The 70,724-nt window shown below is 34.6% G+C and overlaps 9 protein-coding genes and 1 long non-coding RNA gene across 13 annotated transcripts; 7 read left to right on the top strand and 3 right to left on the bottom strand.

Annotated features, from left to right (window-relative positions):
- Positions 1-1,626: 1,626 nt before the first annotated feature.
- Positions 1,627-4,682, top strand: LOC140864462 (glutamate receptor 2.6-like). Of its 2 annotated transcripts, none has more exons than XM_073268657.1 (5): positions 1,627-1,816; positions 1,901-3,059; positions 3,139-3,451; positions 3,661-3,950; positions 4,054-4,682. In XM_073268657.1, the coding sequence occupies exons 2-5, from the start codon at positions 2,835-2,837 to the stop codon at positions 4,420-4,422; spliced, it is 1,197 nt and encodes a 398-aa protein (XP_073124758.1). In that variant the 5' UTR covers positions 1,627-1,816; positions 1,901-2,834; the 3' UTR covers positions 4,423-4,682. The 2 variants fall into 2 exon arrangements, with proteins under 2 accessions (XP_073124758.1, XP_073124757.1); XM_073268656.1 differs by having other exon boundaries at positions 3,553-3,950.
- Positions 4,683-4,784: 102 nt separating this feature from the next.
- Positions 4,785-10,007, bottom strand: LOC140864461 (probable E3 ubiquitin-protein ligase ZFP1). 2 transcript variants are annotated; one of them, XM_073268654.1, is made up of 7 exons: positions 9,872-10,007; positions 9,534-9,620; positions 6,491-7,357; positions 5,984-6,387; positions 5,751-5,849; positions 5,481-5,648; positions 4,785-5,142 (listed from the first exon to the last, which is right to left on the bottom strand). In XM_073268654.1, exons 3-7 carry the CDS (start codon positions 7,341-7,343, stop codon positions 4,996-4,998), a joined length of 1,671 nt encoding a protein of 556 aa, XP_073124755.1. In that variant the 5' UTR covers positions 7,344-7,357; positions 9,534-9,620; positions 9,872-10,007; the 3' UTR covers positions 4,785-4,995. The 2 variants fall into 2 exon arrangements, with proteins under 2 accessions (XP_073124755.1, XP_073124756.1); XM_073268655.1 differs by having other exon boundaries at positions 4,788-5,142; positions 6,497-7,357.
- Positions 10,008-24,506: 14,499 nt separating this feature from the next.
- LOC140865775 (uncharacterized) lies at positions 24,507-27,863 on the top strand. The gene is made up of 9 exons (XM_073270541.1): positions 24,507-24,648; positions 24,742-24,814; positions 24,892-24,970; positions 25,503-25,587; positions 25,926-26,034; positions 26,372-26,460; positions 26,549-26,613; positions 26,699-26,777; positions 27,359-27,863. Exons 1-9 carry the CDS (start codon positions 24,586-24,588, stop codon positions 27,497-27,499), a joined length of 783 nt encoding a protein of 260 aa, XP_073126642.1. The 5' UTR covers positions 24,507-24,585; the 3' UTR covers positions 27,500-27,863.
- A 1,487-nt stretch (positions 27,864-29,350) lies between these two features.
- Positions 29,351-31,206, bottom strand: LOC140865222 (serine/threonine-protein kinase-like protein At3g51990). The gene has a single exon (XM_073269787.1). It carries the CDS (start codon positions 30,956-30,958, stop codon positions 29,528-29,530), a length of 1,431 nt encoding a protein of 476 aa, XP_073125888.1. The 5' UTR covers positions 30,959-31,206; the 3' UTR covers positions 29,351-29,527.
- A 4,170-nt stretch (positions 31,207-35,376) lies between these two features.
- Positions 35,377-37,688, top strand: LOC140865898 (transcription elongation factor 1 homolog). Its single transcript, XM_073270730.1, has 5 exons — positions 35,377-35,523; positions 36,511-36,651; positions 36,930-37,000; positions 37,273-37,294; positions 37,390-37,688. Exons 2-5 carry the CDS (start codon positions 36,539-36,541, stop codon positions 37,448-37,450), a joined length of 267 nt encoding a protein of 88 aa, XP_073126831.1. The 5' UTR covers positions 35,377-35,523; positions 36,511-36,538; the 3' UTR covers positions 37,451-37,688.
- Positions 37,689-38,406: 718 nt separating this feature from the next.
- LOC140865114 (uncharacterized) lies at positions 38,407-43,376 on the top strand. Its single transcript, XM_073269627.1, has 7 exons — positions 38,407-38,814; positions 39,469-39,696; positions 40,049-40,122; positions 41,208-41,367; positions 41,460-41,579; positions 41,677-41,785; positions 42,342-43,376. Exons 1-7 carry the CDS (start codon positions 38,584-38,586, stop codon positions 42,521-42,523), a joined length of 1,104 nt encoding a protein of 367 aa, XP_073125728.1. The 5' UTR covers positions 38,407-38,583; the 3' UTR covers positions 42,524-43,376.
- Positions 43,377-48,416: 5,040 nt separating this feature from the next.
- LOC140863433 (uncharacterized) lies at positions 48,417-51,339 on the top strand. Its single transcript, XM_073266863.1, has one exon. The coding sequence runs from the start codon at positions 48,672-48,674 to the stop codon at positions 51,051-51,053; it is 2,382 nt and encodes a 793-aa protein (XP_073122964.1). The 5' UTR covers positions 48,417-48,671; the 3' UTR covers positions 51,054-51,339.
- A 3,263-nt stretch (positions 51,340-54,602) lies between these two features.
- LOC140866390 (uncharacterized) lies at positions 54,603-56,002 on the top strand. Its single transcript, XM_073271367.1, has 2 exons — positions 54,603-55,073; positions 55,234-56,002. Exons 1-2 carry the CDS (start codon positions 54,897-54,899, stop codon positions 55,846-55,848), a joined length of 792 nt encoding a protein of 263 aa, XP_073127468.1. The 5' UTR covers positions 54,603-54,896; the 3' UTR covers positions 55,849-56,002.
- Positions 56,003-56,560: 558 nt separating this feature from the next.
- Positions 56,561-59,137, top strand: LOC140863610 (uncharacterized). Of its 2 annotated transcripts, XR_012143993.1 has the most exons (4): positions 56,561-56,839; positions 56,936-57,544; positions 58,173-58,381; positions 58,542-59,137. It is a non-coding gene; the product is annotated as an uncharacterized lncRNA (long non-coding RNA). The 2 variants fall into 2 exon arrangements; XR_012143992.1 differs by lacking the exons at positions 58,173-58,381; positions 58,542-59,137 and having other exon boundaries at positions 56,936-57,767.
- Positions 59,138-59,266: 129 nt separating this feature from the next.
- LOC140863609 (uncharacterized) lies at positions 59,267-60,642 on the bottom strand. Its single transcript, XM_073267149.1, has 2 exons — positions 59,884-60,642; positions 59,267-59,767 (listed from the first exon to the last, which is right to left on the bottom strand). Exons 1-2 carry the CDS (start codon positions 60,436-60,438, stop codon positions 59,375-59,377), a joined length of 948 nt encoding a protein of 315 aa, XP_073123250.1. The 5' UTR covers positions 60,439-60,642; the 3' UTR covers positions 59,267-59,374.
- Between the last annotated feature and the right edge of the window lie 10,082 nt (positions 60,643-70,724).

Below are 70,724 nucleotides of genomic sequence, written 5' to 3'. Positions count from 1 at the left end.
GCCACTCGCTATAACTATTGTTAAGCATCATACACTCGATCCTACATTATTTTTATTGTTTTTCTTTATGATTAGTATTTGGATGGAAAAAAAAAACTCCATTCATCCCAATTATATAGGTCGCGTTTTTTGTCCCAAATGTATAATAATATTTTTTTTACACTTTTTTACTAATATACCATTATTAACTACATCTTGAAAGTTGTGATATAATTTTTTAATACAATAAATGAGGATAAAATAGGAAATTTGCATAACATACGTTTTCCAGTGATTTTTTCTTATTTCGTGTGAAAAAAAAAGTAGGTCTATATAATTGAGATGAATGAAATATCTCTTTTGACTTGAAGAGGCTGTCGAAATCACGCAAAAATATGGATTGAAAAGTTTCACATATGGATAGGTGAATATATATGATTTATTGTCATGCACGTAGTTTTTTTTATTTATCTATTGTGTTTTTATTTATTTAGATTGATAAATACTCTTAAAAATAGTATTATTAAACGAATTAAACATTATATAAATTTTGTAATCATGTTTTCAACTGTTATTCATCCACGTACAGCTCACGTACATTTTCCTAGTATGTATATATATATAATATAAAAATATATAAATATAATATATATATTATTTACATTTATTTATATATAAGATTATTTTTCGATCTCGAGCTCGAGTAGACCAAATACGAGTTGATTCGAGTTTTCCACCCCTAATCCTAATATTTGAAAAGTCAAATCCAAAAAAAAAAAGTAATCTAAATACGTGCATGTTACCGTATTCCTTTTCTCATTCGATATTCAAAGAAATCACACACACTACACACAGACACACAAAAGCTCGAGTATGAAAATAAATCATAAAATCAAAGACGTGAATCAATAATCACTTTAAAATTCTACAAAAGTTAAAGAAGTCAAAAGTATATTTTTTATTTACTAGAAAATCAAAGGCATGAATTGGGTGAGTACTGAAATAATTCGTGTAAAAACTATGTGTGTGTATCGATCGTATTTCAAGAAGTATAAAAAGACACCAATTTACTTGAAAACAAAAAAATCAGTGTCCTGAAGTTAACTTTGACTCGTTAAAATGCTACAACAGAAGTTCGAATCTACTTTTTTTTTTTTTTAATTTTATTTTAAGACCAAATGTTCATATAAATATTTGGCATAAAATATATCGAGAGTAAAACTCGATGTATATATTATTAAAAATTAGACTTATACCTAACTCATCTCAAAAGCTAGCTCAAGAGGTAAAGGTTGTCCTTGTCTATATTAAGGGCTCCCAGGAATCTATCCTACCGATGTGGGACAATATTTCAACACACCCCCACATGCCCAGGAATGAACATCTGACCAACACACGGAAGGACGGAGGGCGTGGGCTCTGATAACATATTAAAAATTAGACTTTGACCTAACTCACCTCAAAAGCTAGCTCAAAAGTTAAGGGTTGCCCTTATCTATATTAATGACTCCCAAAAATCTATCCTACCGATATGATATAATATCTTACCGATGTGGTACAATATTTCAACATATATTGTCCAGACAAATTTGAGTAGCTTCCCATGAATTCATTCATGCATTTTAATTTCCACTGAAATTTCTTAGTTGAAGTAGTTATAAGGATATCCATCGATCAAGTGATCACTGTCAATCTTCTTTCCACGAAATTCCCCAAAGAGCTTGAAGCAGAAGTAAATTAATCCCATGTATTGATGAGCCCCAACTTCTTAATTTTGGGACAATCATCATTAATTAGCTAGATGATCATTTGGAAGTTCTGTAATCTCATGATGCAGGTAATTAAATTAGCTTGCTAGTTGATTTTCATGTTTTGTCAATTGTGAAAATCGAGGCTTGATATTTTTTGAATATTAATCCAGCGAGACATCTTCTGGAAAAGGACCATGCGGGAGCTATTCTGGGATTGAATTCATGGGAGGAATCATACGCCGTTGCAAAGATCGGCGAAAAATTTGATGTCCCGGTTCTTTCTTTCTCGGATTCTGCGCCGCCGTGGGCCACCGAGCTTTGGGCCCTTCTTTATCCAAGCCTCTCCCAGCAACACCAAGCAGATGGCGGCTGTGGCGGCCGTGATTCATTCGTGGGGTTGGCGACGGGTCGGCATTATATACGAGGATGCAAAATCTGCCGCCGATGGAATCCTCGATGATCTGTACGGAGCTTTGCAAGAGTCTGATGTCCTATTCAGCAGCCTTGTACGTCTCCCTTTTTTCGCTCCGCTCGGAAGCCTGCGGCTGCGGGTCGAGCTCGAAAATCTGAAGAATGGGCAATGCAGGGTGTTTTTAGTTCATGCTAATCTAGCACTGGCCGAACGTGGATTTAAAAAGGCGAAAGAGATGAAGATGATGGAGAGTGGTTACGTTTGGATCGTCACCGATTCGATATCGAGCTTAGTCCATTCGATGAATGCTTCTGTTATTTCAAGCATGCAAGGTGTGGTGGGAGTAAGGAGGCATTTCTCGGAAATGAGACAGGATTTTAACAATTTTTACGAGAGATTTGTTAAAGATTTTCGAAACAAGTATCCTGAGGAGAAGAATCACGAGCCTGGAATCTTGGCCCTGCAGGCTTATGATGTTACCAAAACAGTGGGATCAGCAATGGATAAAGGAAGCAACAATGGCTCTCAAATTCTTGAAAATATTCAAGAAACCGATTTCCTCGGATTGAGTGGACAAATACTATTCTTACAAAGAAAATTAGCTCCCGTGATTCAGTTTCAAATCATCAACGTGATGGGAAAGAGTTATCGGGAACTAGGATATTGGCCCGAAAGATTAGGCTTCTCAGCAGATGCTGATAGCACAAATGGCTACAATGACTCCATGGTCTAATGGATCGGTCACAAACAAATTTGTCCGAATCGAACACGATCCCTCCACAAACACTAGCGTTTTCTCTGGATTTTCACTTCAAGTCTTCGACAGAACAGTGCAGAATCTGAAATATTCATTGCCTTATGAGTACATTGTCTTCGATGGAACATACACTGAACTGGTGAAGCAAGTCCAGTTAAAGGTGAGAGCTTTAAGTTTCTTGGTTTTTTGGTTGTCGAATTTTGTGAGACTTTCTGAAGAAAGTAACAATTCTTGAGCAGAAATTCGATGCAGCCGTTGGTGACATTGCGATAATATCGAGTCGATATGCTTACGTAGAATTCACTCATGCTCACACGGAGTCGGGAGTGGTGATGGTCGTCCCAGTTCAATCCCGTTCCCACCGAGCCTGGTTGTTCATGAAGCCCTTTACAAAGGCAATGTGGCTTCTAACACTCAGCATAAATATATACAATGGATTCGTCATATGGATCATCGAGAAAAATTACTGCCCTGAACTACAAAGGCAGCCGTTTCTTCATCAGATAGGAACTCTGTTCTGGTTGGCTTTCGCCACCATATTTCCATTACAAGGTAACAGTTTCTCATTTTAAAAAATCAGTCTAAAGATTTGGACTTTCCCTCAAGATTTATGGCCATTAATGTTGCCTTTGATCATATATATATATATCTAGGTGATAAGTTGCACAGCAACTTGTCAAAAGTGGCGACAGTGGTGTGGTTATTTGTAGCTCTGATAATCACTCAAAGCTACACAGCAAGTCTTACGAGCATGCTAACAGTGCAGCATCTCAAACCAGTGATCGATCATATCGAGATATTAAAGAGCGAAAACGCGCATGTGGGATGCTCCAAGAGGTCTTTCGTGAAGGGTTATTTGGAGGAAGCGTTGCATTTTAAAAGCGAAAACATCAAGAATTTCACTTCAACTGAGGCATATGCTGATGCTCTGTGGAGTGGTGAGATTGCAGCCGCCTTTCTTGAAGTCCCGGTGGCCAAACTTTTCGTGGCCAAGTATTGCAAGAGTTTTGTTATTGCTGGTCCTACTTACCAAGTTGGGGGATATGGATTTGTAAGTCTTTTTTGCCCCCTATAGAGATTATTCCTCAATTTACATTTTTCTTTGGCATTTTTCACTCTCATATTTAACCCTATAACATACACACATGTTCCAGGCATTTCCTAAAGGATCCCTGCTACTTCCAGACATGGATGAAGCCTTGCTGAATATATTCGAAACCGGTTTGCTAAAGGATTTAGAGGACAACTTATTAGCCTCGGAGAAATGCGTGGAAATTCAATCCGATAACGAAACCGTGAGCCTGAGCCCTCAAAGTTTCTTCGTGCTGTTCATATTCACCGGAGGCACGTCGACGGTGGCGCTTGTGGTGTACTATTTTCACAGGGAATGGAAAGCCGAAGTCGAAGACTCCATGGCTGGTCATAAAGGGGTTTGGATGCTGATGTTGATGGTTGTGGAGAAATGGAGGGAACATAGGAGGAAATTCTCAAGAAAAGTTAGTGATGTTGAATGTCCAAACTAGGGACTATTACCATTAACTAAGCATTTTTATTTAAAAAAAAATCTTGTGACGATATATGTAACACGTCCATCACAATTGCATAATTGATCTGTACCGCCATCAACTATAACTTTAGATAAAATAGACAGGATGGTTTCAAAGATGATGTTTCATCGATGAAGGTTGGTTGCTGCCCCGTGTGATGACAAAATCCGGTGGCCGTCGAAAACTTGGAACACATTCAAAATTTAAACATATAGGTTTTTTGGTGTTTAAACTAGGCAAGTAGAAGACTATGAACCCACGGGTGTAAATCGCATTGGATGCATTCACGTATGTACTATCATACACACAGAGATTCAATGAAAAGTTGATACAATGTTCCATGCATATAACAGAACAATAAGGAGCCAGGAGCCTGTACAGTTTTCGAGAAAGACGCAAGGCCCGATGAATGTTTCAAGACCTGGTCGCCTCTGTGCGAATATACACATAAATAGAATGTACGAAAAGAAGTTTCCTATGGATGATGATCAATATGTAGCAAAACGCAAAAAAGCCAGAGTTTGCTTACATCCAAACATCATGCTATTTTTACTTGTCCTTCCCCGTTTCATGCAAAGCTGTGGATTTGCATACCGGGCAAGAGTTCTTAAGTAGCAGCCATGTCTTGATGCATTCATGGTGGTATTCATGCTCACAATTAAGAGTTCCAATGGTTTCTCCATCCATGTAATCAGTCTGCATAAAAAGCCCAAGTTAATCAAACCAGGATCATGAAGCTTTCGTTTGTGGGATATCCGAAACAATAATGAGAAAAAAGGTGCAGATACTTGAGCATAACTTGCTGATTCGTCTTATAAACGAATCCTTTTGTCAGCTCTACCATCCGACATTCGGATGGTCGCGAAATCATCAGGAATTTAATTTCGGAACAGCAAAGAAAGGGATCAGTGTGAGAGGCTCCAGATCAATAACACGTGAATAATCAATCTATATATGGTAAGCAAGTAGAGAACTTCCAGGTATGGCAAAAAACCAAGGTATGTATCAATCAACCAATCAATGTGTTGAAATACCTGGCATATAACACAGAAATTGACACGCTCATCCATGGACGGTGGCTCTTCAAGATTGACACAATACCCCCCAGAGGTAAAAGTTCTTGAATTCAAATTGTTTAGAATGAAATCCTGATGTAACCCTGTGCCGACACTCCCTATTTGTTCTCCCAAAGCAAGAAGCTCCTGACAAAAATCTCTGTTTTTAATGCCCAGCTAAACTAGAAACTGACCACATATGCACATTTGTGACGTATATGATTAGAGCAAATATAGTTCCGTGATTACCTCATATGACATGTGATCTATGTCCAAACGCATATCTATATGCTGATCAACGGAATTGCCTGCTTCATGATAACCTGGAGTTTCCAAGATTGAAACTTCCTACAATCACAGCCCATGGAAAATAAGTCAAACAGTCGCAAGAGTGTTCACAAGTCTTACACGGTCCTCAAATAACCGAATCAAGATATAGACACAACAAGCGAATGAAACAGAGATGAGACAAAAATTGTTACATCTTCTGGTAAAACTCTCAGATGAGGAAAGCTTTGGGGTCTGGCATTGGAGCCGAGTATGACTTCCCTTCGATGAGGTTGGATATACCGAAAACCCGTTGGCAGAACCGGAGCTAGAAATGTAGGCCTGGCATCTACGACGTCCGGGAATGGATTGACGCCATTATTTGAAGCATTAATAGTTGATATTCTGGGTGACGAGGCAGACATTTGTGAAGGAAAGTTAACCCTGTGTCCTCTAACGCCTCGCACCGGTGGGAGTGGATGATGGGGATTGGAGTGGATTTGAGGAATAGGAGGGCGAGGGGGATGTAGGAAACCATTTGAACCTTGGTTACCGTTGGTCACTTGATAGCCTTGAGAGCCAATATTCCCCGTTTCAACACAAGCTCCATTTATGTTAGCTGATATGCCAAGAAAAGGTAACAGACAGGAGAAGAGCTTGTCAAAATAGAGAAAAATTCAAATCAACCAACAATATAAACCGGTTATATCTTAAATGTGGACCTTTACCACGGACAAAAGGTAGCTCAGGAGCTTGCGCCCACGGAAATGTGCAGATATCACCACCATTTGCACCAAAATGCATGTCAAACCAAGGATTTCCAGGCAATGGAACCGAAGGAGCAACATAATTTCCCAAGATCATGGGACCGGCATTATGCACCTGAAAATCAGGTATATTCCTCGTGTTTTGGTGAGATCCACTTTCGACCATTGATGTTGGGTCATTTCCACCATATTCAGGTGGTGCAAATGAAGTGGCATCTGTCGAAGTAACATCAGATTCAGCCGGTCTAGCAGTCATTGGGACAACAAAGGAACTGGAGTCCGCCAAAACATTACGATACTGGTAATTTGCTGGAGGCCCCTCAACATTGTTTCTCTTAAATGACCCCCCGACACCATCCATGTATGGCATGTTTCTGCCGTAGCTGTCTGTAGGAACACGTACAATTCTCTGAGAGCTCAAAGGAGAAAACTGATCGAATGTCCCATGATTAATTTGAACAGGGAAATCCCTAATACCAGTGGGGGGTGGCGCCAAGTAAGGATTATAATGGCTAGATGATGACACAGAAACAGATAAATCAAGATTTACGACAGGACGTTGAGGAGGAATCCCATCGTATTGTGGCATCCCATAGAAAGTACCGCCTTGATGTTCTGGCAGGTGGTGGTGATTAAAATTAAGCCTGTTACCAATAGTGGGAGCCGCAACAGGGTGGATATTATGATGAGGATAATTTGCGACACTCCCATAAAATATGCACGGTTTGGGATGTAGATGGTTATGACCTTGTGGGTATATTTCCAGATCAATCACATGACCAGTGAACTGAGTGTTTCGGTGACCCATCTCGACCGATATACCTATATCAGAACACAATAAAAAGTCATAATGAGTCCAAATTAAAAAATAAAATGGGCAACAAAAAATTGGCAAATAGAAGATAAAGAGTCCATAAAAAATCATCGCATTTAGGTTTTTCTGAAAAAAACTAGATTTAACAAAGCAAACAAGAATCACAAACCTTGACATTGAGATGACTACCTAAGTTTGACATACGGATCCAATAGATCTATTTATTTACTTTAAGAAGGCCAAAAAAGTTCTATGTACTATTTGAGGACAGATTTGACGAAAGCAGAAGACCGAGCAATAGAAGTTCTTTTCCCAAGTACACGAAAATACATTCTGAATGTGCGACCACAATTTCTAATTTTGTAACTCCCTCTCTTCCAGAGATGAGTTACCCGACTTCAATTAAGTTCTTCATACTCCACATCCTCACTCGAGAAAAGCCGTTATTGTTTAAGTTTTAATTGCTACTAATCCATTTGACTTAAAGATTATGTCGTAGGGTGATGAATGCAAATATGTCTTAATTTACAAGTGAAAGCTAAGCAAAAGTTCAATTTGGGAGTAAACAAGACTTGTTTGGTAAGTAGCTGAAATTATTATCAGGATAATTTAAGACCGAATCACCAAATTAGCAACTTCTCTTTCAGTATTCAACAACTTTATCACATGATGATTATTCACAGAATTAATGATTTGAACCTAGATAGAAAATTGCCTCAAGAATCCATGTAAAGCTGGGTCAAGCTGGATAAATATTAATAGAAGTCAAATGGGAACATGGTCGTGAGCATCTCAATAGTTATGTACACAGCTCTTTTGTTGATGGCATGGAGGAATGGGCTCTTTAAGCATGTACCTAACTACAGCATCACAAATGAAGAACTGGAATTCAAAAGAGATTTGACTGGTTGGAATTCAAATCGTGCCTCAATCTGGCTCATTTAGACATCAAAAACTTTAGAAATTGTACCTTGATCTCTCTTATAGTCTTATTTACACCTTTAATGAAGCTTGTTAAACAATTACTTCCTTGTCAAATTCCAGGTTCGATTTACAGAGGCACACCAATAAATAGCGAAAATATACTCCAACAAACAAGATCAAAAAGACGCACGTATTCGGTATTCCCATGCATCACATACCAAAGACTCTAACGAACTGCTTCATGACCTTGATCCAGTATATAATCTCATGCCAACTTTCATAGGCTCAATGAATATGAGTTAACTAATGAAACAATTAATCATGGTTCTACGCAAGGTGTAGATCTGACAGAATAATCAGGTCAAGATGGCTAACTTCTCTCTGAAAACAGCAAAGTGACAATCTGAAAGTTGGGGAACCAAGATTTACAAGTGAAAACAAAAAGGCAAATGAGGAAAGACAATGTTAAACAAAAACTTGACCGTTACTCGAACCCCTCTTAAGTAAAATGAACAGTTAGATTACATTAACAGACAGAACTATTCCTATAAACTCCACATGTTTAGATTTTAAAAATAAAACATCAAAATAACCGTCGCCATTAAGAAACACCTGAATAAATTAACTCCCCTATTAAACAAAAAATTGACCGTTACCGAACCCCCCTCTTCATATCGCTCTAACTAAACGAACAGTTAGATGACATTAACAGACAGAACTATTCCTATAAACTTCATATGGTTGGATTCTAGAAACAAAACATCGAAATAACCGTCACCATTAAGAAACACTTGAATAAATTAAACCCCTATTGAAGAAATTGTCTAACCAAATATACATGTGATAAATAAACTGCCTGTATTAGTATACTTTTATCGTTCCAATAAAATCCCTAACTCAAGCACAAAGTCCAACTAATTTCCAATTCTTTCACAACACACACACACATGCAGTTATAATGCATCTTATGTTTACAAACAAGACATAGAATAGATAATTCAACTCGAGATCAACAAGAGAGGACACAATAAGTCAGAGCTTATTTGCAAAGTATTTCTTGAATTCAATTTCATTCGAAGCTTCTTTAATCTTGTCCCCCAGCAATCAAGTAGGAAAATAAAACTCACACACCCAAAAGAATAAATTGGTTGCATTGAAGCCTGGAAAGATGCAACAGATAATCAAGAGGTCCCAAGCAATCATATGATTCAAAAACATACGGAAAGGGGAAAACAATAATTGGAAGGGGCAAAAAACAACCTTTTTATCATTAAAAGGCTCTATTATTCACAAGTCTCCACCTTTGATAATCACCAGCAACAGATTCCAACAAACAACTTGCAACACCTGCAATAATTTTTTTTAAAAAGAAAACATAAGGGCTCAAAACCCTAATCTTCAAACAAGCATCAAAAGTCATCGATGATCATAAAACCGTAATCAAAGGAAAACCCACAAAGAATTGGACCTTCAGAAACAAATGCACGCCTTGCATGTGTGAATATATGTTTTTTGACAAATTTACAAAGTTGGATTTTTTTTTATTAAACAAAAAGCCTTGAAAAAACTGGTTGTTAGCGAAATGGATAATCGATCACCTTATCTGACAGCAACTCCAATTGAAGGACAACCAGACCAGCGGAGAAAAACCAAGAGATCTGAAGGTGGAGAAGAGAGAGAAATACCAGCAATTTACAGAAAGACGAGTTTTAATGGAAAATCACCTATTAATATTCTTCCATTGTTCTAATGTTCTGTTTTTTTTTTAAACAAAATAATAATAACAACAATAATAATAATAATAATTTATATTATTTACTTATTATATTTACCTACTTACTGTTCGTGGTTACGTGGCTATTGCAATTATCTTGTTTGATACACGACTGTCAAATCAGTTTCCATATACCCTTGGTTGGATGGAAGTTTATGACATTGTAATTGTAATAAACACAAGCTACGCTCCCGACGTCTTGATTGTGTAAAATATGATATAAACTAGCGATGTTATATAATGAAACATAATATATAAATAAATATAATAATTTTTCAATTTTAAAGTACTCGGTTTATATTACAATGTATCTTGCACTAATGTTGTAGTGTTTTTCAATTAGACATAATTTTTTCTATAAAATAGACTTTCTTCAAACTCAGTTATAAAATCTACGCAATCCCTACGCATTTGACGATGTCGGATAGTGAGAAAAGTGGGTTAGAGATGGAGTTTGAGAGGAGTTATATATGTCCGTGTTCGAATGTATTAAAGGCGGAGGAAGAGTATAGGGGTATAAAAAAACTGAGAAAAAAAATAATCACGATCAATATAAAAAAATAGTAAAATATAAAATGATAAAAATTTTAATCTGAAAAGGTTTTTTTATTTTTACATATACTTTTTAAAACGAAAGAATATTTAGGAAAAATTGAAAAACTGCTGAGAATATGAGGGGATATAATGGGGAGAAACATGCACAATGAAAAAAGTGGGTTCTGGGGGGGCGTTACGTTAAAACTGGTTGTTCTCTATATTTTATTTATAAATAGAATGGATGGTATTTAAGTTTACTTATTAAATATGATCAAAAGTGATTTTTTTTTAATAAGTTCGTGTATTACTAGACTGTAAAGATGCAAAGAAACAATTTCAATACATTTACACAATTATACAAATATTTGCATAAAACATATGTTAATTTATTTTTGTACTTTGTAAGCATATTAAACATAAATTAAATACAAAAACTCTTGTCAAACAGTTTTACAAATCAATTTCGTGAAACGAGTCTTAGGTCACAAAAAAACCTACTCTAAATTGAAATATCAAGTATATTAGCTAGATTTAGTAAACTCTTCATTCTCCCAATAGAATCATACACGAAAGTACATGATAACAATACATTTTTAAAAATAAAGGTCCATGATGATGATGATTATTTTTTTATTTTTAAAGGAAAACCAAATTAATTCATACTGAGAAAGCTGGTACATGATTATAAGAATGACATAGAAATTGTAAAAGTAAAAATTGTAGCATAATTTTTTATCCGAATTTATTTTAAGAAAACTTTATATTTTATGAAGATTTGTAATATGTTTCCTGACTTTAATTAATTACGCGATATACATTATTAATATTTTATTGATAACCCATTCAAAGATTTACTTATAGGCTTATAATAGCTGTACTTGGTAAATTACCATATTTGATTTAGTTGATAAATTTTTCAATTGAGTCGAAGTTTCTTTCAAACGACGAGCTGGAGAACAGGCAAGTAAAATTTAGTTAATTGTAAGCTGAACACACTTTTGGCATGTAAGGTTTGCTACACCATACTCCATACATATCATGCACACCAATAAAAAATTCATTGTTATGGAATATAATTAAACAAACTGTCATTTGGTTTTATTAATTATGCGGTTTTGAAATAATAAATATTTTAATATAATTAACAAAATGTCATTTGGTTTTATTTATGCGGTTATGAAATAATAAATATATATAATATCTATACTATACTATTATATAAAAAATGAGTTTATTATACTAACTAACTTTGAGGATATCAAAATTCTTTATTCCGTAATTATCCTTAATCTATTATCCCACTTAATCTCCCACTTACTCCATTTTTTGATTTTAACAAAAAAATATTACATATAAAAAAAAATCCTATATTTTAAACATGCAAAGCATGTGCATTTTTCACTAGTTTTAATTATTATTTGAAATAACAATCATCTTGTGTGTATCTCAAATCTATCATGATTAGCATGACTTCGTATGCATATGCTGAATTTTTTTCTGGTATGATTTCAAATATATTTAAATGTATTTTTATTATTTAGAAAAATAACATCATAAAATTCAAGATCCACTAATTTCATGTGTTATATATACATTAATATTTCATGTTAAATATGATGGATTTTAAGTCTACTCAATAGTGATGTTATTTGAAATCAATTATATATTATATTACATACAAATGTGTAAATAAGTAATATTATGAGAATTTAAGATTTGATTTATTTTTTATTGTTTATAATAAAATTATAATCGAAATCAACTTTTGAAATCCTTTTATATATGCAAGCGTAACATCAGTGATTATTCCGTCACAAAAGGCATAAAATCTTGACCAAAAAATTTGCTAGTTCGCTGTACTAATTAAAAAGTCAACAAATAAAAAATATAACTGTAAACGATGAAAATTTTTTATTTGGGAAACGAAGAAGTATGATGTGGGCTAAGGTTTTATTCAAGTTACGTACATTCTCAAATTAATTTTGCTTTCCATGTCATCCAACCTTCAATATTCTGTAGCCTCTTAAAGATTCTTTATTGTTTTACTCACACATCGCTTGTATATGAATTAAGATATAATAGAATGTAATATATAAATTATGTGCAATGTCATATTTGAGGCTTCGAGGACTGAGTCAAAATTAAAAAATTAAGACATAACTTCAAAATTAGTTCACTATTTTTCATTAAAATAGTATTTAAAAACATAACGAAATTATCTCTATTTAGAATTTAGATCATTTTCTCCAACATAAAGTCTCTTAATTCATATTTTCATATTAAACATGTCGATGATATTAAGATTATTTTATTCATCTAGTTTGTGGGCAATAGAAATTTGAATAAATTTTTTTTTCCATCATTGTCGTTCATAGTCATAGACTTGTTGTTTCGATTTTCGCGTTATACGTCCGTAAATACCTCATTTTTTTATCATTATTTTATTTTATTTCACCGCCAAAATATTTATTGATATCTCCCCTCTGTCTCTAATTTAATCACGACTTTCTTTGTTTTTGTGTTTTTTGCTACCCTAGAAAGTGTCTTGGTATAATTGATTATATATCGACGATATCTAATAACAAAAAGTTAATTCTTATTAGTATAACCAAAAATTATTTGGAATACACATTTGCAAATTATTTGCAAATTAGTGTGTGAAAATTAATAATATTGATTTCATTAACGAAACTAGCCAATTGACAATAAAAATAACAAATTATAAATGAATCATGTCTTAAAAATTATAGCAGACAATCTACATCTTTTTGAGTGACTGAGCGTCTTATCTACTATAATAAACAAATTATAATCTAACGTGTTTGCACATATAATATGTGTGCATGTATTGTTTGTATTTTAAAATATTACTTAGGTATAATCAAGAAGCAAACATAAACATAATAGAAGTTCTAAAAAAACTTAATTTATAAATTCTCAATATCAAATTTTAATAATTACAAGAAAAAATATAATGTTGGAGCAGTATTATCTTTTAATAGTTGAGTGAGTTTGAATAACTGTTTGTTTGAGTATACCAAATTTCTTTCATATTTTATCCTCTCTTCACATTTCTACCTTGAGTAATTCTTACACATCAACCATCACTCTCACAACTCTTGGATTACATGGATCATGATCACCCAATCCATCAACCTCCCCAAAATCCCACTAAGGCTCCCACTCACTCCATGTTCAAAAATAACTTTTATTTTACATACGCATAACGTGTGTATTTTTTAACTAGTATATATAATTAGCGAACTAGCATTGCGTGCTCATATATATATATATATATAATTTTATTTTCATTGTACATAATTTTTAAATAATATATAATTATTTAAGTTTAATGAAAGGTAAAACGTATATATAAAAATATTTATAAATATTTTAAATCTTAAATAGTTTGTATGGAAAAGATATTGAAAAGATGTATGGAAAGTGTATAAAAACGTATAAAAAAAAGCATCTAAGAGTATATAAAAAAGAGTGTAAAAAATGTATGAAAGCGTTGTAGAAAAAGTATCGTGGTAAGGGTTTGATATCCCTTATTTATTGAAAAAGAGTATCAGTCCATATATAATTTGTAGTGCATCAGGAAACTTGATTCATGCATATTATTGCAATATTCTAATATATCTCTAATATATATAAAGATATGATAAGATTTTTATCATATAATACTATCTCCAGGAGAAAAGTGACGACGAGTGAAATTAGGAAGAACTTTGAAGTTGTTGAATTTATATTTTAGAGCATGTAAGATAATATTCTGGTTGTTTTCGATTCCTTTGACCATTCGTGATGGAATAAGCTTACTAATATGTGACAAGTTAATGGGCTTAGAGTGCCGAGTGAATCGGGCTTTTATGATTTTTGCCAAGTTCATGGACTTGTCTTCATTGCCAAGTTAATGAGCTTATAGTACCGAGCTGGACGGGCTTATGATTTTTGCCAAGTTAATGGACTTGTCTTCGTTGCAAAATTAATGGTCTTATAATGCTGAGCTGGTCGGGCTTATGATTTTTGTCAAGTTAATGAACTTGTCTTTTTTGTCAAGTTAATGGGCTTATAGTGCCGAGCTGGTCGGGCTAATGATTTTTGCCAAGTTAATGGACTTGTCTTCTTTGCCATGTTTGTGGAATTATAGTGCCGAGCGGGTCAGGATTTTTGGGAATGCCAAGTTAATGGGCTTACATCGAGAATGCCAAGTTAATGGGCTTACATAGTGCCGAGCGGGTCGGGCTTTTTGGGAAAGCCAAGTTAAAGGGCTTACTTTGAGATTCGAGAATGCCAAGTTAATGAGCTTACATTGTGCCGAGCGGGTCGGGCTTTTTGGGAAAGCCAAGTTAATGGGCTTACATCGAGATTCGAGAATGCCAAGTTAATGAGCTTACATAGTGCCGAGCGGGTCAGGTTTTTGAAAATGCCGAGTTAATGAGCTTGCATCGAAACTGATGTATCATCCATATAACAATTTTGACAAATTTGATCACCATAAAACAAACATATAATTTTGATAGTAGGAGATGTCTTAGAATATTATTTAAAAAATGATAATAAATTTCAAAAATAAAACTTTGATAATTTAATTCCAACATAAAGATAATTGAAATATTTATCTATCGTTCATGCGTTGTCGATAACATGAATTTGGATGTATAGCAAGATAACATATCCTATTATTTGCTCAAAGAACCGACTAGATGTAGTAAGCGAAAAATGATCTCCACCGTCCCTAATGAGCGTAAAAATATTATAAGATCGTGGTATAAATTTTTTTAAAAATCTAGCGTTTAGATTTTTCGTAATCGCTTTTTCAACAATCCTCCACCGTTCAAAACTTGCGACATGTTCCAAACACACGGTGTAAATTTTGCATAATTCCAACGGTTAGATCTTTCACAAAAGCCTATTAAAGTAGACTGCACAGAAATTGTGCGAGAAGAGCAGCCTCATATCGACGGTCAAAATCCGATCCTACAAGCCACAAATCTAGATCTCCATCGTTCAGATCCTAGATAACATAATTATCAATAGGTATACCAAATTTGAACCCGATCCGACGGTTCAATTTTTCAGAACTGCTTTCGCACGATGGCTGATGTGCAAGACATGCAAAAATCCAAAAATATTTCTCTTTTTTCCGTTCTTGAGTCAACCGTGAAGAGTAATCGTGGGTTTAGTTTGATAAAATAAAACGAGCAAAATTTTTATTTTCATAAGAAACTAAAATATGAATTTCCAAGGGCCTGGGAAACCACAGCCCTTTAAAGCAAGAGTTAAGAAAGGGCAGCAACTAAGGGTTTTGTCTATGTTATCCCACTCGGGCACTGCCCGAATGGGGATCCAACGACATATGTTTTTTGGGATTTGATATGATCTTATTTTAAATGAGATCATATTAAATCCCAAAAAACATGAACTCTTGGATGCAGCACAGTGCCCATGTGCTAGCATCGACAAAGCCGCAACTGGAATCAAGATCCCCTGCCGCCCCTCGAACAATTAACGCATTCAAACTTTTTGTGCCCCAAATCCTCACTCCACATATCACATGCATCCAAATTAGTTCCAATTTCATTTCATTTCATTTTTTGAAAAAACCAAGTTCATCACAAAAATTATTAATAGATGGATTAGAACTCGAATTATCTATGGTTTTAATCTATTAGGTGGAGAACTATACAATCATCAGCAAAATCATTAATTTAACACGTACACAACTTCAATATGCATCAATAATATTTTGTTGTAAAATTTTGATTGTGCTTAATGAATTGAAATTAAGCAATGCAAAGTTCGAAAAAGGATTGAGAAGTTCGGAAAAAAAAAAAGAAATTTTTTTTTTATTGAAGTGCAGGGGCGCTGAAAATTGCGCCCCTGCACTGGTCATGCTGCCTGGGCGTGTGCCCAGGCAAGCAGGGGGGCGCAGGGGCGCAATATATTGCGCCCCTGCACTAGTGGTTCTGCCTTGGAATTTTCCAAGGCACCTAGAGTGCTGCAAGGGCGCAATATGTTGCGCCCCTGCACCGGTGCTTCTGGCCACACGAAAAGTTGCATCCTTCTTTCGAATTTTCTGATATTTTTTTACTTCTTTTGGTGAATTTAGTCAGTTATTTTTACCAAAAGACATACCACATGAGTGAAAAGTTTTGTCTTTATATATAAACAATATAAATATGAGAATCAAACATCATTTTTTGACATATATAATCAGATTCTCAGATTTTCATTTCACATATTTTGTTTCTAGCTTATTCTTTTTACAAAAGAGAGTTCATATCATTTTTGGTTGTAAAAACTTGTGATATATAGTGTTATATTCACAAGTAGAAGTTGTTATATCTTGGGAGAAGATTGCCAAACACCGTAAGCACCAAGAGCGGGGCAAAATCTTCTTAAGAAAATCATGTTCAACACGAGCCTCAACTGTTGAATTCTTTTCTTGTTTTCTTCTGCCATATTCAAGTTTTTCCAACAAATATACCAACAAGCTTAAGAAAATTTTTCTGAACAAATTCGAAGATGACATCATCATAAAAAACGACGAACACTCCTGCGACACATGGAGAAAAACCTGAAAAATTTAATGGTGCGGACTTCAAAAGATGGCAACATAAAATGTTGTTCTATCTCAAAACTTTGAGTCTGGCCAGATTTCTGAAAGAAGATCCTCCTTCCATTCCTGAAGATGAAGTCGATCCTCGCAGAAGGGCCGCAGCAGACGCATGGAACCAAAGCGACTTTCTTTGCAAGAACTACATTCTGAATGGACTAGACAATGCATTATACAATGTGTATTGTCAAGTGAAAACTGCAAAGAAATTGTGGGAGATGCTTGAAAAAAAATACAAAGCGGAGGATGTTGGCCTTAAAAAATTCATTGTAGGATGTTTCCTAGATTTCAAGATGGTAGACTCCAAATCTGTAGTGAGTCAAGTGCAAGAACTACAAGTATTACTGCACGAGATTCATGCGGAGGGGATGAGTCTAAGCGAGTCATTTCTGCATTGATCGAGAAACTCCATCCTTTGTGGAAGGACTTCAAAAATTACTTGAAGCACAAGAGAAAGGAAATGAAACTCGAAGATCTGATCACAAGACTGAGGATTGAGAAAGATAATCGTGCTACTGAGAACAAGACAAGTAAGATGGCTGCTAAAGTTAATATTGTGGAATCGAGCAACAAAGTGAAGAAGAGGAAATTTGTGAATGAACAACAACCATCGAACTATCAAAAGAAGTTTAAAGGAAATTGTTACAACTGCGAAAAACCAAACCATATGGTAAAGGATTGTAGATGCCCAAAGAAAGGGAAAGAACACGCAAACATGGTTCAAGAAAGGTCAATACCTTTTAATTTTTCTGAACTTGATTTAACTGCAGTTGTATTTGAGACGAATATGGTGGACAACCCAAACGACTGGTGGGTTGATACGGGTGCTACCCGCCACATATGCTCCGATAACGAGATGTTTTTCACACACGCTCCAAGTTCTGGGAGAAAGTTGTTTATGGAAAACTCTGTCACATCGGACATTGTGGGGGTTGGAAAAGTCGTCTTGAAGATGACGTCTGGAATGGAAGTGACCCTTGCGGAAGTGCTACATGTTCCTGAAATAAGAAAGAATCTGGTGTCGGGGTCATCACTAGTGAAACATGGATTTAGGCTGGTTTTTGAATCAAATAAGTTTGTACTGACCAAGAATGGTCATTTTGTTGGAAAGGGGTATCTCGATGAGAGCCTCTTCAAGTTAAATGTAATCGCGGTTCACCGTAAGATTGATGGCAATAAAGTTGATAATTCTATTTACTTTGTTGAGTGTTTTGATTTATGGCATGTTCGTTTAGGACACGTAAATTTTAATACTCTGCGACGTTTAATGAATTTGGAATTATTTCCAAAGTACAAAATTGATCCAACACATAAATGCGAAGTTTGTGTTGAAGCAAAAATGACCAAGCCGCCATTTCATTCTATTGAAAGATGTACCACTCCTCTTGAATTGATTCATTCCGACATTGGGGATTTAAAATTTGTGCAAACAAGAGGAGAAAAGAAATACTACATAACATTCATAGACGATTGCACAAGGTACTGTTATGTATATCTTTTGAGAGGTAAAGATGAAGCACTTGATGCGTTCAAAACTTATAAAACCGAAGTTGAAAATCAACTTTGTAAGCAAATAAAAAGTATTCGCAGTGATAGAGGAGGAGAATATGGAGCTCCATTTGATGAGTTTTGCTCATCCTTGGTATTATACATCAAACTACTGCTCCATATTCACCTCAATCTAATGGGATTGCTGAAAGAAAAAATCGAAATCTAAAAGAAATAATGAACACGATGCTGATAAGTTCGGGCTTACCTCAAAACTTGTGGGGGGAAGCAATATTGTCGGCCAATCACATACTGAACAAGATTCCCCACAAGAAAAATGATAAATCACCATATGAATTGTGGAAAGGCCACAAACCTTCCTACAAATACATCAAAGTGTGGGGATGCTTGGCAAAGGTTGAAATACCAAAGCCAAATCAAGTGAGAATAGGACCAAAGACGGTCGACTGCATATTCATTGGATATGCACTTAATAGTAGTGCCTATAGATTTATAGTGCAAAAATCTGAAATTTCTGGAATGACCAATGGGATGACTATTGAATCCAGAAATGCAGTATTCTTTGAAAGCATATGTCCCTGCAAAAAGAGAGAATATGACACAAATAGTCAAAGAACAAAAGAAATGCCAAGTAAAGGTTCTTCTCAAGGAGATGAACCAAATACTAATAGAGGTCTAATGATTTGGCAAGTAAAAACATTATTCAAGAAGAATTGCCTAGTCAACAGACAGACAATTCTGAAAATAATGATCCTAGTTTTAGTAAAAGAACTAGAGAAATGGTGAATGAAGGTTCTGCCCATAAAGATGAACCTCGAAGGAGTAAAAGAGCTAGAACCGTGAAGTCTTTTGGACCAGATTTTCTTACTTACATTCTGGAAAATAAACCAAAGACTTTAAAAGATGTGTTGTCTAGCCCTGAGGCTCCATATTGGAAAGAAGCCATCAATACCGAAATGAAGTCTATTTTGCATAATCACACTTGAGATTTGGTGGATCTTTCACCAGGAACCAAGACGTTGGGATGTAAATGGGTCCTAAAAATAAAGTACAAAGTCGATGGAACAGTCGAAAAATACAAGGCTAGATTGGTGGCTAAAGGATATAAAAAAAAAAGAAAGCCTTGATTTTTTCGATGCCTATTCACCAATCTCAAGAATAACCTCCATTCGTGTACTCATTGCAATCGCGTCATTGCATAACCTTGAGATACACCAGATGGATGTCAAGACAACATTCTTGAATGGTGAGCTGGAAGAAGAGATCTATATGGATCAACCCGAAGGATTTGTTGTTCGGGGTCAAGAAAAAAAGGTGTGTCGACTCGTTAAATCCTTATATGGGCTGAAGCAAGCGCCTAAACAATGACATCAAAAATTTGATACTACAATGCTTTCAAATGGATTTAAAATAAACGAGTGTGACAAGTGTGTCTACATTAAAGGCACAAGAGACTCTTATGTCATAGTATGTCTTTATGTTGATGACAAGCTTATAATGGGAAGTAATCATGAAGTGATAAAAGCAACAAAGAAAATGTTAACGAAACATTTTGATATGAAGGATTTGGGCATTGCCAATGTAATACTAGGGATTAAAATCTCTAGGACTTCTGAGGCGATAGTCCTGTCTCAATCTCATTATGTTGAGACCGTCTTGAAAAAATTTAATGCTTATGATTGTTCTCCTATAAAAACGCCTCTTGATATGAGCGTCCACTTGAATAAGAATCGTGGAGAACCGATTTCTCAATTGGAATACTTCAGAATTATTTGAAGCCTCATGTATATCACGAATTGTACTCGACCTGATATTGCTTGTGCAGTAAACAAGTTGAGTCGATTCACAAGTAATCCAAATGATGTTCATTGGAAAGCTTTGACAAGGGTGCTTAGATACTAAGACACACTCTGGAGTATGGATTGCTTTACACAAGATATCATGCGGTGCTTGAAGGATACAATGATGCAAATTAGATTTCTGACACCAAAGACTCTAAATCCACAAGTGGCTATGTTTTTAGTATTGGTGGTGGCGCAGTCTCTTGGAGGTCATCCAAACAAACTTGCATCGCTAGATCAACAATGGAATCTGAATTCATAGCACTTGATAAAACCGCAGAAGAAGCAGAATGGCTTAGGAATTTTCTGGAGGATATTCCTTGTTGGTCAAAGCCAGTGCCTGCAATTATGATACATTGTGACAGTCAATCGGCAATTTTAAGAGCACATAATGCTATGTATAATGGTAAGTCTCGACATATTTGTCGAAAACACAATATCGTACGACAATTGATCTCAAATGGAGTTATCACAATTGATTACGTCAAATCAAAAGATAACTTAGCGGATCCGCTTACAAAAGCATTGAATATAGATCAAATGTACAACTTGTCAAGAGGAATGAGCTTAAAGTCTACAAAATAAAGCTCTCATAGTGGTAACCCAATCTTATTGATTGGAGATCCCAAAATCTTGGTTCAATGTGACAACTAAATTATGAGAACTTGAGTTAACACTCTCGAATTTTTTCCAACTCATTCCTAGGACTAAGAGTGTTGTAGCCTACGCATGTAGTGAGGTTAAGTTTGAACTTTTAATGGTTACTTGCCTGGAAAAAGGCGGAGTAATGTAGGATACTTTTCAAAGGAGACCACCTATGTAAGTGTGAAGACGGGCCGCCTCAATGAAACATTTATGAAGCCAAGATGTGTTCCATGGCCAAAACGGACACAACCGAAAAACCAATAGAAATGAAGAAAATTCATTGTGTAGGTACTATTGTCTGGGTTTACATAAACCGCCAAGAAGTTCAAGACATCATGTTCACTTCGTGGCCTAGTAAATCCGATAGTATTCTACTACGAAAGGTTCGAAGCCACAAGCTACCTCTCCTGACGCATTGAATTTTCGTGTAGACTCTCTTTGACATCATGTGCATTCATGCATTAATTTCATTCATGTGGGGGCATTGTTGGAAAATTTTGATTGTGCTTAATGAATTGAAATTAAGCAATGCAAAGTTTGGAAAAGAAAAAAGGATTGAGAAGCTCGGAAAAAAAAAAAGAAAAAAAAATTTATTGAAGTGCGGGGGCGCTGAAAATTGCGCCCCTACACTGGTCATGCTGCCTGGGCAGGTGGCGCATTGCGCCCCTGCACTAGTGCTTCTGCCTTGAAATTTTCTAAGGCACCTAAAGTGGTGCAAGGGCGCAATATGTTGCGCCCCTGCACCGGTGCTTCTGGCCACACGAAAAGTTGCATCCTTCTTTCAAATTTTCTGATATTTTTTGACTTTTTTTGGTAAATTTAGTCAGTTATTTTTACCACAAGACATATCACATGAATGAAAAGTTTTGTTTTTACATATAAACAATATAAATATGAGAATCAAACATCATTTTTTGACATACATAATCAGATTCTCAGATTTTCAAATACATTTTTCACATATTTTGTTTCTTATTCTTTTTATAAAAGAGAGTTCATATCATTTCTGGTTGTAAGAACTTGTGATATATAGTGCTATATTCACAAGTAGAAGTTGTTTGTATCTTAGGAAAAGATTGCCAAACACGTTAAGCACAAAAAACGGGGCAAAATCTTCTTAAGAAAATCGTGTTCAACACGAGCCTCAACTGTTAAATTCTTTTCCTGTTTTCTTCTGCCATATTCAAGTTTTTCCAACAAATATACCAGCATATTTCAACAAATATATATATATATATATATATAGGTTACATGAGTAGCAAATATATTTATTTATAATTTGAATAAGGGAACTAAAATTTACAATTATAAGCAAATCATGCATGATGCACAACTAGCTATATATATATATATAGCTCGCCTCTTAATTAGCTTCTTCTTCTTTCCTTCAAACTTGAGAAATAAACAACACGACCAAGCACGAGAATGCAGCATAGCGCCACGTGGCAGCGCCACAGGGCTTCATAGAAGGCCCTGGCAACCCCGAGTAATTGCCGTAAGGGTAGTAGTAGTAAGGTGCCGGCGGTTGGTTGTAGTACGGCATCGGCGGTGGATACATATACTGGCCGCCTCCGCCTCCGCCTCCGCCTCCGCCGCCACAGCACTGGACGGGAGCGGCTGGAGGGCAGTTGGATTCTGTGAGGGGCGGCGGCGGCGGAGTTGCGGATGGTTGCGCGAAACCGGATGGCGGCGGCGGGGGCGGCTCGGAGCGGCACGGGTACTGACAGATGGTACAGTTGTTGCAAGAATTGGAGGTTGGAGATGGTGTTACGCCGCCGTCTCCGCCGTAGTTAGCAGCATCTTCTGGTTTCGCGGAAAACAGAGTAATCGAGAAGAGAATGGAGAAGAAGAGGGCTGTCGAAGGATGCATTTTTTGTGTGTTAATTTAATGTTTTAACCAAAAAGATCAGAGAATATTACAGAAAGGGTTTTTGTCGAGAATCAGAATGCTAGAATATTGATCATTGTTATTTCTTGAATTGGTTTTTATACATATAGATATAAAAGATTTATTTCTGCTGAATACATATATTTTTTTTTTTTGCTTTCCGGGGCTCGGAAAATCATGCACGTATCCACCGAGGTGGCATCAAAATCAATAGATATGGTTCAAGTATTTTGCATGACATGAAATTAGATCAGCAAGTTGGGAATTTTGTGACCTACTTCATTCCCCATTCATTTATTTATTGTTTTCTGATTTTTTTTTTCATACGGATTAAGAAAGTCTTCGAAAAACTAAATTTTTTTTTTTTCATACGGATTAATGCAAATGTAACTATGTAAGTCCTGAGACGAGGTGCGATCGGCTTATAGCTCAACAACTAAAAATGAGGCTCTAAGCAACTGATGTCAAGTTTGATTTTCGTTAGCTGCGAATAATTTTCCTAATTTACGTTAGTAGATCATAGTTCCGGTAGTTTTCTTAAGATGACACTCAAGTCTCATCTTACTTTATAACTTCAAGATTGTGCTTAATTATACTCTTAAAAAAAGTTAATTTTTTGTTTGGATCACGTTCATGGGGAAAATAATTAAAAGATCGAGTTACTGCAATACTTTTATAAAAATAATTAAACAGTATAGTAAATGGTAGTCATAAAAGTAGGGGTAAAAAAAGGATTATGTCATCATTAAATTTTGAATATCCATTTTAAATGTGAAATGATAACTATTGATTAAAATATTTTAATAAAAAAATGCCAATTTAAAATTTTGGTTCCAAACTAAACAAATGATTTAATCTGTATTTAGTATATCTTTTAATATTTAATGTTATTAGAGAAAATTGCTATATAATAATATAAAAATGAAAAATTTTATTTCGTCATTAATGAATTTTGTGAAAAATATTGGTTGGGTTTGAGTAGAGATGTCAAAACGGGCCAGCAGAACGGGTCGGCCCACAACCCGTCATAACCCACCATTAGGCAGGGGCGGGGCGGGGCGGCCCACCTTTTAAGCAATTTGAAAAAATACCAACCCAACCCACCTATTTTAGGTGGAGGGGCAGGCTAACCCGGTGAGTTCACGTGTAAATTGGTGTGTTTTTGCGGGCCAATCCGCAACCCACCACAACCCACTATTAGGCGGGACGGTACGGTTCAGCCCACCTTTTAGACGGGTTGTAAAATTACCAACTAAATCCATCAATTTTGTATGGCAAAACGGGCTAACCCGACAAATGTAGACCCATTTTGACATATCTAGATTTGAGTGGAGGCCTCTTTCCTTGGTCTGGTTCCATATAAGTACTCTATCAAATTCTAACAAAAGCGCGTTCTTGGAGGTATGTAAAGCGCGATTCTAGTTCAGCCATACTTTTTTTCTATTCTTCCTTTCCCCCTTACAGCGGGGAGACCAAATTACGTGGATGAATCGAAAATGGTCTGCGAAAGTAAAAGCCCTAACAAAAATCTCAACCCTAATTGGGCTCAGTTACTTGAGGTATTGACTTCAATGTTTTCTTCATCCGTATACTGACGTATTTGTGCATTCTTGCTTCGGTTTACGTTTTTTCCCGTGTCTGTTGATTTGCAGAAGTTGAAAAACACTGGCGCCAATACTCAGATAACCAGAAATACGAAAAATGTACCTGTGGGAAGCACATTAGGTAGGTATTTGTGGACATACTGTGAATCAGTTATGGCCTTTGGTAACTACTCGTTCTCTGACTTCTGGGGTTTTTAGGTAAAAGGAAGGAGAGATCGAATGAGGATTCTGACGCTTCAAAGCCCGATCCTTTGATTCCCACGTCATCTGATTGCAGGTTAGTGCCTTCCTTTATTAAAATCTTTGTTTTAAAAAAGACAGGAAAAAAAGGGTGAATTTTTTCCAGAAACCATTTTGAAACAAGAAGGGGCTCCCTTTATGACGCCATTTGGGTTGTTTTGAGTTTTGACATACCGAACATTTTTACATTCACCGATGCACGTGTACAGCGTTGCACCAACCCATGGCATTGCCATGGGAAACAAGTTAGTTCATATCTGTGTCAAACTTGATTGAAAATTTGTTGTTGTGAACACGTCACATAACCGTCAATGATTTGATGAGCTCGATAAGATAGCCCACTCCAAAGGACTAGCTTCTAGGTGGGAAAACCATGCAACATGTTTTGTATTTATGATCAGGCATTGCAAATTAACCGGAGGGCAGGACTTACTAATTCTTCTGCGTGCTCAGAAAAAGAGTCCTGGCTTCTTTAGGAACTTTATTTTTTGTTGCTTCATCTGATATTTATTGTTTCATTCATCTGTATGTTTGCTTGTTTTGCCGACTGCTCACCATCTATATTACAGTCTCACAGATATGTTGGCTATGGATTGTGAAATGGTTGGGGTCAGCTTGATGGGGAACAAGAGTGCTCTAGGACGGGTCACAGTGGTATTTTGAGTTTCACTTTCTATGCCTATTGCTTGTTTAGAACATGACATGTAAGCATCTTGGAACATTGTTGGCAAGCGGCATGAACTAAAGATTGCTACAGAACCTGCATATTTTTCTTTTTAGCAATTAGCAATTGTTTTAGATCTTTGAAGGTGTTGGTCATTTATACGAACAACTAATCTGAGTTACCGACAAAACCAAGCAACAAAAACAGGAAAAACTATTGTGACTTATCATTGTTTATGGTTTAGCACCCCTTTCTAAGTTGCTGGGTTGTCTGTTGTAGTTCTTACATTTACTTATCTACTTTTTTAATCTACATCAGTGTGTTGCAGGTAAACAAATGGGGAAATGTTGTATATGATGAGTATGTTCGCCCAGTGGATTATGTAGTTGACTTCCGCACGCAAATTAGTGGAATTCGACCACATGACTTGAGGAAAGGTTGGGGCTGTAAATCCTGCTGTTTTTTCATGCACCCTTCTCAGCATGTGTCTTTATTCTTTTGATCTTCATCATTTAGCTATTTCACATTTCCTTGTGAGTTTTCGTGATAAATATGTCAGTGGTTAATGGGAATTAGGACGCCATGCTGAAGATATGAGAATTTCATCTTTTATTCTCCCTTACGGTGCTCAACACATTATGGTTTTGTTGAGCTTATTGATTTTAAGCTTGTCTTGTCTTTTTTGGTCCTCTCTCTGTTTTTCTTTTACTCTCTTGTTCTGCTACCTTCTTTTTTCCCTTCAATGTTTTTTATTTTTTCATCTTTATGTTTCAGCAAAGAATTTCATCATTGTTCAGAAGAAGGTTGCAGAGTTGATCAAGGGAAGGATTCTTGTTGGGCATGCATTGCGCAATGATCTCAAAGTTGGTGTTTATTATTATGAAAGTTGCAGAATGCATTTTTGCGTTCTTCAAATCACTGTTTTAAGTGCGAATTGAATTTTGTATGTAGGCGTTGCTGTTAAGTCATCCAAAGAAGGATATACGAGATACATCGGAATATGAGCCCTTTCTAAAGTACATCTTTACTGACTTGTTAACTTAACTACCACTGATTTTCTTTTCTAGTGTCGTCCATATTAAATTTTGCTCGATGAATCAGGGAAGGGCGGAGTCGCTCCCTGAAGAATCTGGCGATGCAGTTTCTCGGTGCTGAGATTCAAAATGGCGAGCACTGCCCAGTGAGTTTTTTTATCCCCTCTTAGTATTTTCTGCGGCAATGTTATGTCATACAAGAAAACAATTTATTGAATTGTTTGTACTCACCGTTCAGCTAAATTGACTTGAATGCAAGTATAGTATGTATATCAATCAACTGGTATTACTCTGAGCCTGATAGTGTGGTCCGCCTTTTCTTGGCGGCCAAGCCGTGGAAAGTTGTTGCTGACTCAGTTTATAGAAACGAAGATACTAGCCCAAGTGCAGCTTACTGGTCTTGAATTTGAAAAATCATTGAAACAAGTCAGAGAAATTTCATTTGACCACCTTGTTAGATATGCTTCAAAATAAATACTCCATCCATTCGGTCCTTTCCCTAACATATAGTGAAGTGTATATTTAGTAGTTTTTATTCTATCATTTGTTAATACAGTTAAATACATTTGCTGCCTCCAACTTTTTAAACACCATTCTACCATTGTTTCCCCAATAATATTCTTGATATTGTGTGAAAAACAAACAATCCTATATATCTTTGGACGGAGGTAGTATTAATCCTTGCATCTCGATCGTTTCAGCTTATATCCACTTATTCATTCCGCAGGTAGAAGATGCGAGGGCTGCTATGCTACTTTATCAAAATCACCGCAAACAATGGGAAAGGAGCATCAAGGATTTCTCACGGCTTAAGGAAAAACAGAAAAAACGGAGATATAAAAAGAAACCAAAAACTTTAGAAAGTTGAACTTGGCCCCCCAGCTTCTTCCGAAGCTTTATGTTGTAGCCGAGTATTGTGTTTCCAGATGCAATGCAAGCATATCAAAAGTTTTATTGCAAGTATGGAAAATGGTGATGCTTCAAACCCATGGGCTGCAGTGGTATGCTGCTGAAGTGCAAAAACAAGGCGCCTAAGCATAATGGATGGGTGTTCCGACTTCTTTAACCAATTTATATTGGTAATGTTTTTTTTTAATTAATTCATTATCGTGTTGTATGCTTTGAATTATTTATTCACACCAAGAATTGAGAATAGGCAACAAAACTTTGTATTGCTTTAGGTTTACCTTCCTTTGGGACTTTACCCAATTTAGAAAATTTTCATCTGCGTCCATCCTCATCTTTCTGGTCATTTTTAGATATTTTTTCTTTCAAGATTGGGCAGCTTGTCTTTACTAAAACCATCTATGCGTGAATATTGCATGTGCGCTTGTCTTTTCATCATGTTTTGATTTCAAAAAGACGTTTTGATTTCAAGATAACGAATGACTGAGCTTAAAGATTTCATGAGCCACTTTAGACACAGAAGAAGTAACTTAAAAAATCATTTAAATAAGTTCATCTTATAAGGGATTTTGTCACTCTTGGGATAAATGTTTTTTCGTTTTTAATTTAAACCAAATATAATTAGAAAGATAAATTTAGTAGCTAAAAATATTAGTTTCTAATTTTTTTTTTGTGTTTTTTTAAAATTAATTTTGTAATCAAACATTATAGTTTTTAAAAAAATGAAGAGTACTTTAATATATTGGTTCTTTACGTAAATTGATCAAAATGCTTCTAAACTTACTTCCTAGCTTTTTTTCTAAAAAAAAAAAAAGTTCAAAAAACTTCGACTTTTAGGTTACTAGGGCCCAAATTGTTGGTTATATTGGGGAAATTTCAAGTTAAAAAAATTCTAACTCCAAAAACATGAGTATCTTCTCTTTTTTTCCTTTTTTTTTCGACTTTCTTTACGTAAATTGATCAAAATGCTTCTAAACTCACTTCCTAGATTTTTTCTAAAAAAAAAAAAAGTTGAAAAAACCTTATTTATGTAAGGTTTTACTTCCAACCTATTAAATATTTACAATTATTTTAGAAAGGCGTTTTTTTTTAAATAACTAGGAGACATGAATGAAGATATGAGTTTGGTCTTTGGTGAGTCTCCCCGACCAATGTTTAATAAAAGAATTTAACATTTTAAATCGTCTTTAATAGAATCTTAAAATATAAAAACTTGTATAAATAACGTAAAAAAGGAAAGAAAAAAAATGGTAAGTTTTAAGTGTATTTTTACCAATTTACACAAACGAAAAGTTAAAAACAACAAGAAGGTGAAAATATCCAAGGTTAAATGGTATTATCTCATGGGATAAGTGGAAGTGTGTGATTGGTGCAAATCATGTGGGTATCACATGACTTGCACCAATCAAACAAGTCCACATCACCCATGGGTATTACCCCATAGGTAGGACGGAATGGAAAATTACAACCTTCCCTATGGGTATTAACCCATGGGACAGATGTATGTATCTTATTTGTTTAAATTATGTGGGGCCCATATAATTCAATGGAACCCACATAATTTGAACAATCAGTGATTGTCATCTATCCAATGGGGTAATATCTATGGGGTAAAATCTAACCTACCAGGACCGAATTATCCATCTTTTGGCGAGGTGCATTCAACGCTGAAAAAATTTCGATTAGCCACATGCCCATCCAACGTGTTTTTTTTTCCTCATTTAAATCGTTTTCAAATCTAATTTTTTACGTATTAAACTTTCTATGCATAAATGTAACTTTTCTAAAGTTAGGCACGCAAATAAGCTTTTATTCAAAATTGAGACTTTTGACTTTGTGGTGGTGTTGAAGACTTGAAACTCAATAATTTCACATACATTACAACTTATAGAATTTTTTGCATAAACAACCAACCAGCCTTTTCCACAAGCTTTGTGAAATTGTGAATATTAATTATTCTTGAACCATAAATAAAATTATATAAATATATCTATTCTTCTAAATCAACCAATAAATTAGATTTCAAATTTCTTGTACGTGCGGCCCCATTGTTGTGTTTGACCAACTTCTTGCCCTGCAAAATCCCCACTGATCTTGACTTACTCAGCCTCACCGTGGGGATCTTCACACTCAATCCCACCCTCCTCCTAATGACGTGATCATCACCTTCATCGGGCGGTAGATATTTAATCTCACTAGCTGTCCCAATTGACTTTGACCTCCCGACTCGATCGCCAATCGCGTAATGCCTGAGCTGTGCACTCGAAACACTGGATACTTTCCCGTTCCTCCTGCTCCCTGATCTACTACCGTTCCTGGCCATCTCCACGCTCTCATCCAACGGCTCATATTTGATCGCGCGGGAATCTTCCCCCACGCGACACCCCAGATTAATGCAAACCGGAGAAGAAGAAGCCTTCATCTTCTGGTGCACCATCTTCAAACACTCCACCACCTCCGCCATTCCCGGCCGCTTCGCCGCCGTAGACCTGACGCATCTCGCCGCGAGCACCGACATCCGTCTCAGAGATTCCCAGTCTCGCGGAGGCCCGATTCTTAGGTCGCAAATTCCACTGAAGTCGCCTAGCTTTATCGCCGGAACAGCCCAGTCCACGACCGACGGAGGGCTGTAATTCACGTCGATCGCATTCCGGCCGGTGATGATCTCCAGCATCAGGATCCCGAAGCTGAATACGTCCGACTTGGTGCTCAGATCGCCGGGGGCGAGATACTCCGGGTCCAGGTATCCGAACGTCCCCGCCGGAGGCGTGCTCCTGACCTTAACGTCCTCCACGTGTCCTCTCAGAGACAGGCCGAAATCGCTGAGCCGGGAACTGAATTTCGCATCAATCAGAATGTTGGATGATTTGATATCCCTGTGTATGATCGGCGGATTCGATGCGTGCAGGAACTGAACGGCTCTCGCCACCTGCAAAGCGAACCGGGTTCTCTTGACCCACCCCGGTGGTTTTCTCGACCGGTGGAGCAAATCGTACAAGGACCCATTCGGCATGTACTCTACTACGATCAGTTTACGTTGATTCGGATCGGTAGAAAATCCGAGCAAGTTCACCAGACGGGGGTGATAGATTCTAGAAAGAATCTCCAGCTCTGTATCGGTGGTGCTGTTACCATTTCCGACGGCGGAGTTGTGCGTTTGTTTCGTCCTTTTGACGGCGGCGACGGTTTTTATCTGATCGATTCGCGCTTTATAAACAGCTCCATGGCTGCCTTTCCCGAGCAAATTCCCGGCGGAGAAGCCATCGGTGGCGGAGTGAAGAACAGAGAAATCGAATTCAAGAATCTGGTGAGGCCTGGTGGTGGTGGTGCGATTTTTGACAGGCTTTTTGGTCAACAATTCCCAGTTAGAGGAATCGCAAGTGGCGATGGCGGACTCGGCGTTGCATGAAAGGTAACCCATGAAGGAATGTGGGAATTAAGTGTGTGGAGTGAGTATGGTGAAGTGAAATGGGATTGAAAAGGGTTAAAGGCAAAGTCCATACTTGAGAAAAAGAAGGTGGGAATCGTAAAGAGAATTAAAGTGGTGGGAAGCCAGAGAGGTGGCGATCTTTTTACAGCCTTGTGTTTCCTTGAAATTGGAGCGGTGGGTACTGTGAATCAATTGAAAATTATGCTTGGGGAGTTGAGGGGTTGGGGGTGTTATTTAATGGGCTTTTTTTCCTTGCATTCAAAGGCGTGCAGGCGTGATGGGGTCCAACATGCCACCTCCTTCTTGTACCAGAGGTATCTTTCTTGGTTTCCTTTTTCATTTTGCGTGGATCAAACATTTTTTCCTCGAGTCGAGTCGAAGGAATGTTCTACGGAGCACTGCGTTTTCTTCTAGTTTGTAGTTATAATGGTTTGGCCATTGATCAAATTTCAGGTGTAGTTATTGGTTCATCATCACCCAACTCATTTGCAAATAAAGAAATAGTCTCCCTAGCCTTTAAGGAGATGTCAACTTGATGGAGTAGGTGAATTCTTGGCCAGAGTTCAGAAGTTCGAATCCCCCTACCAACATCTTTTTGAACTAGCCCGTAGCTTGCCTAGTGTGATTTATCTGGCTAACGTAGTTTGCAGGCTATTGCGGTAATCGGAAATTTACCCCGTGGACATCGAAGATAGCGACTGTGGGTTCTTACGTCATAAAAAATATATATAGTCATCCTATACGAGAATGAGTTCAAATTACCGTTGCTGCAAAAAAAAAATGTCGGCAGTGTTATCAAATTTAAGCTTGATGATCATAAATGCAATCTATCATATCATAAGCGGGCGATTGAGACATTTATTGATAAAATAACAATAATAATAATAATAATAATAATAATAATAATAATAATAATAATAATAATAATAATAATAAATAACAAGACATACTAAGAATAATAATCCAGATCCAGAAAATTTTGAATAAAAAAGTATAGCGCACAAACGTTGGATTCTTTAGAAAATGGATAGGATTGGGCGATTGGCGTGGTAGTAGTGTGCCTGAATGGTCACTATATATATTTGTTCAGACGATTTTAAGATTACCCCTTTCGCAATCAATAGTACTATATATCTCATCCTTGATTGCTTCGGAAAAAAGGGATGAAGAAAACTAAAATGTGTATTTCATTTCAGGCAAAAAAATAAAAATAAAAATAAACTTGTATTTATAATGCATACATTTTAATATTTTATAAATAATCTTTAATAAAGGACATGACATCTTGAAACACCTTTATGAGTAGTCATTTTTTCGTGCAAATCCTCAAGTTGCATTAGACGTTGATTCAGATTACTATGAGATAATTTATTATTTTAATTAATAAAAATAATAATCAAAACAGTGGAAACGAGTTAATGCTAATTAATTCTAATTTAGTGTGCAAGTGTTTATCTTTGACTATTACATGTTATTATATTATTATAATTATAATATTCAAATTTGGAGAGTTCTCTCCACACTAATTGTCATCACTCTTTTAGTTGTTCTTAGATCTATGATAGGGTGGTGTTCTTATAAGTAGCATTAAATATTCTTTTAACACAATAATTATGGATTGCAGGATAGGTATATTTCTCAATACTATGTGATTTGAAGTTTTATATCATCATAAAAATTTTGAAAAACTGTTAAGCGGGATAAATTTAACATTTTGCAAGACAATTGAAACATGCATGTAAGATTGAAAATATTTAGGAAGTACTTGAGAGAGCTTTTAGGAAGTATTCCTCAATTTTTACTTAACAAAATTTCAAAATTTTGTTGAGAAAAAACTGAAAAATGCTTCCTATAAATAAACTCTCCCAAATAATAATTTAAAAACATATTTGTAAGAGTCATCACTTAAAATATTATCTTGCAAACACTTAAAACATGCTTGGAAGAGTTTATTTTAAACATTTTCCGCATAAAATAGCTTATTTTATGTGTTTTCAAGTTTATAAGCTATGAAATATTTGGAAATTTATGTAAAATCCTTTAAAAAATTTATAATATCTTTTTGCAAACACCAATTGAAACTATTTTTTTAATGTATAAATCGTTCACATTTTTCTTATATTCATGACGGTGATATTTTTAAAATTTTAAAAAATCTTAATTTACAGTAATTTCACATATGCGCCTAAATAGTACGTGACAACTAAAGATTACCGATATAAAATTTTCAATTATCGAGTCAAATAATTTTTTAATTATTTTTTTAGTGTTTTGAGTGTTAGTTTCTCTAAGGAACACACAAGTCAATACAATTACTCGCTCATATTTTTGAATATATCTCTTATAAAATAGTTTCACGAATCTATATTAATGAAACGTATGACATGATTCATACCTATACTTAAAAAGTGATATATATCGATATCGTTCACTCAAAACAACTTATATTTACAATATCATTCATAACACAAATAAGAAAAAAAAAAGAAGATATTTTATAGTGAAAATAATACTTTGTATATAAAATATGATATTGTTCATTGATAGAAGCGGATCTTAAATATATTTCATAGATTTAATTCACGAGAGAGTATCATGTTAGTATTTGTGCATATTTTTTCGAAACAATCTAGTTGGGTGTTAGTTTTATACTTATTTTAATTGGATTTAATATTTTTGGTTGGAAAGATAAACGTTTAAATTTATTGGTCAATTAAATATGAAAAAAATATTAGTTTAAATATATTATGATTAAATGTGTCGTACCTCAAGAGAGATAAAAAAGCGCAATTCACAGTTCGTCAAAGCTATAGAATCAAATCGGTTGTATATTTATTTGACTCATTATTGTTCAACATTCAACCAACACACACATATAAACATATTGCGTAACATATTAAATTATGTTTGGATGCTGGCTTACACATGAATTAATCATATTATATTAGTGGGTAAGGTACACAAAATAAAATATAAATATTATAAAATTTTAAATACAATAATTGAAAGCATTTCACAGATGCTTTATAGATAATCTTGAAAAGAGATTCAACGTGTTTAGTATCGAAAAATTGAAACTAAAATTAATCCCTTTGGAACAAATGAGTAAATATGCTATATATGCTTGAGTTTTGAGGAGGTTTTATTTTTTGAAATTGTTGTTAAAGGAAGAAATCGAGCTGAAATTGGTAAGGTCGTATAAAATAACATGGGAAATGGGTCGAGAGATCGCATATTTACTTTAAAAATGATATGTAAAAATTGAGAAATATAATACTTATAATAAGCTGTTACAAGCAATACCTTAACCCAACATTCTCATCCTTTACAATATATAAGTATTATATTTCTCAATTTTTACATATCATTTTTAAAGTTTACACTATTAAATTCTGCCATATATTTTTAGATTTTGGCTTACACGTGAATGAATCGTATTATATGAACCTTGGTTGTCTAATATTTAAATAACTAAATAAATGCTGACGGGTCGACTCAATATAATTATTTAGCAAAATTTCACGTTCGACCAAATAATTAAAATTGGGTTATGAGATTATTCAATTACCAAGGCATATTTAAACCAAGATTAACGTAGGCCCAACTCTCCCAAGCCACATCATCTTTCACGAGCCTGTGAGTAGATCAAGTTCTCCTTTGGATTTAAGGCTCTCTTGTCTATGTTTTACTATCATTATTTTGTTTTCCAGATGATGATCATTGTTGATTTGAATGTCGATGGAAACTCAATGTTCTTTGAATATTTTTGTGTTAGATGATATCATAGATCTTTATCTATAAAATGAGTCAATTTTGTTCATATTTACAATAAAAATTAATGCTTTTGATATAAAAAGTAATATTTTTTCATGAATCACCCAAATATAAAAACCGTCTCACAAAACTTTTTGGTGATGTTACTGACACTTGTTCCTAACCAATGTAGGATTTCACGAGTGTCAACTGCACACCCAAGTTGGCACATCCCAATTTGGGATGAGTTTATGCTGCCCTTCGAGTAGCCAATTATTTTTTAAAATAATTTGAGAATGATAACTACCAGTTTTAACTAAAAAGGAAATATATATATATATATATATATATATGAATTGATGCACTCAGAGCTATGGCAAGACAATTATTTTTTAAAATAATTTGAGAATGATAACTACAAGTTTTAAATACAAGCAGATTTATTAATTAAATCAATGTTATATCAAACGAAAAATGACGAAGGATTAATCTATAATATTTTTTGAGTTGAAGAAAGAGATTGTTATAATTTAATTTCGAACCGAAAATCTCATCATACATTTAAGACTTTGATGATAACAGATAAGCTACGAGTTATAAATGAAGGGTTATTAGTTATTATGTAATTAATTAGATGACAAATGACAATCATCAATGTTCATCATAGGCCTAGTTATATCGTAAGCATACCCTCTGACGTCATTATTATTATTATTATTTTTATGTTATTATTGTTATCGTTATATCATTATTGTAGCTCGCGAAATCATTCGGGAACTGCGAACAGAGATTCAAAATCGAAGGTGATTTTCTTGATCCTTTCTTCAGCGTTTTATATGTTTTTGTATAGTTGATCTTCGTTAGGGTTTCTATCTGCGTACTTTAGTTTTCTATTTTGCGTGTGTTTATTATGCGTTAACCTCAATTGCTCTTGGATTGCTAGGGTTTATTTGCTTCTAATTTTGTTTTAGTTTAGGCGTCTTCGATTTAGTTAAAACTTTCAATTTCTTCCATTTGATGTTCGATATCGAACATAGCCCAAAAATTATTCTGCCTTTGGATTTGAGTCTATTTGATTATTGATTTAGGTTTTCCAAATCTGGTCAATCAAATTTCTATTTGGTTGATTAGGCTTCTGATTGTTGGAGTAAAACTGTAATCTTGGGTTCATAAGTTTATGGCTTACAATCAATGCATTTAAGTTCGAATTTCGAGAGAAGAGTTAACATATTGAAAATAGTTGCGATATGTGTGCGCTTATCAACTTCTGGTTGGTAGATCATCTTATATTTGATAACTTCACACTTTTACTGGTTTGTGATCATCATATGAAAATTGTTGTAATGCTCATCTGTTAATAATTTGTAGTGAAGGAGGATTTGTTTTCAGTTAACAGTGATTGATATGGGATGTTTTTCTCTGTCATTGGTAGATTTTGTTTCAAGTTATTGCTAGAAATTTCTAATGAGATCTTAAAATTCTGGGGTTTCCCAGCGTAGCAAACCGAAATTTCAAAGGTATTGGAGAATTTCATGAAAAATAATGCAAATGAAACAAAAATTTGCTTATTTTATCTATCATTATTAAATAATTTTTTGTTTTATCTGCCTAAAAAAATATTTATATGCATGAATTACCATGATCTTTTCCAAATTGGACTCAAAATTTTGTATATTGTTTGGTGTTCTCACAACTGACCTAATACTGAAACCAAAACTTTTTACTCTGTTATTGTATGCTTGTACTTGATGATCCCCAGGTGGCACTAATACTTTTTTGTCAATAATTAGTTTGAAAGGAGCAACGATTAACTGAAACATGGGTAAGAGGAAGTCCAAGGCAAAGCCACCACCGAAGAAGAGAATGGACAAACTTGACACAGTTTTCAGCTGTCCCTTCTGCAATCATGGCACAAGTGTCGAGTGCCGCATGTAAGTGGTTTCCAAATTATCACCCCCTTTCACTGTCCAGCCTCATCATTCTAATTTAAACTCTAGCCTATATGGAGTTTTAGTATGTTTTGGTCGGTGACTAGTTAGAGAAAATTTCTGTCTTAAATGTATGTGTAGTTTGATTGATGGATTGTAAGATTTGAAGTTCGACCTTGTATGTGAAGCTTCTTGAAACCCAGAAATGTGTTAGTTGTACAAAAGCTTTCTCCAATTTTATTCGACTCTGTAAGCTCTGATTTATGAAATCTACGTTTCAGTGATATGAAGAACTTGATTGGTGAGGCCTCATGCCAGATTTGCCAAGAGAGCTTTAGCACCACTATAACAGGTAATGCTATTTATCACCTCTTTCTAAGGAAATCTACTTGCTTAGCACTCCAATAGTGTAAAAGGAATTCTATGCTCTTTCACCAATTAGTTTTTAATGGATTTGGAAATCGAGTATATACACTTGGTTAAGGTCTATGGAAAACCCTTGTTTACCGATTTCTCTTGTTGGCCCTCCCACTGATTGTTTCACGTTTACTTGGCAATCACGCCACGTCCAACAACTTCTATATCCAAGATTCGATCTAACTTTATGCTTTATATTGTTTGCAGCTTTGACAGAACCAATAGACATGTGAGTAACATATAAATAAATTCTCTAGCAACTACTCCTCATGTTGTTTATTTTTCTCTTCCTGCATTCTAAAGCTCAAAATTCTCTGACAACAGTTATAGTGAGTGGATCGATGAGTGCGAACGTGTCAATAACCTCGAGGACGAAGATGCATAGAGGATATCGGAGTTTACAGCTCACAGAGCTCTTTTAAGATGGATACCAATCCAAGTAGTTGTATCTTTAAACAACTATTACGTGTATGTATGTATATGTTTGCAACACTAGTACGAATCCTTCGCCGTGACTTGTTAGGGTGTTTCACTTAACACTTTTAACGTGGGTAGATATACCAACGTTATGGTTCTTCATGGTGCTAAATAATAATCGACAATCCTGGTTGATTCAAACTTTATGGCCGTTGTTGGGATGGTTAGAGTATGTTTGGCAATGTAAGATTCATTTGTTAAGATGGAAGTTTCGAAATGAAATTGAATGTGAAATTTGAAATGTTTTGATGAGATTTTAATTGCTCGGAGAACAATAATTGTTCTCGCATAGATGGCGAGTTATTGTATGATTTATTAAAAGGATTTGGGAGTTATCTTAATTGCTGGCTATAATTTTGATGATGTGTCGAATGCTTAAATCTCGATTGTCGATGCTATCTCAAATTGCGTATTTTCTTTATGATCTTTTATCACAAATGAAATTTTTTAAAAATACTTTTTTAAGCCTTTGTTTGGACAAATATTTGAAAAGCATTTTTTCCCCATAAATGACAAAACCTATGTGTTTGTAGAAGATTTTTGTAAAATATTTTCAAACAAATTTCTCAAAGTATTGCTTCTTAGATTTTTAGAATTGAATGCAATTATGAATATTTTATAACATTTTAATAGATTAGTTGTTCATTTATTTTTAACACAATTTTTAAAATATTCTATAAGTAATTACCTAAACGAACCTAACTCTTTTATTTGATGTCTAAAATTTATTGAAAAATTAATTTAAAACCTCCTAAATTCTGCGTGTTACATATAATATAATAATTAAAAAGGGTAGAAACAAGAAACACGCTTTTAAAAATCGTTAATGCAGTGCTTAAACCCTTGTGCGGATGACAACACATACACGTTTGTCCCCTCTCTGAATTTTGTAGTCAGGCAGAAATCTCTACACAAATCCTCTTTTATCCAATTTCTGTTTAAGAATAAACTGTTTCCAATCTCCATTTTGGCGGTTTGAGTAAAAAATTTTAGCTCCTGATTCCGTAACGATCGCACACCAGTCGATTTGTATTATCACTCATGCGGTGGTTACGGCGGAGTGGAACCGTATCAGTGGGGATTCGAGATGGATCTCACAATTCATTTGAATCACGTAGGAGTTTGGTGACGAGCTGTAGGGCAGTGCTATTGCCTCGGTTCGGTGGACCAGAGGTGTTGGAGGTCCGAGAAAACGTAAATTTACCTCAACTCAAGCCTAATGAGGTCCTCGTTCGGACTCGCGCCGTCTCGGTCAATCCGCTCGATACCAGAGTTAGTTTCCAATTTTATGGCTCGTTGTTATTTTTTAATCCGAATTTTTCTCCACTGTTATGCGATCGACTTTTTAGATTTGCGGTTGTGTATGCATGAATTAGCGTTTGTAATTTATGTAAAGAAGTATAGTATCAAATGTAGGATTGTGGAATAAAAGTTTTACTCTTCTAAACGATATAAGCTAATGTAAATGTAGTAAATCGAATGGTCGATGGTCGGTCGGGTCCGTCAACATAGAAAAACTAGGCTATTTATACACGTTTATATGCTTAGACAAATAGCAAGGACTGCTAAGCTTGTATCTGTGATTATTGATATTATGTAGAAGCCATACTTGATTCTGAACTTCTTATTGGTTAGTGGGAACTGGGAAGCATTAATGCATATTTTATATTTTATCGCTTTCTGAATTTAAGTTGGCTCTTCTCTCCGACAATCTACAGGCTATGGTGAACTATACCAGTTTCCCGTGAAATTTGTAAATACCTGTTTACAGAACTTGTATTAGTAAGCAGTAGCTGGAAATCTTAATTGTCATTTGCAATATTATTTTTCGGCGATGCTTTTGAATCAATTTCAACTCTCTGTTCGATGTCATTAAATACGTTGTTTTGGTCCTTTTGCCTCGTGTTTAAATGTAATTCTTCACAGATGCGATCAGGCTACGGTCGTTCGCTGTTTGAACCAGTTTTGCCACTAATACTAGGACGTGATATTAGTGGCGAAGTTGCAGCTTTGGGAAGTTCTGTGCACTCGCTCAGTGTAGGGCAGGAAGTTTTTGGTGCTCTTCATCCTACTGCAGTGAGGGGTACTTATGCTGACTATGCTATTTTGGCAGAAGACGAACTTACCAGAAAGCCAGAATCAATATCACATGTGGTAGGTTGCCTACAGTTAATATGCATGACAATCAACCCTCTGCTATTTTCTCTCTCTTTTGAGCTTTAACAACTTGCGAAAACTAAAGATTGCATTTCTATGACCTGCATTTCTTTTCAGCATATAGTTATATTTTACAGATTTGTGGGACAATCAACCTACATCTGTTGTCTTCGGTTTTAAGCTCTGCCAATAAGTAATAACCAAATGTTGCATTTTTATGTCCTGCGTTGCTTCTTCTGCATATAGTCACATCTTGCAATTTTATGTTGCAGATCATCCATTTATCTTCCTTTTTTTCTTCCCAAGTAGATGCTGTTGGAGCATAACACTTGTATTTTACCTTTAATAGGAAGCAAGTGCCATTCCTTTTGCTGCCTTGACTGCCTGGCGTGCACTGAGATGTACAGCAAGGATTAAGCAAGGGTATGTTACAACTGACTAGATTCTATTTACAGTCGATTTTCTGTCATATGCTTGTACAATATTTCAAGCATAATGTTAACACTGTGTTTGGATCACGGGAATTGGACGGGATTTGGTGGGATTTGGAATTGGAAATACCGTTTTAGTGTTTGGCAACTTAGGGGATTGGTATTTGGTGGGATTTCATATGATTTCAATTAGTTAAGTGAAATCTTGACAAAATTGATCGGATTTCACGGGATTTCACGGGATTTGAGTTTATAAAGCAATAAAATTATTTTTAACAATAAATTCATATACTTTACTTATAAATTTTAAGTTTTTTTTTATAATTTTTTATAAAATATCATTTATCCAAAATTTATACTATCAAAGTTCAAAATATATTTTAACTTTTTGCCAAACACAAAATGGAATTTCAATTTCATGGATTTTAAAATCCAAATCCAATTCCTAATCCAAATCCAAATCCAATTCCAAATTTCATTTTTTAGACATCCAAACACACTGTAAATGATATTTTGTTGGTGAATTATAGACAAACAAAGAGTTAGCTCAAAGACTGAGAAAATGCTTCAAGTACTTTTGAAAGTAGCATCGGCCAAAATTTAGTTTACTTGTTTTTTGTTTTCTTTAGTTTACTTGCATCATAATGAAAATACGAAATCCTTTTTCCATTTATTTTGGCTGTTTTCTGCTTTGTTATCTTAGTTTCTTGAGTCTGAATCTAGGAGAGATAACCAGAAGAATCCATCCGTTATATGTGCATACTGTGTTTTTGATACCGCTGTCATGCAATCACATCCTATCATTGATAAATGAAGCATTAACTTATTGATTTGAATTATACATGTATATGTCATATGGTTTATTACGTTAGGTATCTAGGAGATAATTTATGATCTCAAGGAGTTCAAAACGATCCATTGCAGGCACAAATGAGGGTGGGTACCTTAGTATTAAATTATAAGAAATAAAATAACTCTATATCCAATTATATTTATATATTAAAAAATAAAATAACTGTATCATTTATATATTTTTACTTTCTTTCTGAATTTGCTTTGTTAACTGGATTCTCATAGACAAAGGTTGTTGGTGGTGGGTGGAGGAGGAGCTGTAGGATTTTCTGCAATTCAGCTTGCAGTGGCTGTTGGATGTCATGTTTCCACCACATGTGGAGGTGAATGCATTGCTCGTATCTTGGCAGCGGGTGCCGAACAAGCTGTTGACTATACTACTGAGGTAATGATGTGGTTAAATCTGTAATTCCTCACTTTTGCTAGTTTAAAAATATTTTCATATGTAGATGTTATACCCGTGTAAAAAATTTGCAGGATTATGAAGCATCAATAAATGGTTATTTTGATGCCGTATTGGACACCATTGGCGTACCTGAGACAGAGAGAATGGGCATAAATCTTTTGAGGAAAGGGGGGTACTATATGACATTGCAGGTATATGATGAGGCAACCTGGCTTTTTCCTAAAAGCAACTTAGATCCAAAATTTCCATGATACATACAATGATACATGATTTGGTTGTCTTCACCAGGGAGAGACTGCATCCTTTACTGACAGGTATGGACTAGCAGTTGGCCTTCCTGTGTCAATGGCAATATTGTTGAAGAAGCAACTCCAATATCGATATTCACATGGAATTGGTGAGCCAAGCATTGACCGTCTAGTCTATTCGTGGTTAAAATTTACATGAACGCGAAATTGAAAGAGCCGCAACATTTCATGTTTTCTTTCCTTTTGCATTTATGCTAGTAATTAACAAATATGAATGTCATGTTACACAGCATATTTCTTATATGAAACTTCTGGATGAAGTTGATTGTGAACTTTAATATCAGTATGAAATAGGAAACTCTTCTAATGATCAGGATATGTTGAAACTACCAAGAGATGATTGTCACGAACTTGCGATTCCCAGGGAACTATTAATTAGTCTTGAATTGTGCAAATAGATGCTCCCTCAATCTCATTCTTCTTATTTGTATGCTAACTTCTTAGACCTTTTTGCATTGTTAAGCAAACTGAATGTGTTTATTTGGTTATCACCGCGGATATTGAATTGGTTTTACTCGTAACTTTTTCATGCCTGAAGCCTGAAGGCGGCTTTAGTATTCTGAAATTAGAAAATGTTTATTTGTCTAATTTATCTTGATCGGGCAGCACAAGAATTAGTCAACTCATCGTTATTGTCTTGTACAGAATATTGGTGGAATTACATGAGGGCCGATCCTGAAGGTTTGTGTGAAATTCGCCTGCTATCTGAAGCAGGCAAGCTGAAGATACCTGTTGATAAGACCTTTTCAATTAAACAGGTGAGAGAAGCCCACGAGGCCAAAGATAAGAGGCTCATTCCAGGTAAAGTTGTTTTAGAATTTGACTAGATCGGCTTCATCTGTATACGGCACCATCCAACCAAAAAACGGTCTATGGGGCACAGCCTTAATAAGTAATAGAGATAGAGATATATAGTTACTAAAAAGCTGTAAATTTTTGTGTGGCAATCCATGCTTTCTTTGGGAAGTTTGATTGTTGTAGGTTTTCAAAAAATGTCTGAATAAATATTACAAGGCTTTCGAGAATGATGGGTGAGATGATACAACATTATGTGAAGTAGTTGGGAAAATACACAACTTGTAGGGCATTTTTTCAGTTGGGTATAACAGGGGGACGAATGAAGTCTTAACTCGTAAAATTAGATTAGAACATCGGATGACATTATAAATCTTTTGCCTCCCCCATGTTACTGTCTTCCTGATATGGTCACTTGAATTCCCCCAAATTTGATGTCTGGCTCGCATGCTTCAATTTCGAAATCCATACACGTTTCTGTTCCTCACAGGAAGCTCCATTTCGTCATGTACTACTTCTATAACCAGTGCTGCAGCCCTATAAAAGAACGAGTAGACAAATGGTGTCAATAATAAAATTAGCAAATTAGTTCTAGAAAATAGATAAAAACTTGCATAGATAAAGAGTCGAGCCTCAGATCCCTTTAATGAATATCCGTAGAGAATGAATCTATTGTGGAGTTAAAGCCAATGAGTAATACAATTTTATGTTGGGCTTTTTCCAGTGAAGTGCGACCTAATGGCAGCATCGGATCTTTGATATAGATTTGGAAATCTCAACTCATGGAGACGGATGGAATTAAATTTCTTTCTAACTAACTATTGAAACCTACAAATTAGACGTGTTAACTAAAAGAGACCTAGAATGAGCGAATCTAAATTAGATTTTTCAGGGCTCTCTCAAAGAAACAAGTCAATGGAATTCTATAAAACATTTATTTAAATAAAACTGAAAAGTTTAATGATGGTTACGTAGGACCGATGATAGCTCTTCTCCTAATTTTTAGGTTGCAAGCCTTCTTAAACAGGTCTCATCATGGGCTTAAATCCTAAATGAAACATGAAAGCGACCCAACTTCCGAATGTGGACCACCCAATCTGCCAATCACTTGTGCATGTGGGAGTGTAAATGTGTAATTGACTCACCACCCAACTAATCAAAAAACCCAAATATCACTTTCCAAAAAACCCATCACAGACCCAACTTTCCCCTATTCATCTTTTTCTTCTACTGGAAAAGTGCTTTTTTTATTATTGAAAATATCCTTTGTCCAAACCCACATGGCTGTTATTTCTTTTGTCATTTTGTGGTGTAATTATCGGTCAAAACCCCCGCCCCTCCCATTCTCCATTTCCAATGTAAACTTAGACCACACATCTTAATTATTATTAATTCCATGTTTTCGCTAACTTGATAGCTTTTAGTTTCAAGTTTAGCAATTGATTAATCCAAAAGCAACACCAAAGGTGAGTAATTTATAGCATGTGGAAACTGTGTGAACCAATTGGTGAATAACACGTAATCTTGTTGGCTTGTACTTGTTTTCTGTGTTCATTTGGAAGAGGATATAATCGCAATCAATTTCCAGTCGACACGCGCTTCCTTTCCATGTGGCGCTAAGTTTAAGCTAGCCCTTAGCCTTTGGCTATTTCAATTATAAAAGAGTGCTATGGGCTTCCCGCGCGTGCGTATTCACATTAGCCAGTAGTACGGCCCCGACAATCTCTCAATGGGTTGCTCCTTGCTGTCTAGGGGTGGGAGTTAGCAATGGACTCCGGGGCGATGGGGGGGGTAAACCTATAGTTATGCTAAGATGTAATCTTCACGTAGATTTGTGAGCTGGTTTTGGATTTTTATTATGCTTCCCTACGTTGCTTACGTGACAATAATAAAAATTGTTTTACACGAATTAAAACCTATCCAAAAAAAAAGATAAAGAGAATTGGTGAATTGAGTTTACGATATCTCAAAAACGCATAGGAGAGCAAAATAAAGTTCACAGTTTGTTCAACCCGCAATCACATAAGGCAAGGCAAGCCGGTTTGCCATTACTCAGTGTCAAACAAGTAGGGATATCAAAATATGTTAAACTCATTGCATTGGCTCGTTCCATCATATAAAATAAAATAAGTGGATTGAATTAGCGATTTTACAACCGCTAAAATGACGTACCGACTGGTCTTGCCTTGCTTTATGTGATTGCGGGTTGACCAGACTGCAAAATTATACGTAAGATTGATTATGTTCACCTTGTCATCTAAAATAGGTAAGTTAGATTGATGTTTTTTCAAGTCGTCAAAAAGACAGGCAGATTGTTTTCTTATCTTGTTTTGACACCTCGATGAATAAGCAAAATTTTATGTATTTAGCGGTTTCCGATGATAAATGAAAAAATCTCAAATTATTAAATGAAAACCAAGTTTTAATGAGTTAAAATTTAAAGCTCAAAGTACACAACTAAAATTATATTTTTCGTAACATCATCCTATGTTAATACTCAATTACTCATTCTTTATACAGGAAAATTGAAGATAAATCACACAAAAATTTAGGTTGATAGTTGATAATTTGAAGTAAAAATAGACATCAATGCCCTTTTAAAAAAAAAAGACATCAATGTAATTGAATAAAAAAACACTCGCTCCACCTTAGCACCCTGGCGCGTACCACTCAATAAATTAACAAGGCGCGTGGCGGTGCTAATGATTTGGTCGTGCCTAGTAATGGACGCCGGTCACGTGCATCATGGACTCTTCTTCTTTAATATAGACTACCACCATGTGACGTGATTCAACAAAGCCCCTCGTTTCGGATACTAATATCATAAATGCCATCACCATTCTTCTAAATTCAGATTCCCAAGGCACTGTTTGGGTAGACAGTACTAAAATATCCATTTCCCTTTCATGTCTCTGTCGATTACTATTTATTTTCATTTATCATGTTTTCAACCAATAAAAGAAAAATACAGTTTTAGTTTTTATACTTTCATATTAAAACATTTTTTATCCTCAAACATTTCAAATCAATATTTTTAGTCTTTAAACTTTACAAATTGCAACACAATTAATTCTTATAGCTTTTTTATGATTAAATATATTTTTGGGGACTAATTTATTATATTTTTAAATTATAAAGACCTAAATAAATAAAAATACATGAAAAATAAAGATCATAATATCTACAACACCAACATTTCTTTTGAGTAACATATATTTTTTTTTATGATGTTATTATATTTAAAAAAAAATTATTATGATTTTTTTATTAAACATAAAATATCTAATTTAGAATATAGATTTTTTTCATAAAAATAATCGAATATGTTTTTAAAATTAAATATCTTATAAATATTTTAATAAGCACATTTCTTAATGTATTTTCTAATAATTTTTTAAAATAAAATTTATTTAATATCTTTAATACTAAATAACTGATTTGATATAAAATTTAATTAAGTATTTATTTTTATTTAATAATAAGATACTAATTAGATAAATTTTAATTTTCTTAAAATATCAAATATAAATATGTAATATATATAATTATGTTTGTAGATATTAAACATCAATAATAAATTAAAACGAATAAAAAATACATATGGTATACAAATTAATCTTGAAAGTTGAAACTCTAATTTTAATTTTAGTTTTTAATTTTTTTAAAATTTTAAAATAAAGATAAAACATTTTTTTAAAAAATATAGTTTCATTACTATTTTTATGTTTTTTTTCTTTTCACAATATTTTATTATTAATTTTATTCATTTTTAGACCCTAAAATTTAATAATATCATAAATTAATTCTCACAAATATATTTAATTATAAAATAAATGGCAAGGACTAATTTTGTTACCATTTTTAAAATTTAATGACTAAAAATGTTGTGTTGAATGTTTAGGAACCAAAAGTGTTTTGATATGAAAGTATAAGGACTAAAAATGTATTTTCTCACCAATAAATATTAATACATGCTCAGAAAAAACGAAAGCAACTGATATGAGGAATTTAATTTTTTCAATATATATATATATATTTTATTTTATTTGAAATAATGCTATATTCGGGCAATATTTACACATTTCTTACTATATTTTTAAATCATCCAATTCTATTAAGCAACATACCATAGACCATTATAACAGCAACGGAAGAAAAATCGCTGTCGTTATACTTTGGTATATAGTGAATAGACTAAATGTGGTAACATATGCAAAACACGCTAATCAAGTAATTGCACTGAACATAACATGTGCAACAAAATCGTTCAAAAAAATGTTACTAAAAATCGAACTTTTAACCATTGATTATTAATCAAATGTTTTATCAACTTAAATATACTTTATTTTTTGTTTATCAATAAATAATCATAAACATGTGTGCGCGCGTCAATTATTTTTTTTTAGTGTGTATAATTTTAAAGTGTGTATAATTTTTTTTTAAAAAAAAATTAATGATTGATAAACAGCCCACCTACAGGCTGCATAAGCATCCCATCACTCTTTATAAATTTGATTTTGTTCTATACGTCTTGTTTAGCCAACTTGTTGCTTGTGAAATTATATGGAATGATTGAAGTGATATTATGAAGCCTATAATTGGAGGGATCTTTAGGAAAATTGAGTATAATTACATTTCACTCCAAACAATTAAAAAAAACAAATTTCGAAATTATTGAAATTAAGATTTGCCAAAAATAATTGATGTTCTAATTTATTATTATTATTATAAGCATATGGAATATAGCTCGAGAGTATCCTCTCGCACATGTTAAAGAGAGGATCAAAGACACAATAACACATAGATAGAGTAGTTTGCCAATAATAACATATATTATATTATTATATTATATGACGCATTTTATTTTAATAATATAAATGGATACCCTTCGATCAATATTCAATAAAAAAATCAAAATTACATTTATGACATATTAATAATATGCGTTGTCAAAAAGAATACAGGAATGCTTCAAGACATGGCGAGTCATGGTTCATACTACAACTCACCTATTTAATACTCACATTTAGAAGTTTATATTTATATATATTATATAAATAAAAATCTTATTATGTACACCACTGGCAATATATTAATACTTCCCTACAAACTTAATAGATAATCCATTGAAATTTTCCATATGGGTGGGGATCATTAATTCGGTGATAGAATTAATCCATCCAATCGAATAAATTTGGAAACTTGATTTGGCTAATTTGGATTAAATTTTAGTTAAAAACATCATTTAAATTGGTTCAGTATCGATAAATTGATTATCATTTATGTATATATATAATTTCCATTATATATATATATATATATATATATTGAACTAAATAATTTCCATTATATATTTTGGGCGATAGGTTTTTCTTACATTAGATTTAATAACTAAAAATCGACGCTAATTTTTGCCGAAAAATGTTGTGGGAGAAATCGAACTCATCAGTCTAGGGGTGGATTTTCGGTATACCGCCGATATCAAAATTTCAAAATTTTTGTATAGAAAAAATCCATGCTCATACCGCATAGATACCGAAAAAAAATTTGATATACCAAAAAAATATTTATATATCGAAAAAATTTCGATATGATATCCGAAAAAATCGATATTTTGATTCGGTATCCCAGCGTTACTCATCAATGCTCTAACCAAACAATTACCTATTCTACCCACTCCAAAATTCCTTGAAGGCTGATACCACACTTCTACGTATGCATGGTGTGTCTTAATTAATTTAAATAGTAAGTATTATATATCAATATTTATCTTGAAGGACCTTATTACCTTAACAAATGAAATAACATAAAATTTGTTTACCATAAGAGAATAAACCAATTGCTTTTTTTTTTTTTAAATTTAAAAATGGACAAATCAAATAAAATGCGGATAAATAAAACAAATTGCGACAACCAAGAGAAGACTCGCCTTCTCTATCACACACACACAAACACACACAGAGCCTTCTCTTCTCTGTACTGCAACAGCTTGCGTACACTGCAACCCCAACAATACGAAAAATTCACAGCTTTTTTCACCATATCAACAGTGATTCAACGAAACCCACCACACCAAACTTTTACTCCAACATCGATATATCAAAACTTCGTTCATCCCATCCATGGCAAGCAACCAGTAAAAGAGATCAGTAAAAATCACGCAAATCAAGAAAAACAGGGATGGATTTAGATAGACCCCATTATTTCCGCACTTCAAGCATAGGTAGCAGCAGCACAAACACCGCTGCCTCCACGAGCGAGCTCTTCATTTGCTTCGCTTCTCGCCTCTCTTCATCTTCATCTTCTATGAAACTCTCCAAATCAATACTCAGCCCTGGCCGCGCCGCTAGGGACTGTGGTCCTGTTTCCCTTACTTCTTCCCTCAGTCGCCGGCTGCGCACCAATGGCAGCCTCAAGGGTGGTCAAGCTTCTCCCTTCTTTTCAACCTCTGGAAAGAAAAGAGGTTGCAGCTTTGAAAACCCAGAGCCCTCTTCACCTAAGGTTACCTGCATTGGACAGGTGAGAGTGAAGACCAAGAAAAAGGTCAAGCAAACACGGAGTTTTTCCAAAAGGCGGGGTGGGGATGTTAGTTTCAGAAAGATTGAACAAGCAGGCGGCGATGGAGCGCACCATGGTGAGGATAGAACTAGCAGTCAGCAAAGGTTTTCGAATCCCAGTGCACACGCTCAGACGCAGCAGCAGTCCCAAGAATGCTTGACTCACAGGAACCAGAGATGGGTTCATTTGCCAATCTCGATTTGTGAAGGTTTAAGGTCCTTTGGTTCCGAGTTCAGCTGTTTTTTCCCCTGCAAAGGCTCGTGTTTTTCTTCGAGTGAAAGGGAGAAATCAGAGAAGGAGCGTGGACCAGGTGAAAATGAAAATGGATGCGGAGCTGTGTTTACGCGGTGGCTGGTGTCTGTGAATGATGGTGAAGGAGGGAAGAGGAGGGAAATTGAGCTCGTGGTCGGCGGCGGAGATGAGGAGGAGATCTTGGCGGAGAGATACTCAATGAGGAGTTCAAGAAGGCATGTGTTCGAAGATATTGAGGTTAAGAATGATAGGATCGAAGTAAAAGGACAGAGCTTGGAGGTGGAAGAGGAAGCCGCGAGAGTGAGCATTTGCATACCCCCCAAGAATGCTCTTTTATTGATGAGATGCAGATCTGATCCGATGAAGATGGCCTCTCTTGCTAACAAGTTCAGCTGGGATGCGAAGGCCGCTCATAAAGTCGACTCTGATGATATTGAAGAGGGAAAAAATCATGAACAAGTTGGTAAAGAAGAGATACAAGATGGTGATACATTTCGTGTAGAAAATGATGAACATGAGGACTTGCAAGGATGTGATATCAAAGATGAGATTTTTATGGGAAATAAAGCTGAAACAGGCGAGGTTTTTGAGGAAGTTGATGTTTCAGTTGAGAATACAGAAGAACTAGAGACCCTAAATGAAGCAGAAGTGATATCGGAAATAGGAGACATCTGTAACGGGGAAGAAAGTCCAGGTCTGCTAATTATTAGCTTTCAAGAAATGGAAATAAAAGAGCAAGAGCAAGAGCAAGAGCAAGAAAGTGTGGTCACGAGGGAGAAGACATTGGAAGAAGAAGAAGAAGAAGAAGAAGTAGAAAAAGAGGAAGAAGAAGAAGAAGAGGAAGAGGTCGAGTCAAATATGTCCTCGTTTGAAGCTCTTTTAGATCAAGAAAATGCTGAACATTTTGAAGATTATCCAGTTCAACCAGAGGAAGAAGCAGAAGATGCCTCACTCTGCCCTTTAACTTCATCCAATGGATCGGATGAAGAAGAAAGTGAGGGCAACGAAATGTCAACACTCCAAGTCGATGCTGCAATGGAGAAACAAGATGGCGATGAAACAACACAAGAATCGAACCAGAGTTTTACAGAGTGCTGCTATGACGAAAATCAGGAGGCAACCCAGCAGAATTGCGAGCAAGAAAAATCTCGAGTAGATGAAACGGAAGAACAAAAGGCAGCAACTTCACCCCCAGTGAAAGGAATTCCGGCCCCCGAAGATGGAAAATTTTTTGTTAGCAGCCAAGAGGCAAAGAAAGAAAAGGAAAGCCCTGTGCTACCCGATTGCTTGCTGTTAATGATGTGTGAACCGAAGCTGTCAATGGAGGTTTCCAAGGAAACATGGGTATGCAGCACTGATTTTCTCAGGTGGCTCCCGGAAAGGCCACTTAAACCGCCTGCTAAACCTGCCAAAGTTGGCGGCGGCGAACAAGGCCCAGTGAAGAGGAGGCTCAGCGTTGATTCGAAGCCTAAGCCCAATTCGCAAAAGGAGAAACACGACCTCCAGCAGCCGCGGCGTTCGTCGTGCTCCCTGCCACCTGTCCCGGCGGCAGCGTCTATGGCCACCATAATTGAGCAGAAACTCGTAAATGCTGTCGCTTATGAGCCGTTGGTGCTGACCAGATGCAAGTCGGAGCCGATGAGTACTGCTGCTGCCAAGCTCTTACCCGAGTCCCATTTCTGGAAGAACGCAATCAGAAAGCTGGAGCCGCATAGGCGAGCCACGCTCGGCGCTGCTGGGGTCGGGTTTTGAGCCGAGCTTGCAACAAATTTATCGCAAAAAGAACTCTTTTTAGGCTTTAGGTGCACAGTAGTTTTTACTTCCAAACCATGTTTCTTGTGTGTAAATTTTGTTAAATGTTTAGGTTGTTTCATGATAAAAATACGAGGTTTGCTTGTTTGTGATTACTGCAATGTTTAGATCAATGTACTCCCGTTTCTTCTGCTCATCTCCTTGTAATTTTCACCTCTGTATTATATTTTTGTAACGGTCTTCTTGTTCAAATCAGTTGCTTTTATGTTGGAACTCAATTTCTCAACTTTGGACCAGGAAATGCAAGTAATTATCAAAATATAGTTTGTCGTGTGTTTATAGTATAGTCCATCTGACATCAATATTTATCGGTCGAGTTTGCTTTGGCAACTCAAATGTGTATTTTCATTGATATTGTGAATAGTTCAAGTACGTCTATGTTTCAAGGAAGATTCCAGCTTTGATGATATCTTGAACTTTTGTTGAGGATATTTTCATGGTATGTGGAGATATTTTCAGACATGAATCGAGTGTTTTCCGGGAAGCCTAATGATACCACATATTGATTTCGAGCACACCAATTTCTATGAAAAGAATTTCTACCTACAAAAGGGAAAGTAAGAGAAAAACTGAAAGGACGATTCTTGGTGCATTAAAAAAACGTCCAGACTAGTGGAAGTTGAAGAAATTCAGACAACAGCAAATTGCAAATGTGTCCGTATATGTGACAGGACAGGCTGTTCATTTTTACAGTATAAATAATAATTATTGGTGATAATTTTTAATGATATGGACACTTACATGTGTAGTGAATATTTGAAAAGTTGTAAAAACATGTGAAGTTCAACGTTGGAAACAACAAAACTATTATTTAATTTACAATAAATATATATATATTTTATATATAAAAAAGAGAGAGAGATATACAGTCAAATCATCATCATATGGGATGAGAAGGCTGCCATTTCCTAAAATAAATGACAGTTGGCCTACATATTAAATATATATATATGCTAATCATGTTAGATGGAGCCCCGGATTGCCAACTGCAACGGACAATCGGGGCTGCCATGTGTTTTTGATGGGACCCGAAATTGATGGAGAAGGCCCATGTGTTGTTGAAAGTAGAGTCCTGATTAGGCCCAATGTTTACTTTACGGGCTTATAATGAACGAACTAACCCATATATTACACATCGTTTCAGGACAGCACAAGGATACGGGCCTAAATTAATCGGCCCACGAATCTTTGTTATGAATGAATCGACCGCAGCTGCTAAAATTTGATTACATTTATCATTTTGGGAAAACGGATAAGGTAGAGTTTGAGAGTTCTAGGACGCATTTCTTAATTTTTTTTTTTAATTTTAAAATTTTGTAAAATTTTGTTAAGAAAAAAATTAAGGAGTGTTTCTTATAAGTTCTTCCAAACACTACCTAAATATGTATGTTCGCCACTGATTGTCGATTACATATCTTGGATGTTTTCTATATGTTCGTTTTCTACATGTTCAAATAAATTTACCCAGAGAAATTAGATGCTAAGGCTACTATCTCAAGGTCTATCTAAGAGTGACCATTTATCAATACATGTAAGGTCTATTGATTTCTCAGTAGCATATATTATTAGTATTCACTTTTTGATATACCATTAGTGTCGTATTTTAAAGAAAACTTGAAATTCCCCATTATCCATACGACAATTTATCGAGAAATTATACGTATAGTATGCTACTTTATGTTTTTTCAGTTTTGGTCGGGTTATATGTCAATTTACGATGTTGGTCCAATAACTTGTAATTTTTTTTCAATTATATTCTTTCTTCAGCAGAGTGCTAACAACAATGTCCATAATCACATTATATTTTTAAGATACATCATTATTTTTCGATGCACGTAAATACTTAAATGAAAAAAAAAATTAAAATGAAAAAAATGCAACTTAAGAAGACATGTAACGTACATATCGTGTATTCCTTATTTAACTTTGTTCAATCGTTATTTTTAAGAAAACGACCTCATGTAATGCATCTATCAATTTTCCCAAATTTCCCTATCGGGAGTCTTGAGTCTTGACCAATAATCTTGGCCATAGTGTGAATCAGATTTAAATTCCATATCTTTAGTCCGCGTTGGAAGTTAATATGTGGTGATCGATGAGATAAAGCTAGTAATCCCAATCAATCCAATGTTCACTTATAATCAATCCTTTAATGCCCCGTTTACTTCTATATGTTTTTTACTTCTTAATTTCAGTATGGATAAATATGATTTGTATAAAATTGCGTTTAATTTAAATAAGTGGATTGTATAAATAAACAATACCGTGATTATTAAAGTAATTAAATAGGATTTAGAATAATGATTGATAAATAATCATATGTTTACTTTGATTGCTTATAATTAAGAATGATATTAAAATTAAATTATGATTCCAAATTTATCCCTTTGATAATTATAATTGGAAAATATTATTTTTACATTTTTATATTATATATATTTAATTTTTTTAAAAATAATTTATGATTAAAATATTTGATAATGTTCCTTAATTTTTTTAAAATAATGATTTTAATTCAAAATAAACACATATATAATTTTTTTAAAAGTGCTTAATATTTTTTATTATATAATACATTATCGAAAATATAAGATCATACATTTTTAGTTAGTAATAATTATTTAAAACTTTTATATTTAATTGTGTTATTGTTTTATTTTCTTCTATTTTTTATAAAAAAATTCATGTGAATATTTTTTTTCATACTTCAATAATTATAAATGTAAATATTTTAATGTGGCTAAATGTCAATGTAAATTATAAATATGCTTTTATAAATGATAGGTGAAAATGGTAATTATGATAGCTTGAATTAAATTAGATGGATGAACAAACAATCACACCAATTAAAAGGGATTAAAAATCATTCCCTAGTAATATTTATAACGGTCTCATGTATTTATTATGATTGGTAAAATTTTTATAGAGTATGATAATTAATCAATCCAACTCTAATCAAGCTAAGTAAACGTAGGCTAAATGAAAAGAAAATGATTAAACTCCTAATATACCTTTCATTCCTCCTCTCTTTTTTAAAAAAATTAAAGAATAATAATATAATTTTTTTAATCACAATCTTAATCAATTAAAAAAACATATTATTTAACGGAGATGTTGATGCTACCCACGGGGTAGTGCCCTGGGTAGATTTCAACCTAGCATATGGGTAATACCCCAATAATTGATCTAATGTCCCATGATTTGCCACGTCAACAATATATAATTAATTACGCATATGTGTAAAAATACGAACCGTTGGATGCATGATTTGGGTATTACCCATATGCTAGGATCTCATCTACCAGTGCCTTGTGGGTAACGTAGCGGGTTTTGATTGATCCAAATCAATGGAATCCACTGATTTGGACCAATCATGGGAAACACGTCGCCCAATGGACGGCATGTATAAAACCTTATTGAACATAACTCAATCTTATCCAAAAAACCAAAAGTAAACGAGTGTCAACTTAAATATAATTTGCATCTTGGAAGCATGCGACACAACTAATCCTCAAAAAAATAAAACAAATGACCAGTGGGGCAAGAGGCTTCGTTTCAATTCAAAATTTTAATGCCTATCCTGTTCACACGATTATGGGGTGTACGAACGCACATTATTATTATTGAAAAAAAGTTTTGAATCTACTTTTAAGGATTCAAAATGCTTGAGAATTAGTCAAAAGATAGCAGATTTAGCAGAACTTGGTTGATTCATCGGTGGCTGCACGTCTATATATTTAATCATCAGTGAATTTCGCAGGAGTTGAAGAAGGAATCATATTCATGGAGGCCGGGTGGTGGAAGGAGGATTACCTGGATATTTTCTTAGTTCCGCTTGGGATTCTCCTTATGCTTGCTTATCATCTCTCCCTTCTCTACAGATACCTCAAATGCCCTCAAACCACAATCATAGGATACGAGAATCACAACAAGAGAGCTTGGGTTGAAAGAATGTATATGGTAAGAATCAAGAAATGTTAAAATCCCTTTCATTTTTTCTCCACGATTGTAAAAAAAAATGTCGTTGGTTTTTGTGGGAATTCCTTGTAATCTCAAAGGGCCTTCCTTTTTTCACTTCTAATGTGGATTGATGGTATCCATTTGTTCTTTTACTTTTTAGGTGGAAGCGAAGGATAGAGGGCCTGCGCTAACAGTGATCAGCAGTAACATAACAGCAGCTACGGCACTTTCTTCGATCTGTCTGGTACTCAGTTCCATAATCGGAGCATGGATCGGGAGCTCTGCCTCCAACAACACGAGTATCTTCACTAACAGTTTGATATTCGGAAGCACGAGTCGGTCCATGGTGTTCATCAAGTTCATATCTATAATTTCTTGTTTCTTGGTGGCCTTCGCCTGTTTTGTTCAAACGGCAAGGTACTTTGTTCACGCCAATTTCCTCATCAGCATGCCGACTAACGAGGTCCCGGTGACTTGCGTGGTGAAAGAGGTGATCAAGGGGAGCAACTATTGGTTGACTGGGATAAGATCACTGTTTTTTGCCACTAATTTGCTGCTGTGGATCTTTGGTCCCATACCGATGTTCTGTTGCTCCGTGATTATGGTGGCGGTGTTGGTTGGCGTCGATCGGAACACGACGCCTTTGCATCCGTATGCTCCTGTTAAGGGAAGCCATGATCTATCCAACAAGATTGATCGTGGGAAAAATGCTGTCTCTAATGCATTTGAGCTGCTGCATCACAGATCACATGATGGAAGCAGAAGCAACGCATGAGTTCTCATCTTTCTTGATTCTTTTGAAATTGTTTTTGGTTCAAAACAGAGATCAAAGTTTCGGATTCTTCTTTACTTTTGAGTTCTAATTTCAGATTCACTTGTAATTTTTGTATACTTCTATTTTTTTGAAGCTAAAATAAATTCAATACAAAGTAGAACAGAAAGCTGGGAGAACACCCGTCTTTCAAAACCAGACAAACAACCATTTGGTTTGCTGATTTAAGTACAAAAGAAAAAGAACAGAGTGTAGTTCCGAAGCGAGCAAACTACAGTCTTCTAATATTAGGCCCAAACTTGAAACATCCAGTACCAACGACCGTAAAACATCAACCACCAAGAACGCATCAGATTCCACTACAACATTTGTAAGATTAAGCTCCTTGAGCCATTCGAGAGCGTCACGAATACCTAAGGATTCTGCCGTGGTCGAAGAAAATGAACCAGCAAGACAACCGCATACTGCCGAGATGACAGCACCCATAGAATCACGGACAATACACCCAAATGGCCAAATCCCATAGAACGAATAAGTGCGATTACTTTATCAATCTTTGAGAATAATATAATAATTAACTATAAAAAACACTACCTAATAGGCGGCTTTGGCATTCAAATTTGACGTTGAAAGGAAAAGTAAAGGTGAATATGACAAAAAATCTATTATTAAACAATGGACCATCACGTTTAGTCTACCAAACTCAGCTCACATATATATTAAATAATGTGGAAACAATCAAACTTGAACCTACTCAATAATTCAAATCAACACATTCATCTTCTTGGTTTAAAGATTCATATCTTCTCCCAAAGAAAGAATGGAACAGATATGGAACAAAGATTACTTGGATTTTGTTTTAGTTCCGAGTGGTTTACTCATCATGCTTGGCTACCATGTTTTCCATCTCCACAGATGCCTCAAACTTCCTCAAACCACCGTCATCGGCTACGAAAACTACAACAGAAAGGCTTGGGTTCAAAGAATCTTGCAGGTCACAACCTGTTATTATAACCTGTCTTTGATTATGTAGTACACGATTGATTCATTTATATCAACTATTTTTACAACTGCTATTTTTGATAGGCAGATTGAAGCCAAGGAGAGAGGACAAGCTGTAGCCGTGATTGGAGCAAACATATCTGCAGCAACTTCCTTAGCTTCAATCTCACTTGTTTTAAGCTCTTTGATAGGAACATGGATCGGAAGCTCCAATCACAACGATCTTTTAACAAATAAAATTTTCGGAAACACGAGCCCCACTATCATCTACGTCAAATATGTAGCTCTACTTTCTTGCTTGATATTGGCCTTTGCTTGCTTTTTTCAGACAGTGAGGAGTTTTATACATGCGAATTTTCTTATATCCACACCAAACTGCCAGATTCCTGTTGCAGATGTTGAGAGTGCTGTTATAAAAGCAAGTAACTTCTGGGTTGTTGGTTTGAGGTCACTCTATTTTGCCACCAATTTGCTGCTCTGGATTTTTGGTCCGATTCCGATGTTTCTGTGCTCTGTTATCATGGTAGTGATGCTACACTTTCTTGATAAGAATTCAGCCCCGATGCCTCAGTATACCACCTCCGCCAGAACTGGTTCCTCTGAGAAACTTGATTAGGAAACAGAGTGAAATAACTGAGAATCATGAAGAGAGCCGAGAAGGGATCGGAGAGAATGGGATGTCCGACGGCTCAATGATGTAAGAAATTAGAAAATATCTTTAATCCCATATGATGGAAGTATGAATTTATGCAGAATATATAAAAGCCACTTTTGGGACATTTATTGATTGTCGTTTAGAATACATACTGTAAAGGTCACAAAAGAATGCATCTGTTTAGACAAGAAAGATGGAACTTTTTGTGAGAAAGATCTTTGTTTCCAAACATCTAATGCTAATTTAGAACCAAATCATTTCTATATGAACATCAAAGCCAAAATCTTGCAATTTTTTGGATACTATAACTCTTCTGTTTCCTGAGCTGATTCATTTCTGACTATGTTCATGGGCAATTCACAGCTCACATCACATATAATTTTATTTACTCTTCTTATTTATGGAATAAAGACATGAACTTTATCAAGCTCTAAGAAAGAAAACAATGATTAATTAGCAAATAGACTACATAGTAGGCGGTTTAGGCATGCAAGTTTGACGTTCAAACGAACCATTAAAGGTTATTTATGACCAAAGAATTATGTACTATTGAACAATGTAAGACCAAGTTTAGTCTACCAAACGCAGCTCACAGATACATTATATTATGTGGAAACTATCAAATTTGAACCTACTCAAATCAACACATTCATCTTCTTGGTCAATAAAGATTCATCGACACTCCAATCGAAAGAACGAGTGCTTCTCCTTGTGTGATTAAAGAGAGAATGGGGCAGATATGGAAGGAAGATTACTTGGATTTTGTTTCAGTTCCAAGTGGATTACTCATCATGCTTGGCTACCATGTGAATTCCTCAAACCACTGTCGTCGGCTACGAAAATTACAACAGAAAGGCTTGGGTTCAATGAATCTTGCAGGTGAGATCACAACCTATCAACTACCTGTCTGTCTTTGATTAATTCAGATTGAGAGATTTTAAATTTGTGACTATTTGAGTTAAGGGGGCCTAGGGACGATCAAGCCCTCGACTTAAATTCATTTACACTAACTATTTACAACTGCCATTTTGATCGGCAGATTGAAGCCAAGGAGAGAGGACAAGCAGTAGCCGTGATCGGAGCAAACATATCTGCAGCATATCTTCCTTAGCTTCAATGTCACTTGCTTTAAACTCTTTTATAGGAACATGGTTCGGAAGCTCTTATAGCAACGATCTTGTGATAAATAAAATATACGGAAACACGAGCCCGACTATCATTTACATCAAATACGCAGCTCTACATTCTTGCTTGATTTTGGCCTCTGCCTGTTTTTTTTCAGACAGTGAGTTGTTTTATACATGCGAATTTTCTTATATCCATACCAAATGTTAGATTCCTGTTGCAGATGTTGAGAGTGCTGTCATAAAAGCAAGTAATTTCTGGGTTATTGGTTTGAGGTCATTCTATTTTGCTACCAATTTGCTCCTCTGGATATTTGGTTCGATTCCCATGTTTCTGTGCTCTGTTATCATGGCAGTGATGCTACACTTTCTTGATACAAATTCAGCCCCGATGCCTCAGTATAACACATCCGCCATAAATGGTTACCAAGAGGGACCGGAGAGGATCGAAATGGGATGTTAGGCTGGTTCGATGATGTAAGAAACTAGACAATATCTGTAATCCCATATGTTAGAAATATGAATTTAGGCAGACTATGACATATAAAAGCCACTTTTGTGACATTCATTGATGTGGTTATTGGTACATAATGTACAAGGTCACAAAAGAATGCATCTTTGTAGACTAGAAAGATGGAACTTTATGTGAGAATGATCTTTATTTTCGAACAACGAATCCTGATTTACAACCAAATACATTCTACATATATGCATGAAAATCAATCGCTTATTTTGTGAATCAATTCTACTAACATTCCTGATGCACATTAGAAGCCACAGCTCTGGCCCAGAACCTGATCTGTTCTTTCATGGCTTCTTCTGTTGATTTGTTTCCGCTCCATTTCGGAACCGGCGGAGCAGAACTATGCGTACGCCGTATCTCAGAAAGATAAAGCGGCTGTTTTCCTCGCAAGCCTGGAATTGTGCTAATTTTGTGAGGATTCAATGTGTCGTTTTTCTTAACATCAAAGCCAAAATCTTGCATTTTCTTGGATTCCGTAACACTAGAACTCTTCTGTTTCCTGAGCTGATTCATTATTGGGGGAGTTCTTATCTCCTCTAAGCTCTCCATTTTAATGCTATCTATCTCAGGTTTCTTTCTTGGTTGATTCCTTTTCAAGCCAGAACTTGGTGTCACGCCCTGCGAAATTGTAGTAACAAGCTAAATTTCGAAGACCCTAGTGTTTGATCACAGAAAAGACTATACAAAAAGCAATCTTTACAGATTTCTTTCCAAAAAAAAAAAAAGAAACATACCATTACATGTGTCCTAGTGTCCGAATTTCTCATAGAAGCTTGCCTGATAAGTTTCCCCATAGAAAATTCAACCTCATCATCTTGATACTCGTCGGCTCTCAAACTCGTAGGCAGAGATGGGGCGCGACTTATACTCTTTGACAAAATCCTTCTGCTGGATTTGCCTCTTCCAGGAGGATCTGTAACCCCTTTTGCAGCAGAAGATTCATGGATTCTTTCTTTCATGGAAGCTGGCAGAGATGGAGCCTTCACCAGATTAAACTTACGGGATTCGTCGTCCCCAGATAGTTTCTTGATCGATTCATAGGTTTCTTCATAAGACTTGTCACCAAAAATGTCCGATGAAGTGCAAGGATCAGAAAAACTTCGAAACATCCTAGAGTTGCTGCATTGAAGCAAGTTCCCAAAGAACCAGCACTCGTCCAAAAGCTCCTCCGGCTCCATCTTCTCGTCAAAATCTCTGACGGGCTCTAGATCTTCATGAACTTCAAGATCCATGCCTTTTGGCGAAGAAAATAGTAGAGGGGGGTGCGTTTCTTGAAATTTCTCAAACATTTTCGGGTATGGTTTTTGTTGTGTCTATCTATTTCCACATAAATTGACAAAAAGAAAAATATGGTTATCTTGGAAAAAGCTGTCAAATTGGCTGATTGGGAAGAAACCATGTGGGATTTGGTCGTCATGTGGTTCATCATTGATGCACATTTATTACTTATATTGGTGTAAGAGGACATGAGACTCTGAGGTGTTCCAATAATTGAACTTGTAGACAAAAGATGGAGTAAACGAGTGGACAACCATCGCCATTTCTTGGCCGAAATGGTATTTAATATCTTTGTTTATATATTCGTCAACAAATTAATATACATATATTTTTACTTTCAGACCAATTGTTCAAAGAATCATATTACATCAGGTTGGTTTCGACTCTTGACCACACACGGCTAAATCAAAATCCCCTATCAAATTGGTTTTGTGTGCAACTCTCGACTTGGTTTCGAACAATTTGGACGGATACTAAGACAGTGTCTGAGAGTGCTTTTTAAAATTTCTCTCAAACATTACCTAAGTCGTTAATTTCATGCTAACTTTATCGTAGGAGTATGATTTTGTAGGGATTTTTAAGAATTAGCATTGAGTTATAGCGTGTTGGTTGAAAAATATATGCATTTAATCACTGTTGCAGACGTGAAGTTACCGTTTGGTATCATGGATGAGATGTACGATAGATGAATAAAAATATGATAGAAATATGGATAAACAAGACATATATATGAATCATATGTTGTTTTGTATGTTTTTGATTTTGTAGGGTTATTGTGTTTATTTTCTTAATTACCATTGTCAATTTCACATAATTTCACTTATATGACACTCATCATCCACTAATATCATGGGTTGAGAGATATTTATCATCAATCATACATCTAATGACATACCGGGCCGTGAGATATCATTGGGTTAACCAAAAAATGAGAGAAACATGAGATAATTAAAATTTTGTGTCACAACCCACTTTCATCTCATATATCAAACGGTATCTAAAAGAGTTGTGAATAAAAAATAATTTTTGGATTCAGCGCATTTTCAAATCGAAAATCTTTTACATTATAAACTTAAAGTTTTCTTAACTTTAAATAAAATATTGTAAAAAATATCCCCCAAGATACTACAGACGGGTTTAGTTTTTATATCCCTAAATTATTAAAGTAATGATAATAAATGCATATAAATTGGAGATTGGATGTGAAGACATCATGCCAGCTCATCCCACGTGCAATTCCACAGTTCATGGGCCGTTGATTAAGGCTATTCTAATTTTTGTAATCACTTTTTCGGTTTCTATTCAATATCCGGTAGTAAATTTTGAGAAATGTCATGTGTGTCAAATCTCAGGACATGATTGGTAAAAATAAATGAAGCAGAATGCAATGAATATTCCTATATCATTCTATGGGTTAATGAGATTCTAGTACTTGGTTAATATCCATGTATTTAAGAACTTGTATTTTTACACATAAGCGTAATTAATTATATATTATTGACGTGATAAATCATGGAACATTAGATCTATTATTGGGGTAATATTCATGTGCTAGGTTGAACTCAAATGATTCTATGTATTGATGTTTGGTTTAACTTTGAAATGAGAATGAAATGACTATTTTCTCACTCTTTTTGTAATGAATGAAAAATTCATTAAAAAGTAAATGAGTATATATACAAGTACTTGAAGTACACTGGACATCCCTGGGCGAAAACAATCAACCAAAATACAAGCTACCAAAGCCCCAAAGGCACACAATCATATTTGGAATACATACAACGTAAAACGAAAATCTTAATGCGTCGAACCACGTCTTCAATGTCCGGATCTTCATATTCAAAGCATGTCTTATTACGTGCAGTCCATACTTGATAGATGCAAGCCGTCAATCTCATCACTCGCATGCAAGTCAAGCCACCCGGACCCCTATATACTCCTCGAAATGCCTTCAAAATCGTGGTAGGTGGTCTCATGCATTTCTTTATGTTGAGACAATCCCTGATTTGATCACAAACACTACAAGACACTCGGCATTGGAAGGACAAGTACCCAAGAGACTCATCGCATTCTTTACCAAGTCCAGATCTCCTGTCCTCCACAAAATCCAACCTATCACGTGTAAGTAATTTCTCATTAGCAAATAACTATAGGAAAACTCTATGTTTGGGTAGTAAGCGAGATTTCCAAACAAGAGGTTTCCATTGCCACACACACCGAGTCTCCAAGAAGAACTCATAAGCTTTTCTCAAACCAATATAACCCTCAATCACTCCTCCAATCCACGACTAGCTATTGCAACCGACCCATTCAATTCACCATGTTATCTCGAATCAACAACAAATTCTTGATCAAAGTGGAATGACTATTCTCTTATTCTGTAATTCATGAGAATAGTCATTCCATCTATTTTAGATAGGAATGGTCATTCTCACTCCTAATTTTTTTCGATTTATAAAATATTTCTCTTATTTAATTTAATAAAATACTTAAAATAATAATCATAAAAATAATAATGTTATCAAATTAAATCACTATCATTTATAAATAAAAAATTATGACAATTGAATAATTATGATAATATTAATAACTAAATAAATAAAACAATAACTTAATAATCATGTATATTATAAAATATATAATATAATAAAATAATTTTTAAATAATAACTATCATAATATTTTATTAAAAGACACTTATTTTAATAAATAAAATACTAATAATACGTACTATTAAATTAATAGTTATATTAGTTTTACCATAAAAATAATTTTATCATGATTAATAGACTATTAATAATTATAATTTTGTATTGTTCTTAAATAATAATTTATGTCAAAAAAATAATAATCATAATCATAATAAATATTTTTTAAATCTATAATAAATATTTTTGAGTAGTTATTATTTTGAATTTTAGTAAAGAGATTATTTGATAATTAAAAATAATTTTATTTCATTGATCTTTTATTTTCTGGTATCAATCATTTCAATGACATAAACTTATCATTTTATTTATATTCTTATTTCATTCCAGAGTTGACTTCATTCCAACTCAATTCCAATTAAAATCTTACATGTCAGGGACATTTTTGTAATTGATATGCAAGATTTATTTTATTTTTTAAAGTACAAATACAATTTTGATTTAGATTACAAAGATATGAAATAAATGCCAGCATTACAACATTTTAAGTGTAAGATGAAAGGCTGAATGTAATAATAAACTCATAAATATTTGGCACATGGTCTCGTAGTATTAAAAAAAAATACTAGATGTACGATTTATAGTATACATTTTGACTTACATTGATGTACATTTTTTTTTACTAAATACAAAACAATTTATGAAAAGAAATAAATATTTTTTTAATCAAGTATAATTTTGTAATTAATAAGAAAAAATATAAATCAAGACGTATATTAAGGAGTACATTTACAATTGGAAAAAAAAAAAACTTGATACATGTACTTACATCCATATATGAAAATTTAATATACAAAAAAACATTTGAACATCTTTAACTTTTCTCACTTTGAAAAAATTATATTTTTTAAATAAATAATAACAATAGTAAATAATTTTCAAAATCCATTAAAAAAATATAAACTACTACTTGTTCAAATTTTGACTTTTTCAAAATTCATTAAAAATTATAAACTACTACTTGTTCAAATTTTGACTCGTTCTAAAGTGTACTATGTGTTGTGAAAAAGTAAAAATTTACGGTAAAAAGTAAAAACTCAAAAACTCAAAATTTATCAAATTCTACAAGCACGAGTTGTGAAAAAGTAAAAATTTACGGTAGAAGTAAAAACTCAAAAACTCAAAATTTATCAAATTCTACACTTTATAAAATTTTTCTCTCTTCACAATTGTGTTTTTCTACACAAATGGAGAGACCTATTTATAGATCTCAATTGGAGATTAGTCAAAAATTAATACATCATTAATTACATCATCACACACTAATTTTCAATATTTTACAACTCAACTTTCAACTTTCAACCTTCAACATTCAACAATAAATAATAATATATATTTATATATATTTTCAACACTCCCCCTTGTGATGATGATCATGATAGAATGACTATCTCCATTACGTGTTGTATACTGCCTCGTTAAAAACCTTACTAGGAAAAACCCATTGGGACAAAAACCATAGTAAGGAAAAAAGAGTGCAGCCACGTAAACTCCCCCTGATGTCAACATGAATGATTCTTCACATATTTCGTAGATTGCGCATCCCAATATTATAAATGTGTTTTCTGAATATCGCCGTGGGAAGTGCCTTTGTGAAGAGATCGGATGAGTTCTCACTTGATTGAATCTAACAGATATCAATATCTTTATTCTTCTCCAGCTCTTGAGTGTATGCAAAGAATTTAGGAGGAATATGTTTAGTTCTGTCACTTTTGATGTATCCTTCTTTCATTTGGGCAACACATGCGGCATTATCTTCATACAGTGTGATTGGATTCTTGTCCACTGATAATCCGCAAGAAGTTTGGATATGCCGAGTCATTGATTTAAGCCAGACACATTCACGGCTTGCTTCATGTAGTGCAATAATCTCGGCATGATTTGATGAAGTTGTAACAAGTGTTTGTTTCTGTGATCGCCAAGAGATTGCAGTGCCTCCACGAGTAAATACATATCCGGTTTGGGAACGTGCCTTATGTGGATCAGATAAGTATCCAGCATCAACATAACCAATTATTCTCTGATTTGTATCTTTTGGATACAAAAGTCCCAAATCCGTCGTTCCTCGTAAATAACGGAATATATGTTTAATTCCGTTCCAGTGCCTCTTCGTTGGACATGAACTGAATCTTGCCAATAAATTTACTGCAAAAGATATGTCTGGTCTAGTGCAATTTGCAAGATACATAAGGGCACCAATGGCACTTAGATATGGTACTTCAAGACCAAGAACAACTTCATCATCTTCACATGGACGAAATGGATCCTTTTCTATATTCAATGATCTGACAACCATTGGAGTACTTAAAGAATTTGATTGATCCATATTGAAACGTTTAAGGACCTTCTCTGTATAATTAGACTGGTGAACAAAAATTCCACATTCTTTTTGTTCAATTTGTAAACCAAGACAATACTTGGTTTTTCCAAGGTCTTTCATTTCAAATTCTTCCTTCAAGTATAACATCACTTCTTGAATTTCTTTATTCGTTCCAATGATGTTTAAATCATCAACATATACAACAATAATCACGCATCCCGATGTTGTTTTCTTGATGAAAACACAAGGGCATATTGGATCATTTACATATCCCTTTTTCATCAAGTGTTCACTTAGCCGATTATACCACATTCGGCCGGATTGCTTTAACCCATACAATTATCTTTGTAATTTCACAGAATAAAATTCTCTGGGTTCTGAACTTTGTGCTTCTAGCATCTTAAATCCTTCAGGGATTTTCATGTATATATCACTATCAAGTGATCCGTATAAATAAGCTGTAACAACATCCATTAGACGCATGTCCAAGTTTTCAGACACTGCTAAACTGATCAAATACCGAAACGTAATTGCATCCATAACAGGAGAATATGTTTCTTCATAATCAATTCCAGGTCTTTGAGAAAAACCTTGTGCAACAAGTCGAGCTTTATATCTCACTATTTCATTTTTCTCATTTCTCTTTCGAATAAAAACCCATTTGTACCCAACAGGTTTAACACCTTTAGGTGTAAGGACTATAGGTCCAAAAACACTACGTTTATTTAGCGAATTTAATTCAACCTGGATGTCATCTTTCCATTTTGACCAATCCTTTCGAGTTTTGCATTCACCAAAAGATTTTGGTTCATTATCTTCATTTACGATGTCACATGCCACATTGTACGAAAATATCTCATCAATATCTTGTACATTCTTTCGGTTCCATATTTTTCCAGTATTAATATAATTGATAGAGATTTCATGATTCTCGTCAGTTTGTGGTTCTGACAAAATATTTTCATCATCGTGTGTTTCTTCTGGAACACCATTTTTTATTTTCTGATCATCATTTTTCTCTATGTATTTTCTTTTCCGAGGATTTTTATCCTTTGAACCGATTGGCCTTCCACGCTTCAGGCGTTTTATGACATCATGAATGTCTTCATTTTGTTTCTTTGGAATTTCAACTCGAGCAGGGGCATTTACAGCAGGTATATATGATTTTGTTACCCCTTTTGTGTCTGCAAATGCATCTGGCATTTGATTTGCTATTCTTTGCAAATGCACAATTTGCTGTACATCTTTATCATATTGTTTAGTTCTAGGATCCAAATGTAATAATGATGGTACATACCATGTGATTTCTTTTTCGATGTGTTTCTTTTCTCCCCCTAACATTGGGAAGTTATTTTCATCAAAATGGCAATCAGCAAACCGTGCTGTAAACACATCGCCTGTCTGAGCCTCAAGATATCTAATGATTGATGGACTATCATAGCCGATATAAATACCATTCTTTCTTTGAGGTCCCATTTTTGTTCTTTGAGGTGGTGCAATAGGCACATATACCATACATCCAAAAATTCTCAAATGAGAAATATCTGGTTCTTTGCCAAATACAAGCTGCAATGGGGAGTGTTTATGATATGCACTTGGCCTGATGCGAATCAATGCAGCAGCATGTAAAATTGCATGTCCCCATATAGAAATAGGGAGTTTCGTTCTCATAATCATTGGTCTAGCAATCAACTGCAGACGTTTAATCAATGATTCAGCTAATCCATTTTGTGTATGAACATGAGCTACAGGATGTTCAACAGTAATTCCCATCGACATACAATAGTCGTTAAAAGTCTGGGAAGTAAATTCTCCAGCATTATCAAGTCTTATTTTCTTGATCGTATATTCGGGAAATTGATTCCGCAATTTTATTATTTGAGCCATCAATTTTGCAAATGCCACATTTCGAGTGGACAATAAACATACATGTGACCATCTGCTAGAGGCATCGATCAATACCATAAAGTATCGAAATGGTCCACATGGTGGATGAATTGGCCCACAAATATCACCTTGAATACGTTCAAGAAATATGGGTGATTCCTTTTGGATTTTAGCTGGTGATGGTCTTATAATAAGTTTCCCCAGAGAACATGCCTTACACTGAAACTTATTATTCTGAAAGATCTTCTGGTCTTTCAGTGGATGACCACTTGTATTTTCTATAATCCTTCGCATCATTATTGAACCAGGATGTCCCAATCGATCATGCCAATTTGTTAGTATTGAAGAATTTCCAATAACCATATTTGATTCGATTGGACTTATATGTGTATAATGCAATCCAGTAGGGAGCATTGATAATTTCTCAACTACATATTTCTTTCCTGATTTATATGTAGTAAGACACATATATTTCTCATTTCCTTCGGTTATTGTTTCCGTATCATAACCATGAGAATATATATCATTAAAACTCAACAAATTTCTTTGTGATCGTGGTGAATATAAAGCACTATTTATCAAAAATTTTGTACCATTAGGTAACAAAAATTGTGCTTTGCCACATCCTTCAATCAAGTCTACAGGACCTGATATGGTATTCACCATTGTTTTTGTTGGTTTTATTTTCAAGAAATATCTTTCATCTCGCAGAATAGTGTGCGTTGTACCACTATCTGGTATGCAAATTTCCATGGTATTATTTCCATGTTTGCTCATAGCATTTTCCATATCAAACTTCACAAAAATGCAATAAAAAAAATCAAGTACAATGCAAAATATAATATGCTTTATAAGAATGCATGAAAAATATAACATGTTACATTCTAGTCCCACCAATATATTAATCATTGTTCTCGAAATCATTTGAAAAATCGGCAGCATTGAAATAAGTTGAACCACATAAATGGTTACTGTTTTCAACAAAATTGGTCTCTTTTTTCCCCTTTATTGATACTTTAAAGAGCTTACATAAGTGCTCAGGGGTACATGACCAATGTCTTGGAGTGCCACATTTATAACAAACACTCTCATATCTTTTTGAGTGATTTTATTTTCACTCATATTTTCATGCTGCCTTTTTGGGTGGTACGTGACGTTCTTTTGAGATTAGTTATTGAAGTAACTATCTCGATTATTTTCATATCCACGGCCGTAACCACGACCACGATCATTTTTACGCCCACGTCCACGCCCACGTCCTCGTCCACGACCTCGACCAAAATCTTGTCTATATCTTTGATTTTGGTTTTCATTTTTACTTACGACATTTGCTTCAGGAAATGTCGTTGAACCAGTAGGTCTGGACTGATGATTTCTCATGAGCAATTCATTATTCTTTTCCGCCACGAGTAAACATGCGATGAGTTCTGAGTATCTTGAAAATCCACGCACTCTATATTGCTGTTGTAGAGTTATATTTGATGCGTGGAATGTGGAAAATGTCTTTTCAAGCATTTCCATCTCAGTAATATTATGCCCACAAAATTTCAGCTGTGAGACAATTCGATACATCGCAGAATTATAATCACTCACCTTTTTAAAATCTTGGAATCTTAAAGTATTCCATTCATCTCGTGCGGTCGGAAGTATAACTTCCCGTATATGCTCAAAACGTTCTTTTAACCCTTTCCACAAAATCATTGGGTCTTTTTCGGTCAAATATTCACATTTCAACCCCTCATCAAGATGTCTGCGTAAAAATATCATCGCTTTTGCTTTATCTTGTGAGGATGATATGTTATTTTCTTTGATAGTTTCGTTAAGACCCAATGACTCGAGATGCATTTCTACATCGAGGGTCCATGGCATATAATTCTTTCCGGTTATATCAAGTGCAATGAATTCGAGTTTCGCCAAGTTCGACATGGTGGTACTAGAAAATAACAATGCATTTTATTAGTTAATTTCCATAAATATGACAATACAAAATAATGGAAGAACGTAAATTACAAGTGCGTATACAAATAGAGAAAAAATATGTGTTGGAAAATCGCTGGTGAGTAAAAGACTCGTGAGCATGATGATCATAGTCGTTATGAAAAATATCCTTATAAATGTCATCATCTCCATCTTCGAAAAAACCGAGGATAAAATATTTTGAGAGAAAGAATGAATTTGGTGTGATTGAAAATGAGTTTGAGTGAACATATTTATAGGGCAAAAACTAGCCGTTTTGTTACCGTTTGTGACCGTTGGGGGTAAAGAAAAAATTGAGTATGTGTTGAATAAAAATTCGTGATAATCATGTAATGCATATAATGATAATCATAATTAAATAATTATGTATATCATATCACATTATTATAAGGTCAGTGTCGTAGACAGCCTTTTATATAATGTTGTGAAATTATACCAATATAGTTAGTATAAAGTCAGGTATAGTATATCATATCACATTATTATAAGATCGGTGTCGTAGACAACCTTTTATATAATAACATGAGATTATACAAATATGGTTAGTATATAAATACACAATAATATATATCATATCACGTTATTATAAGGTCAGTGTCATAGACAACCTTTTATATAATAACATGAAATTATATATTAATATAGTTAATATATATATACATAATAAATATATATCACGTTATTGTTTAAAAACCTTAGAGGCTTTTATACTTGTCGTATCCCTTACCGGGAGTGTGAGATGTCGTCTTAACATCCTCCCAGGATTTATAACAAGTTTTGAAAAAAACTTATTTTTTCATAACATGATATTATATATTAATATATACACAATAAAAATATATAAACAGTAAAATAAAAATTCTTACTTGTTGAATATTTTTTACTTCTTCTTGTATTTTGGAGCGTCGGAAAATATAGAGAACCTTCGAGCGATCGTGCTGATAACGTGTTGTGAAAAAGTAAAAATTTACGGTAAAAAGTAAAAACTCAAAAACTCAAAATTTATCAAATTCTACAAGCACGAGTTGTGAAAAAGTAAAAATTTACGGTAAAAAGTAAAAACTCAAAAACTCAAAATTTATCAAATTCTACACTTTATAAAATTTTTCTCTCTTCACAATTGTGTTTTTCTACACAAATGGAGAGACCTATTTATAGATCTCAATTGGAGATTAGTCAAAAATTAATACATCATTAATTACATCATCACACACTAATTTTCAATATTTTACAACTCAACTTTCAACTTTCAACCTTCAACATTCAACAATAAATAATAATATATATTTATATATATTTTCAACACTATGTTTATAAACCTTTTAATCATGTGTATTTTTTAGTTATGCACATTCTTTATTTGTAATTTTAAAATTTGTTTTAATTTTTCTGATTTTAAATAAAAA

The sequence above is a fragment of the Henckelia pumila genome, chromosome 4 (genome assembly GCF_033568475.1).
Source record: "Henckelia pumila isolate YLH828 chromosome 4, ASM3356847v2, whole genome shotgun sequence".
NCBI classification, from domain to species: Eukaryota; Viridiplantae; Streptophyta; class Magnoliopsida; order Lamiales; family Gesneriaceae; genus Henckelia; species Henckelia pumila.
The sequence above is the reverse complement of the archived record's forward strand: the minus strand, read 5'-3'. Positions and strand labels throughout refer to the sequence as shown.

Bases quoted from the DNA above. Each gene is read 5' to 3' on its own strand.
- LOC140866390 (XM_073271367.1), top strand. From the start codon at position 54,897: ATGGAGGCCGGGTGGTGGAAGGAGGATTACCTGGATATTTTCTTAGTT. The intron at 55,074-55,233 runs GTAAGAATCAAG...TTTACTTTTTAG, and splicing joins GGGTTGAAAGAATGTATATG to GTGGAAGCGAAGGATAGAGG.
- LOC140863609 (XM_073267149.1), bottom strand. From the start codon at position 60,438: ATGTTTGAGAAATTTCAAGAAACGCACCCCCCTCTACTATTTTCTTCG. The intron at 59,768-59,883 runs GTATGTTTCTTT...ACAATTTCGCAG, and splicing joins ACACTAGGACACATGTAATG to GGCGTGACACCAAGTTCTGG.
- LOC140865222 (XM_073269787.1), bottom strand. From the start codon at position 30,958: ATGGGTTACCTTTCATGCAACGCCGAGTCCGCCATCGCCACTTGCGAT.
- LOC140864461 (XM_073268654.1), bottom strand. From the start codon at position 7,343: ATGGGTCACCGAAACACTCAGTTCACTGGTCATGTGATTGATCTGGAA. The intron at 6,388-6,490 runs GTCCACATTTAA...TTGGCATATCAG, and splicing joins ACCTTTTGTCCGTGGTAAAG to CTAACATAAATGGAGCTTGT. The intron at 5,143-5,480 runs GTATTTCAACAC...CTTTTTATGCAG, and splicing joins ATTTCTGTGTTATATGCCAG to ACTGATTACATGGATGGAGA.
- LOC140865898 (XM_073270730.1), top strand. From the start codon at position 36,539: ATGGGTAAGAGGAAGTCCAAGGCAAAGCCACCACCGAAGAAGAGAATG. The intron at 36,652-36,929 runs GTAAGTGGTTTC...TCTACGTTTCAG, and splicing joins ACAAGTGTCGAGTGCCGCAT to TGATATGAAGAACTTGATTG. The intron at 37,001-37,272 runs GTAATGCTATTT...TATTGTTTGCAG, and splicing joins CTTTAGCACCACTATAACAG to CTTTGACAGAACCAATAGAC.
- LOC140865114 (XM_073269627.1), top strand. From the start codon at position 38,584: ATGCGGTGGTTACGGCGGAGTGGAACCGTATCAGTGGGGATTCGAGAT. The intron at 39,697-40,048 runs GTAGGTTGCCTA...TACCTTTAATAG, and splicing joins CAGAATCAATATCACATGTG to GAAGCAAGTGCCATTCCTTT. The intron at 41,786-42,341 runs GTGAGCCAAGCA...TGTCTTGTACAG, and splicing joins TCGATATTCACATGGAATTG to AATATTGGTGGAATTACATG.
- LOC140863433 (XM_073266863.1), top strand. From the start codon at position 48,672: ATGGATTTAGATAGACCCCATTATTTCCGCACTTCAAGCATAGGTAGC.
- LOC140864462 (XM_073268656.1), top strand. From the start codon at position 2,835: ATGCTGATAGCACAAATGGCTACAATGACTCCATGGTCTAATGGATCG. The intron at 3,060-3,138 runs GTGAGAGCTTTA...ATTCTTGAGCAG, and splicing joins TGAAGCAAGTCCAGTTAAAG to AAATTCGATGCAGCCGTTGG. The intron at 3,452-3,552 runs GTAACAGTTTCT...ATATATATCTAG, and splicing joins CACCATATTTCCATTACAAG to GTGATAAGTTGCACAGCAAC.
- LOC140865775 (XM_073270541.1), top strand. From the start codon at position 24,586: ATGGTCTGCGAAAGTAAAAGCCCTAACAAAAATCTCAACCCTAATTGG. The intron at 25,588-25,925 runs GTATTTTGAGTT...AGTGTGTTGCAG, and splicing joins CTCTAGGACGGGTCACAGTG to GTAAACAAATGGGGAAATGT. The intron at 26,035-26,371 runs GTTGGGGCTGTA...TTTATGTTTCAG, and splicing joins ACCACATGACTTGAGGAAAG to CAAAGAATTTCATCATTGTT.